The sequence below is a fragment of the Engraulis encrasicolus genome, chromosome 7 (genome assembly GCF_034702125.1).
Source record: "Engraulis encrasicolus isolate BLACKSEA-1 chromosome 7, IST_EnEncr_1.0, whole genome shotgun sequence".
In the NCBI taxonomy this organism is placed as follows: Eukaryota; Metazoa; Chordata; class Actinopteri; order Clupeiformes; family Engraulidae; genus Engraulis; species Engraulis encrasicolus.
In genome coordinates, this window is record NC_085863.1 from 40,719,201 (window position 1) to 40,791,289 (window position 72,089).

General features: G+C 43.7%; 4 protein-coding genes across 6 annotated transcripts in view; 2 read left to right on the top strand and 2 right to left on the bottom strand.

The window, feature by feature from the left end:
* The window catches only part of hspb1 (heat shock protein, alpha-crystallin-related, 1), a 10,580-nt gene extending 8,503 nt beyond the window's left edge, over positions 1-2,077 (top strand). The window contains exon 3 of the mRNA XM_063203550.1: positions 680-2,077. Within this exon, the coding sequence (XP_063059620.1) occupies positions 680-836 (157 nt within the window). The 3' untranslated portion in view covers positions 837-2,077. The remainder of the gene's footprint in view (positions 1-679) is intronic.
* An 8,185-nt stretch (positions 2,078-10,262) lies between these two features.
* On the bottom strand, positions 10,263-28,641 carry ywhag1 (3-monooxygenase/tryptophan 5-monooxygenase activation protein, gamma polypeptide 1). Its single transcript, XM_063203552.1, has 2 exons — positions 28,415-28,641; positions 10,263-14,683 (listed from the first exon to the last, which is right to left on the bottom strand). Exons 1-2 carry the CDS (start codon positions 28,499-28,501, stop codon positions 14,027-14,029), a joined length of 744 nt encoding a protein of 247 aa, XP_063059622.1. The 5' UTR covers positions 28,502-28,641; the 3' UTR covers positions 10,263-14,026.
* A 2,593-nt stretch (positions 28,642-31,234) lies between these two features.
* Positions 31,235-47,429, bottom strand: LOC134452890 (scavenger receptor cysteine-rich domain-containing group B protein). Its single transcript, XM_063203551.1, has 11 exons — positions 47,317-47,429; positions 46,260-46,292; positions 45,082-45,132; positions 42,770-43,072; positions 41,521-41,592; positions 39,670-39,984; positions 38,956-39,036; positions 36,471-36,590; positions 35,515-35,829; positions 33,343-33,438; positions 31,235-31,644 (listed from the first exon to the last, which is right to left on the bottom strand). The coding sequence occupies exons 3-11, from the start codon at positions 45,110-45,112 to the stop codon at positions 31,322-31,324; spliced, it is 1,656 nt and encodes a 551-aa protein (XP_063059621.1). The 5' UTR covers positions 45,113-45,132; positions 46,260-46,292; positions 47,317-47,429; the 3' UTR covers positions 31,235-31,321.
* Positions 47,430-65,432: 18,003 nt separating this feature from the next.
* Positions 65,433-72,089, top strand: part of LOC134452892 (peripheral-type benzodiazepine receptor-associated protein 1-like) — a 126,383-nt gene continuing 119,726 nt past the window's right edge. For 2 of the 3 annotated variants that reach the window (XM_063203554.1, XM_063203555.1), the window contains exon 1: positions 65,433-67,934. In XM_063203554.1, the coding sequence (XP_063059624.1) occupies positions 66,621-67,934 (1,314 nt within the window). In that variant the 5' untranslated portion in view covers positions 65,433-66,620. The remainder of the gene's footprint in view (positions 67,935-72,089) is intronic. The other variant, XM_063203553.1, reaches the window with a different exon arrangement.

Here is a 72,089-nt window from a genome sequence, read left to right on the forward strand (position 1 = left end):
TACCACCAGGAGGTTGACATAGTATTAGAACAATGGGAGGGATAGTCTGAAGTGAAAGGCAGTGGAGCTGCCCCGCCTACAGTTGAATCTGATCTCTGAATTCAGAGCCTTCAATATGACTAATAACCCAAAGTCCTGAATTCTAGTCCCATCGGGGCAACTCTATGCCCCTTCACTCCCATAGACATTCAGCCACTGAAATATATCAAAATCTAATTCTTTCCCCCTCCCATAACATCTGTGGTTTTCTGAGGTGCCTCACCCTTGCATTCAAAGCTTTTCTTACCCTCTATCACCATCTACAGGCAGTACTGAACATTGTTGTACTGAATGCACACCCCTCTCCCCATAAACTCCATATGTGCTGAGATGAAAATTATGATCCCTGCAAATCATAGCATGACATTCCATTTATTTTTTTCGGGGAAAATATAACAGTTGGCTATATGCATTAAACCACTTGTCTAAGACCATTTGAAACATTTGTTCAGATCCCACATGGTTTGACCTGTTGGAAATAGGTACATCATTCAGTATGTCTTCAGTATGTCTTGTCGGACAAAGATGACTGACTGGTGGAACCAGTCTGTGACTCAGCAGTAGCCAGAAATCTGGGTGCCATCTCATCTCATGTAACGCTGTACGTGCCTCTTCTGCTTTTTGCTCGCTTGTGCTCCAGACTGCCCCCTGGTGCCGACATGGAGAAGGTCTGCTCCTCCCTGTCCCCCGAGGGAGTGCTGACGGTGGAGGCCCCCCTGCCCAAGCCCGCCATCCAGGGCAGCGAGATCAACATCCCCGTCAACGTGGAGAAGGGGAGCATGGTCAAGCACGAGTGAACTAGAGAAACCCTATAGTCATTCCCCCACCAGCACCGCAACGCAAAAATACTAACACACACAGCCGCACACACATACCATACCCCCTCTATACACACAAACACACTCAGAACACAAGCCCTGAAGTTGAAGAGATGGTTTACAGTACTGGTGCTCGATGTAGGTCTACATGTGTTCCTTCTTCATTACTGACCTCGGGAGAGAGGCAGAGGTTGCAGCTCCACCTGCTCTGCCGGCCCGTGCCAACGTTGCAGCCTGCAGTGGGAGAGGCCGTGGGTGAAGAGAGGTGGCGAAGGGTGCGTCAGACTGTCAGATCGTCAGCTCCCCCTCCTCTCCGCTGCCTGCCCTAATGATGCCACCCCAGCTGGGTGCCCGGAGCTGAGCACAGACTCACACTCGCACATCTGCACCCAGTGCCATATGCCGTACGGCTCTGCAGTAATTATACACTTCATTTAAATTACTATCACACACACAAACACACGGACACACACAGGCGTGCTTAGGCACACAGACACACACAACGACACACAGTCAAAGACACAGACACCCATCCACACACACACACGCACACACACCCTACCTTGATCAATCATTTGCTTGTCAACCGCAACGTCAAGCTCTGCTGTGTGCAAGTGAATCTGCATGGGCAGATGCTTGAAGAGGCATCCTGAACGCTGTACCATCCTGATGCCATAGCCTCACTCACCGCTTCAGCTTTACAGTGGACAGAAGAGAACAGGGTTGCCAGATTGTGCCGGGTTCACAAGATAATCTGCAGGTGAACAACATCGTCTTGGGCAGATCACTACGTGTTATAGCCGTATATGCCAATGAGATCTTTCGAGCCCCAGTTCAAATCGAGCCTATCTGAGCATCTGGCAACCCTGGAGAAGAGCTGAGAGAAGCAATAACCACAGACTTCCACAGACATGCCACAAACAGACAGTTCCTGGTCTTTCTAGCACTGGTTGGTTCCTCCTTGCCGGCCACTGTGAAGATGACCTTAAACAGCTAGGCCAACCAAGCTCTGAAAAGCATGAGCCAAAAAAACAACTGAAAACTTGTGTGTGACAGATGTTTGCCACAACCTTGTCTTTCTTTGCTTGTTTCAGCCTTTGTTTCTTCTTGCAGAAGAAATGTTATTTTTTTCCACCTAATTTGCTAAAGGTTAAAAACCGCTCTTGCATGCTAAAGGAGAATAAACTTTTCCACAAAAAATACCTGTTCATTTTATGTGATTATCCCTGCTCTGTTTGAAACAATACATACCCATGACCTAAATACCAAAGATGGAACTGTATTTTTAAGCAGAATACTGTAGGTAACCTCTATACAGAACAATGGAAAAAGCCTTATGGCACATCACAGTTTTAGCCATTCTGGTCAGTTTTTTTGCCCAGAGGGACAGCTAAGCTAAGTCTTCCCCTCTGCTCAAAGAACCACTTTTTCAATTGTTTTCAATTGAATGAAGGCTGTCCCAGAAGGCTGGCATCAGTAAGCCACAGCCCCTGTTATAAATTAGCTGTTACTAGGATGGCAATGACCATGTCGTAATGTATTACTAAAGGCCCTGCACTGTCATAGTGAGGTAGCGCTACGGAAGTAACGTTTTGTCAATGACTATTACAGCGTTCCACTGGTGGTCTACGGGTGACCCCGGCCCCAGCCACGACACCCAACAGTTTGACCCTTTCCAGCCAGTTTCCACAGCGGAATCACTGGGCGTCTGAAAAAGAACTTAATATTTTGCCACCCTCCTCACCAAAAAAAATATGGTTTTTATTTGAAAGGGATGACATGTTTATTCCTCCTTCAAGGCAGCCCTGCCCATGTCATCTCACAATTTGAGCCATAGGGCTACTTAGATATGAATTTAAAATAAATATAAATATTGTACACCTCCTCCCAAAATATCCAATTTGGTTTTCAGTTGAATGGTCCCTGGAGGTTTGTCATCCTCCTTAATTGCAGCCCTGGCCATGGATACTACCTCGAGGATGAGAGATTAGATCATCAGGAGGATGGTCTAAAGAGAAAGTCTCCATCCAACACTGCCATGGTCACTCCAGGCCACTGCAGTCCAGACAACATATCAGACATGATACCTGTTAGTCTTTCATACTGAGGAATTTAATATGGTTCCATAATGGAAACTCACTGGCTATTCCTGCTTCGCTACATGTGATATCACCAATCTTGTCCTGTCATTGTACACAATATTCAAAACAGACAATTCTTAGTCAAGCTGTATAGAGTTTCTTCCAGAGATTTGTCATGAAGAGTCAGAGAGAGACAACAACACACGGTAACCTTGAGGTGTCAGAAATGAAACAGCGTTCCTGTGAGTGTTCATCTAAGATGTTAAGTGGACGACACTGACGTCATCTACATTACTTCAGAGCCAGGTCTTTTGTTGGTGTTCCAAGGCCAAGGGGGAGAAAGGTAATGGCAGTAGCCTACTGGATTTTTACAAGGACATGACAATAGGTCTCTAATGAGGGAGAAGGGGACACAGGGCTGGACTGGTAGTCTGGCATACAGGGCATTTTCCCGTTGGACCCGTTGAGGTTTTGTTTGTTTGCTTGTTTTTTCTTAGTGACTGGCCCACAGTTTAGAGGGCCCCACTGGTCCATCTTCACTATACAGTAGACTAGACTGAGTCAAGCAGGATATAGGATGAAAACAGCTTCTATGTGTGAGGGGCCAGTTTTAGACAAAAATGCCTGGATGTGTTTTTGGTCCCGGTCCATCCCTGAGTGGACATGACAGAGGAATGCATTAGGGAACTATATTGGATTATCAGAACACAGGTAATCAGCATTAGATACATAGCACTACTGGTAGGCATGGGTGTAATTTTAGGGGGGGTGGTTGGGACATGTCCATGCCACTTTTGAGATAAACCTATCTTGTCCCTTCCCCTTTTTCTCAAATATAATGCAAAAACAGCATGTTGCATATTCTGACAATTTGCCATTGAAATGTCCCCACCACTTTTCAAGCCAAACCTACACCTTTGCTGGTAGGGTTCACCTAGGCCTACTGTGCAGCCCATGCAGAGAGAGAGTTCACACTGTAGGTTCCCTCATAGAGGGGTTGTTTCATACGGAAGCCTGTGGTGGTTTCTCACAGATGGTCTTTTGATGCTCACCTGTTTCCATGGTGACCGGAGGGACGTTCATTCTCACATTATTGTGCCGACAAAAGACTGAAAAGAGCTGGTTAGCCATGTGGGAGGATTGGAAACGGAATATTCCCCATATCTACTAGTATTGCACTACCACGCAACATTTAATGATACTGTATACGGTACTTTGTCATTTGTCACCAGCGCTGATGGCAAGATGTAGCCCACAGACAAGTCAGTCAACAGTCAAGGCCCAGTGAGGTGACTAACACACAGCAACAATCCTCTATACAAGAGATGACTACCAAATGGCACGTCAACAATGCTACAGAGACAGTGTAAGTTACAGGTCAGGACCTTCAGCCTTAAGGCCGACACCTGCTTAAAATTAAAGACAAGACCACAGGCAGTGGAGACTATGAAGTCATGAACCCTGAGTCAAAATGACTTGTGTATCAGTATTCACAGCCACAGGCACAAGTGACCTTAAAAAGCACTGCAGCATAGATTATGTGTTGCTCATTTTTACAAATATAAAAGGGTTAGTTTTTCATTTAATTGGAGTGTGTTGGTGGCTTATTCTGTTACACGTATACCTTAACTGTAAGTATTGAGTATATATATATATATATGAAGAGTTCAGATGCAAAACCCCCTAAGTGCCTATTCAGAAAATAATCTTAATTAATTTCCATTTAATACAAAGCTATCAAAATTGCATATTTTTTAATTATATTCATGTAATATAACTATGTATATGTATTATCAGGTACATGAAGGTAAACCAAACCAACAACGGGGTTCTCTAAAAATATAGAAGTGCAGGTCTTCAGAAATGGAGTTAGGGGTTTTTGCATCTGAACTCTTCATATATATATATATATATATATATATATATATATATATATATATATATATATATATAGGCCTATATATATATATATACTATAGCCCTATATGATTCAATATTCAGTATGATTCATATTATACCTAACAACCAGTTTATGATGAGTTATTCAGAAGTCCTATGTAATCTTTGTAAAATGAGACCACAGCAAACTTTATTATTGCACCAGTGTAAATTGAAATGCTATCATTTCATGCCTCACAATTTAAATACATCACAGAATAAGGCAGACATAATAAATAGCAGAAATACAAAACCCATGGCATAAAGTAAGAAATTGAATATATGTAACTTGAGTTTGCTGCTCTGAAGTCACACATTACAGACTGTGCACCGTGTTCTCCACTTAGAGCTTACTTCAGCACCACTGAGCCAGAGAGAAGCTGAACAACAGTGACTAGGGGCTGGAGTTTATTTATTTACAACACGTTTCCACACACCATCATCTTTTTTTAGCCCACACGTGCTTGTCCCAGCACAACATACTAACACACATGTTCACTCACTCTCTCGCACACACACAACCTCTCTCACACACTCTCTCTCTCTCTCTACTTTAACACTCTTCTTTGCGCTTCCTCTCTTCTCTGTACTCTGGAGCTGCAGGGCTTGTGCCTATTTATAGAAGTGTTCCTGGGTGCCCTGCATTTCCGGCATGTTCCCTGTTGTGTACTGGCAGCAGACGACAGGAATCTCTTCTGGACTGCACTGTCACTTCTTCCCGCTCTCATCCATGAGGTGACAAGCCCGCAAAATGAACAAGGACCCATGCAATAGCACGGCGAGTCTGAGTCTGGTATTGGAAAATTTTACCCAAAACCTTTTCCTCGCAGTCCATGTTTATTTTACCTGTTACTATTATACCTTGTACTTTGTTTGTCTGACAAGTCTGCTATTTTCTGTGTCAAATTAGTTATACCTCAGGACTACAGAAAGAGCTCCACTAATAATAAAGGTGAGCTGCTCAGAGCTCATTGAAATCCTTCCCCAGCAATCCAGCTGAACGCGTATATAGCCTACTTCTTAACACAAGTCTTTATATAGTGCCTTTCAAAGCCATGACTCACCGTTTGCTCCATCGCTGTCTCTCCTTCCCCCTCCCCATTTAGATAATGCCCCATTAAATAATTCATCTGGTTCCCATCCCACCTCTCCGCAGCTCAGCCCCCAGCTCCCTACACTGCTACCATCAGCTACTCAGGCTGCCATCACACAGCAAATTTAACTCTCGTAGTGTTGGTGTTACTCCCTACGTGTTGAATAAACACTGCCAAATGTACAAGGCAGTACAGTAGCTACTCCGTTATCACAAGCTAGTTAGGCAACCCCCCCCCCCCCCCCCGCCAAAGCCCACCGCAAATGTAACACTATAGTTTTGATCCTTCTTACTCAGTGCTGAATTAACACTGTCAAATGTACTACAGTAGCTACTCATCCAGTAACAAAATACAGTGTTGATTCAACACTTAGAGAGTACTCTAGGACCAAATACACACTCTATTGTTGAACTGACTGTGCTTTTTTACTGTACAGCAGCCAGTACAGTAGCTACTCTGCTACCAGCAGCTATTGAGTCACATTGACTAGCTCTACTCCATTACTACCAGTTTCCCAGCTCAGCCAGCCCCCCAGTACAGAACTGCACTCCCCACTCCCCCCCCCACCCCGTGCCAGTATGCCACCACCAGGGCGTTCAGATGATACTACAATTGGAGGAATTATACTCCCTCCCTCCTCTCTCTCTTTCTCTCTTTCCCCCTTCTCTTCCCCCACCCCCCTCTCTCTGTGCTCCAGCCTGAGCTGTTAGACGTGACTCTCTCTGTCTCTCTTACTCTTTTATGCTCTCCCTGACTGCCTCTCCCTCTCCCTCATGGTCTTCCCCTCTCTCTCGGCCTTCCCTCTCTATCACTCTGTCCCTGTCTCTGTCTGTCTCTGAGTCTGCTCTCTCTGTCTCTGTCTCTGTCTGTCTGTCTGTCTCTCTCTCTCTCTCTCTCTCTCTCTCTCTCTCTCTCTCTCTCTCTCTCTCTCTCTCTCTCTCTCTCTCTCTCTCTCTCTTTCTCTCCTTTTTCTCCCTGTACCAGCCTCAGCTGTCAGGCGTAAGTAGGCCAGCTCTCCGAGGGGTGCAATTAATGTGATCCGAGGAAGTTCACCCAGGGTGGAGATGGGACTCAGTGGCTTTCATCACCCACACAGCAACACGCCCCCCCCCCATAAAGCCCATCAACACCCTCACAGACCCCGTGTCCCCATGCACTCTTTACTCTTTACCCCTTATCCAATACACCCAGGATGGAGATACTGGCCCTCACAGGCTCACTCATAACCTCAGACCCCCCCCCTCCTTCTGCCCCCAACACCCCCCTGTGCCCAAGCCTTTACCCCATATACTCTCTGTCCCGTATGCTACAGGAGATAGGACCCTGACCCTGCTTATTACATTCTTGTAATCACCCTCAAACCACCCATGATGTTTCCCATCTTTTACCCCATGCTCCCTTCCCTTTCCCATAAGGCCTACGTACTACTATATTACCTGGCCCTTCCTCTCACAGGCAAATGTAGGAGAAGGCTTCACTCAGGGTTCATTGATTACTTATGTAAATTAAAAAAGACATTTGATGCAAGGTGCGCCCCTTTTTGTTATGCATTCCTCTCATCAAGACCCTCAAAGACCCCCGGTTCTCAAGCCTGTAATGTTCAAAGATTAACCCAAATACCCTGTGTCATATACAGGTAGACATACTGTACTAAGACTGTGGCTCTTCTTACAGTCTCACAGTCCCCCCAAAACCCCACCCTGTAGTGTACCCCTGTACCTGTACCGTGCCCCACACACCCCAATCTCAGCCCCATACCCCCTGTCCCTGTAAGCTGTAGGAACACTGCGGAGACACCGTAGGGCTCTGGCTCTGCCTCTTTCAGGCTCAAAAGATCTTCACATGTCCTTATGATCGCCCTCAGACTCCATGCACCCCATACCCCCATTTACCTCATACCCCAATACCGCTCATGTTAGAGATTAGACTCTGACCCTGCCTTTCACAGGCTCATCACCATACTCACAGACCTCCAAGTCTCAAGTTATGTTGTCGAGTAACCTGTGTTGTGGGCTGAAGGACCAGGTCCTCTAATGTCGGTTGTGTCTTTCTTAGTCTTTAAAACCTTAAATATTTACAGTACATGGTGATATAGGTTAGAAATGGGTCAGAGGCCCTAACCCACCAGGCAAACAATATTTTTGCATCAGAAGGAAACATGTTAAAATGTATAATATGATTTTTACATCATATAATTTCTTGTTTATTTGCTTGTGCCTTTGGCTCTTCTGTGGAAAAATAGTGCATACTGGTATAGTTCAGGATGGTACAACAAAGGACTAGAGACCTCTTGAGGAAGGTCAAAAGATGAACACATGGAGCGTGCAATTTCAGGGGGGGGCCTTCTCCTCGGGCCTGGGACAACTGACCTCTTTGCTACTCAACTTCCCTGCTTGGGGTGGTGACATTGAGGAGCTATTATTGGCTGTGTGTGAGGCTAAGCCACAGGTATAGTAAGTGACCGCTTACTGGAGCTCTGCCAAGCTGACACACACACTTTGCAACCGCATACATGATGCATACTAATTGAGTGTGGTTAACCATAATACAAAGCCTACGTTACATTTTTAAATTAGCTCTTAGTTACATAATGTATTGCTCTCTCATGGGCTACTTTCAAATTACCGATACCATCTTTACTTCCCAAACTTCACTGTATGGTCGTTTCACTTGGAACACTAATGCCCTGACTGTACTGTACCTACTGCCCATCTATCTATCTGCCTGTCTGTCTGTGTGGCTGCCTCAGCTCTTTGGAATACGCACGCACGCACGCACGCACGCACACACGCACGCACGCACACACGCACGCACACACACACACACAGGCTACACACAACAAACACTACACACTTGCAGTGCCAAGCTAATTCTCTGCCTTAAACTCGTGTGCACACACACACAAGCAAAGCACCAAGAATCAATATGGTCTAGCAGAGCAAGAACAATTTGCTAACAGACGCCCCACTGACTCCATTCACTACTCAGGCAAATTGCACACTTGACTCTAAAGTGGGAGGGCGAGTGGGCAGGGGCGCAGCAGGGGGTGGTGGGGGTGTTTGTTGAGTGTTGGCTTGGGTCGGAGCTCTCTCTCTCTCTCTCTCTCTCTCTCTCTCTCTCTCTCTCTCTCTCTCTCTCTCTGTCAGCCATCTTGAAACCAATCCAAGCCTCACACCTTCTCATGATTCAGCACTACATCCTATTTTGTCATTGAGAGGTAATTCAAGCTCTCATTCCCCTTAAGTGCCACGTCCACCGTCTGCCCCTTGGAGAGCCGAGTAGCTAGCCTGATAAACCAGACTAAATGTGGATGTCTAATTTAGTCTGGCCTCGATGCATAATACATCCGAAGATTGTTGATGAGAACAAACTTCCCTCAAAACCCTGCCCACTTTGATTCAAAACACATCTTTGTGTTGTAATTGGTTTGCCAGATTCTTGGCATTCTGGCTTCATTGAATCATTATGCGAGGCCAGACCCACCCGTAGACAAAACATTTTGCCGTCCAGCGGGTGGCGCTGGTTCACCAGGCTACCGAGTAGCCTATACAGTGTGTATGTGACTTAGGGCCAGAAGGTCAATGAGGACATCACGCTCAGTATGTAGCCACACAGACACCATGCTGCTTTTTTGCCATCTACGGCCAGAATTTGTTTTGCTCTTTTTATTTGTTGTTTCGCGTCAACAGCACAGTCGGATTCATTCTGTACCCCACAGTCTTTGTTTTTGGTGGTGTTAAGAGGGCTGGGCTTCTATACATGTTAGAGAGCGGAATAGGACCCACCCTATAGTGTGAGGCTAAGCAACAGGTACAGTAATGCCTCTTTTCCACTGCCGTTTTTCTGTTAGGCCTACAGCTCGACACAGCGCAACTCGGCCACCACTTTCTGCTTTTCGATTGTGCACGACACAGCGGAATCAAAGAGCAAAAAGTGGCGGCCGAGTCGCACTGTGTCGAGCTGTAGGCCTACCAGAAAACCAGCAGTGGAAAAGAGGCATAATTGATTGTGTGACTTTGGACGACACGGTCAAAGAAAATGGGAGGTACAGTACAGTACTGTACGCAGACACCATGCTGTTGACTTCATTTTCTTTTTTTTTCATTTGCCATCTTTGTCTAGAGATTATTATTCTTTTTTTTGTTGTTAGAGTTGACAGCACCATCGGTTACATTCTGTACCACCCAGATTGTGTTTTTGATTGGGCTTCTAAATGTACCCCTTAGAGCACAGAGCCTACAGTGTATGTGACATGTGGCCTCAAAGTCGAAGAGGACACGACTTATACTGTATATGTAACCACACAGACACCATGCTGTTGATTTTGTTTTATTCAGAGTCTTTCTTTGCATTTTTTGTTGTTGCTGTTTCGAGTGGACAGCACCATCGGTGATGGCTATGGTACACCACAGCCTTTGTTTTGGAGCCAAGTGGAGCTGGGCTTAGGTTGCAGGGACACTCTTCATTCAAGCTGTCATGACCAATAGACTTACATCAGATTTTGTCATTTTCAGTCATATCACCGTACTACATTCCAGAGGGGTTACTTGTATTGAGCAGTCAGTCAAAAAAAAGTTTTCTACTTTAATAATTTGCTGCATAATTGCCTCTTACGGTACTTCATAATCAACTCCTGACATACTTTTTGAAAAGGCTTTGGGCAATAAATAATCAGCGCTCTAACCCACTATGCAATAATAGACATTAAACAACCTGATTTATTTTCCTGTCCCTTGAAGCAAACCAAAAGCTCATGATGACAGATAGATGAAGAATATAAACCATGTCAGAACAATGAAGTGCAACACAAGAGAAAAAAGGAGATTGAGGAGAAGACAAGACACCAAACAAAACAAAACAAACATCAAAACATAGCCGGGCCTTGTTTAATGTCATTCCCTTATGATGCCCTGTTGTACAGTAAGACCCTGCTGGAGTGTCTTATCATTGTGTTCATCATTCTGTTTTTAATCTTTTCCAAAAGAACAAAATTCAAGATTCAAGACTTTTTTGAATCTTGTTCTTTTGGAAAATGTCCCTGTCATTCCGGTTATGTCTGGGGGCAGAATGCTCTGAGCTGAGCTAACAACATTGATTTTGGGGTGGAAGAGAATAGGCCATGACGGGATGCCAGATGCTAAGGCTGCAAGTACAGTAAGCTTTAGCAAACACCACTCTATAGCTGTGAGACTGATGAGACTGCTTGGCACCAGAGTAGCTGAAGCCAAAGCCATTTCTGGACCCCCACACATGGCAGATCTATCCAAATCATCAGTTTCGTCCAACACTGTCTCTCAGCAAGACACTGATCGTCTACGGTCCTCTCTCTTCATTCCACCTCTATCTCTCTCCCTCTCTCTCTCTGTCTGTAGTAGAAGAAGACGTTTTTTCATTCATTTTTAACACCCATTTATTTTGAATCGTGACACTACTTATAAGTGTACAATACACTCCATAGAAATAGAAGAAGATAAAACCACCTTCCTATCTCAGATTTTTCTTTCCTCTTTGGTCTTCCCTCCGCACCTGTTTCTACACTATTTATCCATTTACATCCATTCATCTATCAATCCATCCATCTCTCCATGCGTCTATCATTCTATCTATGCATTTGCCTGTCATTCTGACAATTGATTTATTTTTCCCCTTAGTAATCCATTCAAGCTAAATAGCCCAGTGCAGTCCACATACAATAAGACAATACTGTAGGTAGCGCTGATCACACAAAGCTCAACAAAAACAGAAAATAAAAAACAGGGCAAAATGAAAATGAAAAACTGACCCAGAGCATTTTAAGTTCACTTCCATGCCTGGCGTATATACCCACCAACAACAGCAGCACTGAAACATGGCTAGATGAATGTTAACATGTTTTAATTCAATGTTTTTATTGTCATTATCATTTTTTGTGCAATCTCTACAAGACTCACATTTAAGATTCTCAGGAGACAGATGAAAGTAAAAACAAGAGAGGAGAGAAGAATTGGAAGGAAAAACAAAAATGTAGAATAAAAAAGCAATCAAAACGTATAAGAAATACATGATGGTCCGTGAGTGAGAGTCTTACAGAAATACTGATTCTGAAGAACACTGTTCAGTCTTAAGTATCTCGTTACATGACATGACTGTTCAGAGCACAAACCAAAACAAATAAAAACATTTAAAGAGCATCAAGTATTTAGCAATGTATTTATGTTTTCACTTTGACAAACACCAGACAACATGTTTTAGCTAACACTGGTGTTATGCTTTTAGCTTTCATCTTGCTTAAGTTTTTTAAGTCATTTTATTTTCATAAAATCCAAATACACGAATTGCATGTCACCGTAGCAAAATCCATTACAGATTATTTGATGGTCAACAATAACTATTTCAGTAGAGTGTACGTACTTAACCCAACAGAGCAGGTAAATTAAAAGCAATTTGCAAAATAAAATCAATACAATGTAATAAATAGAAAAAAAAATCAAACTGTAATTCTAGTCTTTTTAATTTTTTTATATGAATACATAACATCTACAGTTTCAAGTTAATAAAGTCAAGCTATTGTATATAAATACATCACCGGCATGCACGATACTGTAGTAAAGAGAATATCGGAGCAGTAATCAACTCACACTGAGAAACAGCATAATGGACAAATGCATTTCTTGTAAATTAAAAAAATAAAGTAAACCAGCACAAATAAAAAAGAACAAAAAATAATTTTCACAAACCTCGAAGCTGCTTTAAAATTACCTTCTGTAGCTTGAGTTCTTCTCTCCCACACTGCCATCCACTAGTCAAGGCTAATGTTCCAGTAGAATCATGTTCAATAAAGAGTTAAAGGGATTTAATTTCAAGGTGATTACGTATATTTTATGATTTATCGTTTCTTTCATTGCAGTTGATTGTTTTTTTAAACAATTTATTTTACCTAATCTTTACCTAATGACTATAATGGCATGTGTTTTTTTAAACTAGGTACATTACTTACATGAATTATAATAATAATAATAATAATAATAATAGTGATAATAATAATAATAATAATAATAATAATAATAATAGTGATAATAGTAGTAATAGTAATAATAATAATAGTAGTAATAATAAAATAATTGTTGATTTCCTATGTAAATAACTCAGGGGAGGTCAATATTTTTTATACTTAAAATGCTTCACAACTTGAGGACCAATGAACTTTTAGTAACCACAGTAATCCTTAAGGTGGTCTTTTTTTTACTGGCTAACATTAAAGCTTCAGAGAATCACTGAACAAAACGGCAGCCTTTGGGATTCCACTTTCTCATTACATTTGACACCAGGCACCTTTTATTCTAACTAGCTAGAACCATCCTATTGTTTAGCGAGGCAAAGACATTCAAGTTTTTTTTAATGCATGATTTGTTTTGTGTGCGTGTACTGTACGTGTCTGTGTGTGCATGTGCATGTTTATGTGCATGTGTTTGCTCAAGCTTTCGTACTTCCGAGATTTTTTTTCCCGACAATCGCTTCTCGTTCAATCACACAAGGTTAAATAAAGCAGCTTCTGTTTTTGCACGTGTTGCACTACAAGAACAGTCCCTACGCCAGTTGAGGGGTTGCCGTGGCATCCTCCTGACACTTCGCACAGGCCGACTGGCAGGCCTCTACCTTTTTAAAGTGGTGACATGTAAAACGTTGCAGACCAACATTTTTTCCCCTCTCACTAACTATTCTAACCTTTCATCTTCTCCTTCTATGCATTCTGCTGTTTTTTTCCCTTTTATTTTTTCATTCACATCAAACTTGTGGAAAAATAAAGACTGCAGCCAGAAGTGGTTACCATTGGCAAACGACTGACAAAGTCCCACCTTGCTCCCACCCATTTTTTTGGATTACTTTTATCATTTAATTTTTTTAATCTTCTTCTTGTTGCTGTTGAAGGTTTTGCGAGCACGCGTGTTGTTGTGTTTTTTTAACTCTTTTCTTGAACGAACAACTAGGAACTGTAATTTTTTTCTCAGAAGTGATAACAATTATTCACCTCTTCAAATCTTGCCCTCCCTTTTCATTTTTTCTTCTTCTTCTTTTTTTAGTTATTACCCTCTCCGCCCTCCTCGTCCTGCTGGTCGCTCGTCCACAGCGTCAGGTTGTCTCGCAGCAGCTGCATGATAAGGGTGGAGTCTTTGTAGGAGTCCTCGTTGAGGGTGTCCAGCTCGGCGATGGCGTCGTCGAAGGCCGTCTTGGCCAGATGGCAGGCCTGCTCGGGCGCGTTCTGGATCTCGTAGTAGAACACAGAGTAGTTGAGCGCCAGGCCCAGGCGGATGGGGTGTGTGGGCTGCATGTGCTCCTTGCTGATCTCGTGTGCCTCACTGTAGGACTTCTCAGAGGACTCGACGACGGCGGAGCGCTTCTCGCCCGTGGCCACTTCGGCCAGGTAGCGGTAGTAATCGCCCTTCATCTTCAGGTAGAAGACCTTGCTCTCGTGCTGCGTCTCGCTGCAGTTCTTGATCAGGAAGTTGTCCAGTAGGTTGAGCACGTCCTGGCACACGGCCTCCAGCTCCTTCTCGATCTTCTCGCGGTAGGCGCGCACCATCTCCGTCTTCTTCTCGTTGCCGTCCGCCGAGGTCTTCTGCTCGATGCTGGAGATGACGCGCCAGCTGGAGCGCCGGGCGCCCACCACGTTCTTGTAGGCCACCGACAGAAGGTTGCGCTCCTCATTTGACAGCGCCTCATTCAGCTCTGTCACCTATGGAGAGAGGGGACACAAGAGGGACAAACAGAGCGATTGATATCATGGAACACAGCAGCATCCAAAACAGTAGAGTTGAGAAATTGGGAGGTTCTTCATAGAGTAAGATGAGGGGGAAAAGAGAGCAAGAGGGGACTGAGATCAAGAAAAACAGGAGGATCCAATAACAGTAGAGGTGAGAGGTGGGATGTTTTTCATAGAGTAACAGGAGGGATAAACAGAGCGTGAGGGATACCAAGATTGCGGAATACAGCGAGATCAGAAATAAAATGTAAAGTTCTTCATGAAGTGGCTGTTACTAGGAGCTTTCTGTCTGGGCACGTGTTGTTGCTAGGTTACCTTCAGCGTCTTCTGGGAGGCTAGCACAGTTAGCTTTACTGAAAACGTCCGCGTTATGTAACCCGTTAAGACATGGCGTTACAAATTTGCTGTTAGCAGAATGGCAATGACAAAGTCGTAGAGCATTACTAAAGGCCCTGTGTTATGTCATAGCATTGTTGAACTGTGGTACTTAACTTTTCCTATTACAGTGTGCCACTGGAGGTACGGTGTGCATTAAGGGGTTAAAGGTGGACTGTCTAGGATGTGGCCAGAATGGGTACTGCAACTATGCTGCTCATGAAACTGTGCTGCATGTTGCCAAATTTGATCTTTTCATGAATATTTACAAAATAATAAACCAATATTTACTAGTTTAACCAAAGTACAGTAAGTTTTGGAGCTGAAAATGTCTATCTCTGGAAATTCATAATGGCGGACAACGGAGAAGATTCAATTGCAATTTTCCCAGTCATAAGGAAGACTTAGAATTTGATGGTGGTGGTATTCATATAAGTATTCATGAAAAAGGTAACATTTGTGAATGGGTAGCATGAATTCTGGAAATAAACTAAAACAAATATTACAAGGTGCACCTTTAAGAAATATACATACCTACATAGTTGTCATTAACTCTGAGTAAAGTAGGCCTATATCAAATAATTTGTAAACACACAAGCATGTCCGATTCAGTAGCCTATCACTACACAACCACAAAACTGCATAAGCAGCAACCAAAAAAGTCTCAGCTTCAGGGTTGCCAAATAAGACTGATGATTTTTGCCCATTTTTACCCGCAGACGGCTTTCCTAAGCAGCCCAATTGGGCAGGAAACCGCCCAATCTGGCAAAACTGCTCGGCCTCTGGGTCTCTAATAAAGCGTTCGGTGGTAGTGAGGGTGATTCTTTTCCTTAAGTGATAATGTAGATGTAATGACTTATCAAAACCTCGCCGAAAATGATTGAAACCAATTTAATATCTTTGTAATCACAGTTTGAAATCATATGCATTTCTATGGCTCACAGCTGAGATAGTCTGGGCTAAGATGGCGCTGCTGAGTCTGATTTTCTGCTACTGCTTGGAAACGCCCACTGCCAGTCTAGTTTGATATAGGTCTATGGGACAAACACCACTCTAGTGCTCCTGCATCACCATGACAACACCAATCCACAGCAACAGTTGAAAACCATAACACAAAGATGGCCAGAGAGAATACAAGAAGAGAATAGTCTTACTATCTCTGGTATAATACACACAGACTTAGAAATGGTGGGAGCACCACAAACAAGTTAATCTTGGTAAAAAAAATATATCATATGATCGCACAACTATATTTGAAAGCCCAGAATATGGGAACAATGGACAAAATATTTAGTGAATGTGAGACACAAAAAATCTCTTCCATGTGAGTTTTTCTTTCTGTGTGTGAACACCAAATGGACAAAGGGCAGAAAGCGATTAAGCTGCTTTTCAATTTCACTGATAATTCAGCTTCTTTCGATATGACACGTCAAACACCTGTGTAGGAGTGATTTATGACATGGCTTCTGATTTATGTCTAATTCATGTCTTTCGAGTCTGGCCCCAAACACAACGGTCACATTAATCTTCTGTGAAAATGCACTGCCAAAATATAAATGAATTAATGAATAATGACCACAGCAAACTAGTACATTTAGCCTGGCTTGCCTAGTACGGTGTATATTATTGCACAAGCTAGAACCCCTTATCACAACTAGCAAATCAGAGATATATGTTACAATGAAGACTGTACATTAATCATTAGTTATGAAATATTATATTTAATTTTACATTACTATCGGTAACACTCTATTTGACATGTAAGGGTGTCATAAGAATGACATGACACATGTCAGGAACGTAGATGACACATTATTGATGTTTATGTCAGTTGTCACAATGTCTCATTGGAATGCAATTATTATTTTACTTGTAGTGTTTTCTATCTGCATTGACGGATCATGCTGAATCTGGCAGGTGATACCACAGCCTCTGCCCAAATGGCAGCAGCTCACAGGGCTCTTTGGCTGAGGCATTTCTGAATCAGCAGTAGCTTTTTGTGGGAGCTCTGGGTATTTGACAGATTGGGAGTGGGTGGAAAGGATGACTGACTCCAAGTCTCTCTCTCTCACACACACACATACACACACACTGGCTGGCACTCTCATTCTCTCACTCTATCCTTTCTCAATCTCTTGATTCTACCCCGCCACCCACCACCCACTCTCTCGCTCACACACACACGCACACACACATACAGGTACATACACTGGCACACTCACTCTCATTCTCTCACTCTTTCTATCCATCTCAATCTCATGCTTCCTCCCTTATGCTCTCTCTCTCTCTCTCTCTCTACTCGTTCATGGCTGGCTCTCCCTCTTCCTTCCTCCTGTCCTTCCTGTTATTTGCAATGCATGCATGTGACACTCGAACACATCAAGGCCTCCCCACCCACATACCGGCACACTGACAAAACACCTTATCAGAGTCTCACCACACAGCAAACCCAGTAAGTACACTGTGCAGACGATAACGTCTATTGACACAACACGCGTTTAAACATTGGCAGTTCTCCTCCGTTGATTCCCATCTGTGCGCAGCGAATGACTAATTACGTCTGCATAATATGCACCCCGACACACAGTCAAGCGTCGCTCGCACCAAAATTTCCACCGTGAGTCATTCAAAAAGGACCTATAGCATATCCTGATGTTTTGATGGCAGCAATGATATTCTGAATGTACGGTAAAGCAATAGCATACATTAAAAAAGACAGAAAAGCAAATGAGCTGAGATAGCCATGACTTGATTAGATGAGATTTAACAATGCTTCCATTTGCTTATTTACGAGACCTTGCCGTTTTATACCGCCTCCTTGCACTCTCCCTTTCAGCTCCTGAAGACCTCCACACACAAACACACACACAGACACAGACACAGACACAGACAGACACACACAAACACACACACACACACACACACACACACAGCAGTGGTCAAAGTGCCATCTATCACTATGCCATCTCTGGTCTCCATGGAAACTAGGCGATGGGCTTTTGTTTGAGAGGGCCGTCTCTCTCTCTCTCCTCTCCTCCTGCTGCCACTGCTGCTGTTGCCATAGTCTAGTGTCTACTGGATCAAGATACCGAGAGACTGAGGTAGGCAGCAGGAAAGATGGAGAGAGAGAGAACGTAGAGAGGAAGAGATAGGCAGAGAGGGAGATGGGAAGAAAGGTAGAATGGAAGGGGGTATAAGGAAACCTACTAGCCTAGTGACTACGGAGAGATTGAAGTGAGGGAGAGGGGGAGAGAGAGAGAGAGAGAGAGAGAGAGAGAGAGAGAGAGAGAGAGAGAGAGAGAGAGAGAGAGAGAGAGAGAGAGAGAGAGAGAGACAGAGGCAGAGGCAGAGGCAGAGGCAGAGAGATGGGCATATAGACAAGGCCGGGAGAGCAAGGAGATTATAAGAAAAGAGATGGGAAAAGATATTGGTAGAATGAAAGCGGATATAAGGAAAGATACAGAAGGATAGATAAAGAGACATGGCGGTAAAGGGAGAGAGAGAGAGAGAGAGAGAATGTTAGAGACAGATAGGCAATCGAGAGAAAATGGGGATATAAGGGAAGAGGTGGGAAGGGGAGAGAGAGAGATGGAGAGAGAAGGCACAAGCCATTGCAGAGCCATGCATGAAGAATGAGATGGAGGAGGATGCTGAGCCGGAAGTGGTAGAGGGAGGTGGAGTAGGTAAGGGGCGGAGAGAACAGGCTTGATGTGTGGGAAGAGTGTAGTGTAGTGTGATGAGAACGTGGGGGGTTGAGGGCAAAGTAGACAAGCTCAAACTCCTCCTGGAATACACAGCAGCAGCAGCAGAATCAGCAGCAGCAGCGGAATCAGTATCAGTGATAGGCTAGCTATAGTGTTTCTCAATGGAGGCGATAAGAAGACAGATTTGAGGGGTTGGTGCTTAGTTGCCATTGGGGGGCATTAGTCCATTTTATTGTGTAATACTAAGGGGGGGATTGGCAGGGTTATGATGAGGTCAAGGGGGTGTGAATAGGAGGCTTATGATGAGTTCCAGGGGGGGGGGGGGGATGGGTGTTTCTTGTTCAAAATAGGTTGAGAACCACTAGGCCAGCACAATCAGCATCGATTGCTGTGATAGGTTGGCAAATTTAGCCTCCGCCTCTGTGGCTACTGTAGGCTCACAGCAACATCAATGGCAGTGATGGACTCGCACAATCAGTCTCAGCCTCATTGGCTGCAGGCCTGCATGCAATGTGTTAATTCAACATTTACAGTGTATGAGGAGAGTAGACTTTTGTTGTACTCTTAAGTGTTGAATCGCAAACTGAAAGATTTACTACACAGCAGTATCAGTGGCAGTGATGGGCTACATAGCGGCATTGTAGGCAGCATTTGGCCAGCAGCAGTGTCAGTGGCAGCAGCAGCAGCAGCAACAGGCTATCCACATCATGGTTTATGACAGGAGACATCCGCGTCACGCCATGAGCTGACAAACACATACTCTGAGCTGGCAGTTCCTCCCTGCCGGCTGCACACACACACACACACACACACACACACACACACACACACACACACACACACACACACACACACACACACACACACACGATCTGATGTGTTGATATGAGCTACCTGTCGAACTGAGCTCACAATTCATTAAAACACACGCTACAGTAGGCTATTGTTGTTGCCGTTGCCTCTGTACAGATGGGCTTGTCACTTTGATGAAAAGACTCAGCTATACCATAACAACATTGCTACGACATCACTGGGAGCCTTAAGGATGGCATTGACTTGGTCACGACACTAATGGTGACAATTTGGCCGTAACAAAGCCTCTGCAAAAGGGGCTAACAGCCTCTTGCCACAAAGCAGCTCATCTCGATAGAGCACCACCTACGCCTTCCATCACAACCACCTGTCATGTCAAAGATCGTCTATAATCCTGGACCTGTTCGTTTTTTACTTGTTCGAATGGCACGACCAGTTGGTTCTGTTTCAGGTTGTGTCATCTATGTAGGTCAGCCAATGGAGTGGACTGGACTCTGGACCCGCAGCACAGGCGTGTTAGGAAAGACAAAGGATGCGGAAGATGGGGAAAAAGGAGGTGGAGACTTTGTTTTATGGAGGGCCAAGGTCCGTCACACTTGACTGTGTGCTTAAGTGTCAGCTAGACGGTGCCAAGAGGCAGGGGCAGGAGGGTGGGAGCAAGGGGGTGGAGGCCAGGAGTTCCCAAACTGAGGGTTGGGACCCCTAGGGAGGGGGGTCACGGAGGTACTGAAGAAGGGTGCCGACAAACTGATTGATTGACAGACTGATTGCCTTGGCATTTTTTTGGCCATTAATATTGCGAGATTTTAGATGAATAGTTTGTCCGCAAATATTGCTAGAAGTCCATTCCTAGGCTAAGACGCGAAAGACGATAGGGGTTCTTAAGTCTAGTAGGGGGTTCCCGCTGAAAAAGTTTGGGAACCACTAGAAGAGGGTGAAGAGGGAAGGGGGGGGAAGTCATTTGAGACGTTCAGATAAGTATGGACTTCCAGGAACGATGTGGGAGGTCACATGATATGAGGAGCGGAAGCAAACTACCATGAAGATGAATCATCTGGACGAACTTAAGAGCAACAGTCATCACTACTCTTTGCATAGAACCTTCATTTATATACATGTGTCCCTACAAATATTGGACCTGTGTTACTGCGCCTAAACAACATGATGACTTTTTAAAAAGAATATACAGTAATGATTTTGATGTCTTTAAAATAGTCTTAGTCTTTAACATAGGAGATCATGATCAGCAAATTCTAATGCTTCCTTAGTGTATGAATTCTATTTCGGAACATAAAAAAAAATACAAATAAATAGGCATATTGTGATTGCAGTGGCATAATCATGAAACTATTAAACCTCTTACACACTGTACCGTACATCATCAAACACCATACACTTCATATACAATCCCACAGTTATCAAATGATCAAACCAAAGGTCTTGCATGACCTGTGTTGTCCTCAGCTCTAAATGCTGCTCACAGTTTCTATCACAAAGTGCACACACATGCATACGTATGTACATGGGGTGTGGCTGTGAGATGACAGATAACCCCCAGGAGCAGGTTGCAAAACACGCCTTTGGGCCCAGCTGTGCTGTCCAAGGAAAAGGGCTGTTTGGATCGCCATTTCACAAACGACTGACTATTCTATGAACCTATAGCTTGTCACTGGCTCAGAACTTTGGTTTTTTTTAGAGTATGGTATCATTATGGATCTATCTGCTGCCTTTTTATTTACAGAAATATGGAAAAGGGATTCACCCTCCTTCTCTGGAGGTATAATACTGTATGTCTGAATCAACTGCACACAAAGAGAAATTAAGTTCAGCTTATTTATTTACACAATAAGTTGTAGATCCATGGACGCCGTCATTATCCCCCGAGTTCATTATTCTGAGGTGGGAGTGCTGTGAGGTCCCCCCAGTTCGCTAGAGGGAGGTCCCACTTCGACTGGCGTTGCAGTGCACTTTCCTAAGTGGCAGGTAGGAGAGGTCCCATGCCCAGCTAGTTTGGACAGGGTCTGGAATGCGCCATTAGATGGTGCATTATTATACTCTACATCAGGGGTTCCCAAACTTTTTTCCCTGTGCACCCCCTTGTACATTTCAAATATTTTGGTGTGCTGATGGCCGTGCAAGTATGGATTCACTGCTTATTCACTGCATATTAAGCACAGTCGTTTCTGGGGAATCCTCTTTCCAATAGCCTTGAAATTAAACTACACTTCAGATGGACCCTTACAGCATATAATGCAACATAATATTAAGAACTACTTAATGTTCATTAATACTGGATAAAAACTACCATATCCGCCATTGCTCTACTCAGCTCGCGCACCCCCTCAAGGCAGGCCACGCACCCCCAGGGGTGCACGCACCCCAGTTTGGGAAACCCTGCTCTACATTAAAAAGGAGGTACACAATGGTTCTGCAAAAGAGACTGGCCCATAGACAAGCTTTATACTGTAGGTACACAGTAGTACTTCCATGTCTCTCTGAGCAGAAGAATTCTTTGATGTTTCCCCTCAGCAGCAATGGTAATGGTGGATGCAGCTCTTGTGTAATGTGTGCGCTGGCATTCTCCTTGTCCATCTCCAAAAAGCACATTAATTGCTTGTGAGCAGGACCGCTGACAGCTTTTGCAGGGCCCGGGACAAAGTAATTTGGAAGGTATCTCCACTCAAGACATACAGTACATACAATGAAAAGGGGATCCAATTCTGGGGCCCCTCTCTCCCTGGGCCCGGGAGAACGGACCCCTTTGTTCCCCTCTGTTGGCTTCCCTGCTTGTGAGTGCAGCCTAGTGATATTTAGTCATCAGGGATTGACAGGCCCTCTTATTAGTAATGCTACCTTGGGGATTTGAATGCTTGCTCTCTCTCTCTCTCTCTCTCTCTCTCTCTCTCTCTCTCTCTCTCTCTCTCTCTCTCTCTCTCTCTCTCTCTCTCCACTCCACTAAAAGGTGGGGTATTGTGAGGACGGGCATTTGCTGTAGAAAAGCAATCGACAAGACAAACAATCAGCTATAAGACAGAACAGTTCCGTTCAATCACTTTACAACTTCGCTCGTTTCCCAAAGTCTTTACTCTCCCTGAAGCTCAGGCGTTCTTATGACGCGATGCTATCGTGTGCTCAGTCAGTCCTTTCCAACAACTTTCATTGTCTTGACTCTCTCTCTCTATCTTTCTCTCGCTCTCTATCTCTCAGACCCAGTCCCCTTTTCTCTTGCTCTCGTTCTTTTATTTAACAGAGTCTATCATCACTTACTGTACTGTCTCCTCTCTCTCTTTCTCCTTCTCCTTCTCTGTCTCTCTCTCTCTCTCTCTCTCTCTGTCTCTCTCTTGCTCCTCCTAAGTGAATACGACAAGGCTTCCTGCTGAATGCTCACCACTCTCCAGGGCCCATGGGCATGGAGACAAAGTGTACTGGCAGGACAGCAGAGAGATGAGGAAGTGAATGCACAGCACAGCACAGCACAGCACAGCACAGCACAGCACAGCACAGCACAGCACAGCACAGCACAGGGGCTGGTGAGAGCGAGAGGGACTGGAGGAAACGGCTCCTGTGACAATCTGAAGACTCAGCAGAGGCACGAGGGTGTTGGGTGGGCTCGTTGGGGTGGGTGGAGGTTGGCTGAGGGTCTTGCATCAAGCGCCTTTGTTGTTATATAACCACCCATAACTAGAACAATATTTCTGCTACACTACAGTAAACTGACATGAGCCTAAAAATAAAGCAAACCCATAAAAGATTCACCGTGAAAAACAAACGAGGACCTAGCATCTATTCTTGTCCCCTTTAAGTGGCAACTGTGGTTAAACCTGACGAACAAAGCTTGTGACGGCAACAATGCACAGCTCAGCGATGTGTAGCGTCTTCCTCTCGATTAATTTTGTGCTATACCTATGAACCAGGCCTGCAGGCGGCTTTGGCCGGACCGGGGGACAAAATAATTTGAAGGGCCCCTCACCCAATACATGCAATGTATGACCCTGCAGAAAGTCCAAATTTGCCTTGCTCCATCTGCAGTAGGCCAGAATGACTATGTAGATCGATGACGAACAGGTGCCAAAATGAAAGATCACATCATGACACGTAATGGCACACTTGTGTGATAAACCATTTTAGCCTTAGACTTGACACCACAATTAAATTCAGAAGTGTATAAAGTACAAGTCAAAGCTGTCTTGCGGTCTATCTACCTCATTAGCTGCAATGGAATAGATGGTGTATAAACTATGTAGGTCATGTACTGGTGTTGTAATTACATCAGTAAGACTAATTCTTCTTTATACATGTCTGATTACATTGTGAAGCCTTGCTAGAGTGTTATTTGATTCCCCTCAATGACATGTTCACCATATATATTTTGCTACCATCACTGACCAAAGAGAGGCCATGATACTGTTCTATACTACTCTTAGAGTAACATTTGTAAAAATCACACAGATTGTCATTGCGCTGTGAAAGCCACAACCGTACTGAAGGCTCTGTTCTACTAATCTACAAATAAGTAGTAAATAACTGAACAGAACGGGTTTGGAGGGCTGCAGCATTAGTCTTAAGTGTAAGCTGAAGGAGGTCTTTGGCTAAAAAAAGGGATGAACTGAAGTTAAAAGGGCTTTAATATAAGGGCTAAATCATAATTGATTCATTAAAAACGTGAATCAATGATAATTTAGACCTTATATTACAGCTGTTTTAAAAAAAATTTCGAACCGTGCCTTGGATCCTTCATCTTTTTATATATATATATATATATTTTTTTTTTTTAAATTTGGGGGGGGGGGGGGCTTTTTGCCTTTATTTGTGACAGGACAGTGAAGATCTTGGCAGGAAGAAAGTGGGAGAGTGAGAGTGGGAGTGGGAGTGGGAGGGAGAGACAGGGAAGAGTCGGCAAAGGACCCGAGCTGGAATTGAACCTGGGTCGCTGGATCCGTAGTCTGGTGTCCTAACGTTAGAGCCACGGTAGGGTCGGGTCCTTCATCTTAAGTAAGCAACCAGCTTTAGTCTAGACCAGGTCACGCCAGGTCACGATGCTTCGAGCAGGTCTATCATACGACTACAGTACCCACCTGATGGCTATGCAGCTCAAATGTTGGATTACATTAGCCTTTGTTTCCTGGTTTAGCTCTTGTTTACGTGATCAGATGCCAGTATTACATGTCTACAATGCAATGCTGGAGTCACTGTCAAGCATGAGGCATTACCACAGAACAGTCACACTATAATGACAAGGCATACATGGACTGAGATTCAGGGATCTGCTCGTCAATAGGACATCCTGTGACTGATGATAGAACTAACAGTGAGAGAGAGAGAGAGAGAGAGAGAGAGAGAGAGAGAGAGAGAGAGAGAGAGAGAGAGAGAGAGAGAGAGAGAGAGAGAGAGAGAGAGAGAGAGAGCAAGCATTCAAATCCCCAAGGTAGCATTACTAATAAGAGAGCCTGTCAATCCCTGATGACCAAATATCACTAGGCTGCACTCACAAGCAGGGAAGCCAACAGAGGGGAACAAAGGGGTCCGTTCTCCCGGGCCCAGGGAGAGAGGGGGCCCAGAATTGGATCCCCTTTTCATTGTATGTATGTACCCTGGGGCGGGTGGTGGCCAAGACAGGACACACCCCGTATGCCCTCTCTACTGCAGTGAGACAGCCTTGATACACCCTGTGTATCTGCTGCAGTGAGACAGGCCTTGTCAATCAAGGTAGTCTACACCCCATACAGCATAGCCTCTGCTGCAGAGATGGGACAGACAGGCCATGTCAATCAGGGGTAGTGTACATCCCATATGTGCCATGGGTGGGGAAGCCGTAAGGCCGTCTTATCCGGCGCCCGGCACAATTTTAATGATGTTTCACATGAATGAAATATGACATGCTTTGTAAAGCAATCTTTTTACATTTACAATTACATTTGCAAGACAATTAACTTTTATTTTCTGGGGACCTAGTGAAGGTGGGGTCTGTTGTAAAGGTAGCCTTCTTCAATATAGGCCTAAAGTGCAGGGGAAATCCTGGTTTGTGTTCATAATATGGCCCTTGGAGGACTTTATAAAATTTGAAGTTGCACTTGGAAGGAAAAAGATTCCGCGACCCTGCCATATATAATATGCCTTCTGTTGCCGTGAGACAGGCCATGTGCGTCAGGGCAGCCTGGGCACATCCTCTGCTGTAGTGATGAGACAGACAGGTCACGTCCATCAGGAGTAGTCTACCGTACCCTGACGAGACACACCCCATATGCCCTCTGCTGTGGTGAGACAGGCCACGCCAATCAGGGCGTGGATGCACACCATATGCAGAACAGAGGCGCTACAGTGAGACAGAGGGACAGGCCATGTCCATCACAGGGTACTCGACACTCCTGATGAGACACAGGCCATATGCCCTCTGTAGCAGTGAGACAGGGCATACCCATCAGGGTAGTCCTGAAACGCCCCATGTGCCCTCTGTAGCAGTGAGAAAGAGTGATGGATCATGCCCATCAGGGGTGCTGTACCCTGCCGAGACACACCCCATCTGCCCTCTGCTGCAGTGAGGCAGACCATGCCAATCAGGGCAACCTGGGCACAGCCCATATACCTATGGGCATCTTTGTGTGACCCCCCTTAGAGTGTGAGCTAGCCAGAAAATATACATTTAAAAAAAAGAAACAACAGCAGGTGAATTGGCAGGTGTCCAGGCCTGTCTTCAGGGTGCCCAACCCTTCTGAGACACACCCCATTTGCCCTCTGTTGCAGCCAGGGGTGGGGTGGGGGCCCACAAAATGGCTGCACTATTACTACTATAACTAATAACTTGCCATGCACATGGTGCTACTCCACCCCTCTGTAGCATTTCAACCACCTGCTTTGTATGACAGCTCACTTATTCCTCCCGTTCCGACCCCACCCCTCAGACTCAGCAGGAGGTAGACTACACTACAGACAGGGGAGAGAGATTTAAGGATACGGCAGGCACAGTGGGCAGACCACTGCTAACTGCACGTAATTTGCAGCACTGCACTGCCGATAAATTAGCAGGTCTGACGCCAAAAATGCTCTGTGTGACTATGCCCATCCTCTTAATTGCCTGTGCACATATCTAGTAGGGCATATTATGGCCCGAGGCTTTCCAAGACTTGACAAAAATGACAGCGCATTTTCTCTTTCATGACCACCTCAACTCACGGCGAATTGCATTATGCGCTCTCCATCGCATCGAGCCGATGAGAGAGAGAGAGAGAGAGAGAGAGAGAGAGAGAACCGGAGAAACAGAGAGAAAACCAGAGAAACCAAGAGAAAGCCAGAAATATAACCATGCATCGTATACAGCTACGGTCGCTGTGTCACGTTACATTCTATGATCGCTTGGAGGTCAGACAGCGCTTCCGTTAGTTGTCTTTTCCTATGTAGTATTTCCCTTCCACCCAATTCATCACGCGCGGACGGCCAACCCGTTATGAATAATGCCATATCGCTGAAGTGTGAGATGGAGTCTTTGTGAGATGGAGCCCAGATGGACCAGCGTGAAACCGCGGAGCCCATCTACACGCAGCAGTCTGAAGACGAGCTATTGTGCGCTCCCCCTTAACTACACTGACCTCTCTCCTCCTCCGTCGCAACCTCCTGTAGCCTACTTCAATTCCTCACAGGCTTTTCGCAATTGCTTAGCTGATAAATTGGACAGCTGGATCGGAAGAAATGGTGCAGTACGGCGACTGCACCTTGGCACACTCTGCGACACGCCTTAAGGAAGAGAACCTGCCTGCCTCATTGCCTATCCCACGGAGGTCGAGGGAGCGAGGAGTTGGATGCCAAATGTTACCATAACCGTTATTGCATAGACTGCAATATGACAGCGACCACCGGTGACACATCTAGCCGTGCTTCTTTAATCATAATACAGCAGACAAAACCCATTACAAGGTGTGCGCTTACTTAGATATAATGCGTAAACAGAGCATCCTTAACGGCGTGCTCTATGGGTAGATTTGAAAGCAATGCACATCTTGAGTAGTGGCCTGCTTCACGGTGGCAAACGGGGTTGATGGAGCCAGACCAAGAGAGCGTATCTCTCCCGGGGTGCACAGGAAAGGGACGCTGCCATTCATTCCCATTGTGAATAAAAACTATGTCTGACTCTGACCACTGTAAGATAGCGAAGATATAGACAGGCGCCTACACCCTGTCTAACTACATGTCGGCATGGTTAGGCAGGTTAGCCATGGTTGCGCATTTTCATACTGAGCTTTATAATCAAAGTAGGCGTGATAGTGCCAAAGTCTGATCAGAAGGCTCTTATGCCCATGCTGCTGAATTGAGAAAGACCTGTCAAAAGGCACCGCCCCAAGATCAAACAGTCTGCATTTGTCAGCCTTCTCCCGTTATTTGATTCTCTCGTGAAAATGACTTTTCACACAGTCGCCAGGCTTATTAACTGAAAACAAATAGACTTGGGGGTCCATTGACCACCAGGGACTGTAGTCTGTGATCTTGTTTTTTAGAGTGGCTTTGATTTAGACTGCTGGTTGCATTTTCTATAGACTGGGCCAAATATTACGCACCAGAGAATGGAGGGCTGATACAGCTACATCAAAATAATCTATAATGCACCTGACTTGATTATTAAGAACCGATGAATGTATGAAATGCGGACTGTTCGTAAATTATATTCAATTGACAAACGATACGTCAATTAACATGACAAATCGTTGGATAGCAAGTCCGATTGGGCATCACTCAGTTAAGCGCAACTATCAAGGAACTGCTAATCCTGCATATGCGCGCTTTTATTGAAACTGCAGCAGAATTATGATTCAGCTCAACTTACCGATTTCATGGCAGCTGCCATATCGTCATATCGCTCTGCTTGCTCCGCCAGTCGGGCTTTCTGAACCAGCTGCTCGCGATCAACCATTTTCTACAGATGTCAGCCTACGTTTATGAGTAAAAATGGTTCAATTGAGATTTTTTTTTAAAAAAAATCGGTTCGCTGGAAAATGCAATGGGGTCTTCAGTGTGCGGAGGCTTCTCCCTTGCTGTCTGCGCGTGCCGACTCCGATGGGATACCCCCTCCCCCTTCCTACACTTTCTCCTCATTGCGTCACCACTAAAAACAGGCGTGCCTGTGCGTAATGATGTAACCATGCAGCGTCACTTTTGTGGGAAGCTTAGTGTTAATGACTAGTAAGAATTTATCAGGCCTTAGACAAAGTAGTATGTTTTGGCTGTTCTAACTCACTTTGTTGGTTATAACACGAAACAAATAAAAAGATAGGCCTAATGCATGTAATATAGTATTTATTAACACTCTAGACCAGGGGTGGGATTGGGAAACCATTTTCACTGGAGGGTGTATGTCAAATTTTATAAAGTCCTACAAAGTTCAAAGGTCTTCTATGAACACAAACCAGGATTTTGCCGTACACGGCCCTCTGGACATAGTTTCCATACCCCTTCTAGAGAGACCATAATCATATGCACGTGAATAGGCCACTGAACTAAGATGGATTTATGGATGAACGATGTATGTATGAATGTATATATGGATGGATAGGTGGATATAATGGACAGATGGATGGATAACTTAGCCGCAAGAGATGATTATCACATTGTTGCTGGACAAGGAATATGTGCCTCTCATTAATGTATCATTGAAAAGAGGACAATGTCAAACTAGTATACTGCATTGCATTCGGGAAAGCTGTTGTAATGTTTAAGTTTCTTCAACACTGCCCTATGTTAGGCCTACGATAAATCTAAAAGTTGTAAATTAAAATCATAAGTGACTGCAGGCATATACTTTTCTCCAAAGAAAGTTTATTTGTTGTTTCACAGGTTTAAAACTACAGTCAATTTTGAGGAAGACTAAACTCCAGGAAAAGGCATTCCATATATTAAGGGGGTTACCAATACTTACCAATGTTAAAGTCTATCCTGTCACCATGTGTCCCTTACCAAATAATAATCATTAATAATATTAATAATTACCACATGCCAAATGACAATACCTTCCCCAGTTTAGAGAACATGGTTGAATTCCATCAGAGCTAAAATGAAGACATCAGACTCTTTTAATCTGAGAGTTGTTGCACATTCTGCAGTTGTTTTGGAAATAACTGTCAAGAAACGTTCAGGATGGTTTTAGTGACTTTGGTGTATAATGTTGAACTGGGGGTATGTTTAGGCCACAACCATATGAAATATTTCCCAATTTCACTGGATACATTTCACGTGGAGACAATATTTAAAACTACATGCTTAGTGTCATAAAAAGATATTGCTGTATGATGTAAAAAAAACATAAAGTTGAAATTGAACATTTAGAAGACCAGAAGGCTATTGGGTTTCCACATGAATGAAGTGCATAAAAAATAATATTCATTGGCTCTAACAAGAAAAGATGATTGCTTAACAGGTTCATATGTTGCAATGACGTCCCGCAAATCTCTGGTACAATAACATCTCACAGAACAAAAACAGTTCATATGAAGAAGGATATATATTATAGGAATATAACATTCACCAAAGGGAGAAGGCATAGAGACCTTGTGTTTAGGGACGTGAACCAAAAGTGACTATGTACAAACAGTTGGTGATATAAATCTTGCAGATGACACTGAAGAAGAAGAAGAAGAAGAAGAAGAAGGAAGAGGAGGAGAAGAAGGAAGAGGAGGAGAAGAAGGTGAAAAAGATGCTCAAAAACAGCAGGTGAAATGAAAGTGTCTTTGATCAGGGAGCTGACATGCTCCTGGCCTGAAATAAATTAAAGACGATCCTACAAAAAAAAACATTAAAAAAAGGTAGAAGCTTGGGCATTTGTGCAGAAATCATCTATCTGTCCTTCTGCCCAGCTGTTTATCGTTATTATAACTATTATTATTTATTTAAATAAATCACAATAAAATCTTGACTCTCTCTCCTAAGGAGGCCGATTACTTAGATCAACCCCTGTATTTTTGGCGATGGTGTATCAGCAAGTCGGGAGAGGTAGGAGGAGCCCTCGTCATCTATAGACTGTATAATGAATGGCCTTGCTCCACAGTACCTTCCCCAACCATCAAATAATGTGGGTTTAGTACAGCTGGCACATGTGTTAAATATTTCAGCATCCCAACAGAGAAAAAAAACAGAAACAAAAATTAGATGTAGTGTAAAGCTTTGGTTTCTTTGCATATAAAAACAAATGTGTACATTATTTTTAATATAGAATTATATTTATTAATTTATATATTTATAAAGTGCATAATACGAATATATATTTACCATATTTAGTAGTGTATATCAGGGTTTTTTTTTGCTTGTTTTGTTAGTTTTTGCTTTGCTTGTTGAATTGTTGTGGACATTTTCTGTTTCTCCATTAGGGTTGAGCTTATTATTTACAAAAAAATGTGTACAAGTCCAGGTGTTATATATAGCGCCTCCCTCCTACCCACTCGCCTCTATGGCAGTAAGTGACAGAGAAAACGTGGATCAACTCATGCATGCTTGCGTGCGTGCATGCAGTGATAGGCAATCTGGATTCAGAAGCTACAATCCAGTGCCACATATTCCATATTATCTGGTTTTACCTGTCCAATTACTGTAGGTCAATCACCTGGTTGAAATGGACAGGTAAAATCAGGTCATTTGGAATATGTGGCATTGGATTGCAGCCTCTGAATCCAGGTCATCCATCACTGCTTACATGCCGTGCTTGCATGCATTGGTGGTGCAAAAAGGGGTGTGCACGGCACGATCACGAGAAGAGCAGGGAGCAGGAGACCCCGGCGTCTTCCGAGTGGTCACAGTTGTGGACGTCCCAGGCTATGTGGCTGCAGTCGTGCAGGCTGGCCTCGTTGCCCGTGCACTTGAGGTTGTCCATGAGGATGACGCCGGTGCCGGGCCCGTAGTAGGACTGGCCCCGGGAGGCCAGGGCGTCGCCACAGCCCACCATGCGGCACACTACCTGGGCGTCCGGCAGGTCCCAGGCGTCATCGCACACCGTGCCCCACGATTCACCGGAGAAGATCTCCACCCTGCCCTCGCACCTGTGCTGCCCATCAGCCAACCGTATTGCACCTGAGGGGGAGGGAGAGAGAGAGGGGTGGGGGAGAAGCCATCAAGATGAAAGAATGGTCATTAATCTGTTAAGACATGGTCCGTGTTACACATTTTCAAAAATGATGTATTATTAAAGGGACACTGTGTGAGATTTTTAGTTGTTTATTTCCAGAATTCATGCTGCCCATTCACTAATGTTACCTTTTTCATGAATACTTACCACCACCATAAAATTCTAAGTATTCACTATGACTGGAAAAATTGCACTTTTCATACATGAAAAGGGGGATCTTCTCCATGGTCCGCCATTTTGAATTTCCAAAAATAGCCATTTTTAGCTGCAAAAATGACTGTACTTGGACCACACTAGAAAATATTTGTTTAATACTTAGTAAACTTTCATGTAAAGATGAAATTTGGCAATAGGCAGCCCAGTTTCAATGAGCAGCATAGTTGCAGAACCCTTTTTGACCATTTCCTGCACAGAGTCCCTTTAAAGGCTGTGTGATGTCGTAGTAGTGTAGTACTATGGTAGTTACTACGTCTAACAATACACTCAACTCACGATTCGGTTCAGATCAAGATTTTTTTTTACATGAGCTTTGATTACACCCCACGATTTTTAAATGCATCTTTTTAAATGAATTAGCTTTTTTCCACATTTGCCAACATTATAAAAACAATATATAAATCAAAACTATGATAGTGTATAGGTAGAATGGGTTTAAAAATAATTAGGATGATTGGAAGCTTGGAAGCACTATCACATCATATCATGTGGTTGTTTTCCGGAAGGCTAACAGAATTTTGAAAGAGCATATCACGATACTGCCTTCTTGCACTGCAATACAGTATTATGACTGCGTAGCGCGATTTCTCGGTCCAATACAATATTACAGCCCTAGTAGTTACCGGTCTTTTCAGTGACTATTACAGCTTTTCACTGATGGAAACACGCATATTACGAGGCTACTCTATATGAAACAATGGTAAGTGGTACGATAATGGCATTACTCAGAAAGTGTGTATAGCATACTGTTGTAGATTCCCAGGCTATATAAGCCCTTGGGCTGCACATGCTGTAATTACGATGTTCCTTCCATGTGCTTTTATGCTATAGAGATGAAGGAGGGGGCTTTGGGATACCTACACTATACCTACAGTGCTGCCAACCCAGAGAGAGATGGCAGAAGTTATAATTACTCTCAAATTAATGGGTGTCCACTTGCTTAGTGTGGGCCTATTTGTAGTCTACAGGGGAGCTGCGAAGCATATTCAGGGGTGCCCTTTTCCATGTTAGAAGTGGATTTATGGAAGACTTCAAGGTTGTGAAAAAAGTGTGTATGTGTATTTTTAGTGGGTCTGTGAGGTATTTTTAGATTCCCGTCAAGCAGCCACGGCTATAAGTGTTTCTTCTTTTGCCTTTTAACTGTTACTGAATTTGCTTTTGGTCGCTCCTGTGCCCGTTGCACTCAGGCACTTTATTGTGAAGCACTTTGTGCAGCCAGCGTGCTGTAGAAATACAACTGACATGATAGTGAATGGCAGACTGTGTGTGTGTGTGTGTGTGTTCGTGTGTGTGTGTGTGTGTGTGTGTGTGTGTGTGTGTGTGTGTGTGTGTGTGTGTGTGTGTGTGTGTGTGTGTGTGTGTGTGTGTGTATGTGTGTGGGCGCGCGCATAATGTGTGTTTGAGAACAGAACAGGTTGAGCTTTTACCTGGTGTGGGCAGGGGCGGGCTAGATGGAGTCGTCTGTGGGGGCCCCTTGAACGTCATGCCAAAATCTCTCGCTACAGTCATGTAATCTGTCAATGCTGAGAAAAGAAGATTTGAAAATGATTAGTCACTTAATGCCAAAAAACCGACCACACAATCACCTCAACTGAAAGCACAGATGATTCCATCTGAGTCCTATGTCTGATGAGTCTTATTTTGTATAAGAAAATGGATAATCTGAAAGATATTGTCCCTGATGGACTCCAAGTTTAGAAACAAGTTTAAAAGCTCAACTCAGTTAAAAAAGACAAACACATATACACATACACGTTCATACATTTATGTATAGTCAGGCACGTGGCTCTCTTTGCCCACAGCAGAGCTGCATTCATAACCCTGGGGGCCTCTGCTGAAGCTGATCCTGACTGACTAGGCTCTCTATATTTCATGCACTCACGCATTCAGCACTCTCACACATACAGTAGAGATAAGGGATGGAGAGAGGGATGAGAGTGACAAAGTGTGTGTGTGTGTGTGTGTGTGTGTGTGTGTGTGTCTATGTGTGTGTGCCTGTGTGTGTGTGCGTGTGTGCGTGCTTGAACACGTGTGTGTGTGTGTGTGTGTGTGTGTGTGTGTGTGTGTGTGTGTGTGTTTATGTGTGTGTGTGTGTGTGTATGGCATGGCATGGCATGGTATGAATGAAAGTTCTGGGGATAGGGACTCTCACTGAGTAAAGCATGACTAGAAGAAATGGGTTGTTATAGATGGCTGAGTGATGTGTCCTTTAGCATGATGTCTACAATAAGAGGCCATTTATACTTATCTGTTGACTACGTAAGTAAAGTATAACTTCAGTAACTGCTAAGTTGGCACTCAGGTGTTAGTATCATGTTGCACCGTTTTAATGAGAATAAAAAATGTCCAGAATGCATTGTGAAGGGTACTCAGCCAAATAACTATCTTACAGTGTAACAAGTCCAATGAGCAGGGATTGGATCGTCATCATACCATGACTTCAGAACTTTATTTTTACCTTGGTATATAGAAAGGCACATGAAAACGTCACCATTATTTCACCTATGCTTGAGAGGTCAGCATGCTAAATTAGAAGGCTTTTTGCTGTGTCTCAGCTGGTGCAGGCTTGTGTGTGTGTGTGTGTGTGTGTGTGTGTGTGTGTGTGTGAGAGTGTGTGTGTGTGTGTGTGTGTGTGTGTGTGTGTGTGTGTGTGTGTGTGTGTGTGTGTGTGTGTGTGTGTGTGTGTGTGTGTGTGTGTGTGTGTGTGTGTGTGTGTGTGTGTGTGTGTGTGCGTGCGCGTGCGTGCGCGCGCGCGCGCCTGTGTATGTGCGCACGCGCGTGTGTATGTGCATGCGCGTGTGTATGTGCGTGCGCGCGTGTATGTGCATGCAGTTACCACTCTCTGCCTCTGTAGGGCAGTGTTGCTGCTTACGGACAGTATATGAGCAGTTGACTCAAGCATCCAGCATTTAACCAAATATCAACAAAATTGAATTAAGCTGATGATAAGTGATAAGCTTGATAAAAACTGATCACTGTTGCATCAAAAAAAATTGCCAAAATCGTATGTCACAAGACTTGTAGGGGACTGGACGACTTTTGGGGGTCTTGAAAACATTTAGCCTCTTCAACTGAGACTGCTTTATAGTTCTAGTGGTATTTATCTATGGAGAATGGACAAAGGTCACGCGTCAAGGTGCGAACATTGTAAGTAGAAGTTGACCTTCACACAGTTCTAGTACCTGGGCTTAGAGACTTAGAAACTTTGTATAGCTCCAGTTTCAGTGTTGACTATTTTTTTGTTTTAAGCAGTATGGCTGGCTACTTGAGCAGATGACTAACGTGTCCTCATTTTAAATTAAGATACACAGGTGTTGCTGGATACCTAAAGCAGATTGTTGGATCAAATTTGTGGTGGGCTTCTTTTTATTTTTTTCAAGTGCTTTTCAGTAACAATACAGCCTATCTACCTCATTAGCTGCAGTGGAATAACTGTTGTAGCCTAACATGTAATTTCATGTACTAGTGTTGTACACCATGCATTTAGTTCTACTTTTACGTTTTGTTTAATTTTGTACCTCTAGTTTAGTGCGTTTAGTTACTACTTTTACACCTGTGTTCTTGTTTTTTTTAAAGGCAGTGTTTTGCTGACTACTCACGGGTGCAGATGACCCCTGCGTCCTCGTGGTGTCCACAGTTGTGCTGGAACCAGCCCAGGTGGAAGCAGTCGGTCAGCTTCTGCTCGTTGCCCACGCAGTCAACGTTGTCCAGCATGATGGGCCCGGTGCCGTAGCCGTAGAGCGCCAGCTTTGTGGCGGCCAGCGGCGGGCCACAGCCCAGCTGCCGGCACACCACCCTGGCGTTGTCCATGTCCCAGTCGTCGTCACACACCGTGCCCCAGATGCCGTTGCGCAGCACCTCCACGCGGCCTCTGCAGCTGCTGTTGCCGTTCATCACCCGGATGGTGGGCTGCGCTGGAGGGAGCACCGGGACACAGGAACATTAGGTCAATTGACTTACTCTGTTGCACACTAGCACTAATTGGCTCAGTGGGCTAAGGCATCGGACTGTAAATCCGGGGACCTGGGATGGAGTCTGGCCTTAGGTTACGCCCTCGTCCTTCCTCATCTCTCTCTTTCATGACTTTCCTGTTACTCCCTCATATCGTGCTATCAATGGGGTATGAAATGTCTGAGAAATATGTGAAAATTAGATAGGAGAGTAGATAGGAAATGGTTGGGAGAGACAGGCAGTGTAGGATTGAGAAATAACCCGAGCCAGATCCGAACCTGGGTCCCCATGCGCAATGTGCCAGTACGGCATATTGACACAGTTTACCACTGTGCCACCACAGTAGGTCAATACTAATGTTTGTAATTTCACATTTCAGAGGAAACAACTGTGGAAGACAGAGTGAGAAAAAAAGATTTTGCAGGGTGAAGATTACATCTCCCATTGGTTCCTATTAGATGATTGTCACACAACAAAATTAACCTTTTGATGATGATTAATTATGATTTATTGATTGCAAATCCTTCATTTGATTTCATTTGAAGTCCCACCACATTCTATTTACGGAGGCTAGACTTCATTTGTGTTGAGCTGCTTGACTTACCTCTAGGCGTGGTGGATTTGGTTGTTGTAGTGGTGGGAGAAGTGGTTGTGGTGGTGGGGGTGAGGGTGGTGGAGCTTGTTGTGGTGCTGATTTGTGTAGTCTCTGTGTATACACCAGTGACTGCCAGACAAAAGAGAGAATTGTGTTGGAAAGACACACAACACCATTGGAGTGTTTAAACAGCCGAAGTGAGTTCATTTTACATACTGTAGATTTCTAGAAATGCACTATACAGTGTGTAAGACAAAAGCAACAACAACTTCATTCTCTAATTTGACTGACCCCACTGAGCAAACCAAAACCAAACATTGAGACAGACAGAGGCCCATGCATTTTGACATCTCGTGGTGATATAATAATGCTATACACTGGACAGGGACAAATATGGATATTAATGCTGTGTAAAAGGGTCCCTCTGCTGGTAATTGCCTGCATAGCATCTGTGGAGTTTATGGCAAAGTCTCATAGCAACGAAAGTGAAGGAGTGTGATGTAAAGCAATCAAACAATGCCAAAGGCTAAGACACTGGCTTCATTTGACATAGGAAAAAACTAAAATGATATGTGGACCTGAAGTGGTCCTTGCATTTGTAAAGGTCCATGTTAAGAGAACAGGCTTTGTGGAGATATAAATACACTTTGATCCAGAATTCAGGCAAATATCATCCAATGGGGATATCTACGGAGCCCTTATGGGAAAAAAACTGTGGAAAAAAACATGGGTTTCTCATGCCCACCAGAAAGTTTCTTATGCCTACCAAAAAGTTTCTTATGCCCACCAGAAACTTTCTTATGCCCACCAGAAACTTTTGGGTGTGCACCTGAAACTTGACTGGTGCGCCTGGAAGTTTCTGGTGCGCACAAAAACGATTCTGGTGTGCTTGAGAAACCCTTAGATATTTTTTTTACTCCCACATGTCATTTGAAGGGCTCGGTAGATATCAGTCAGCTATCAGATATCAGACATCAGATACACTGAGAAAAAATATTGCCTAGCTCTATGTGGGTAGATGACAGTTGGGCAGAAAAAAATGATTTTTTTTACAAAACATTGTTTATGAGGGAAAAAAGTATGTCTACATAGTGCAGCAATTCATCTTTCAAAAAAATCCAAGTGGTCACAATGTTGGTCTATTAATTGATTATTTATTTACGTTGATAAAGCAATTTGCTGAAAATATGTCCTTTGGTGTGACATTAAGAAATAAATATATTAAGTAATGTAGAAATGGCTTGATGGAGTTTTATGAACATTGTTACACTCTTCATATTTATTGAATTTTTTTAAAGTCTTAATTTAATGAGAAATAACCATTTAATGATTTTTTTCCCATTAGAGGTGAGCTTATTAGAAACCTTAGAGGAAATATAGGGTCATCTTTCTTTTTAAATGTTCAAAATTGTCCGAATTTATACTAACATTTCTGGGAAGATAATTTGTTCTTCCCTAATGCAATATTCAGTGTTTATCAAATTTATTGTTAAGCTCAAACAAATATTTGAGCGTTTTAAAAATGTCACACCGTAGGACATTCATGTCACACTAAAGGACAGAAATGCAAAACTGAGCCAGAAACAAATGTATCAACATGATTATTTTGTCTTTTGATCATAATGTAATGTTGTAGTCAATATTGACCTACACTTTATGCTTATAAGTCTTTAAGTCATAGATTATCAGCCTATCGTAACACTTAATGACAGCCATGCGGTCATTAAATTTAACCTGCAGAGCTCATAATGTAAGACTCATACTGAAGTGTGACGTCAACATGACCATCACACCTCACCCTCTTTGTAGGTATGCTATGACTGTCACACCATTGAACCTGTAGTTTGTAGTGGCCAGTGTCTGTTTGGTATCGCAAGCTGGACATTTAAGCTATATTGAGCTCTCCACAGCATACTTTATTCATCTATACTTTTCTATACTCTCTCAATCAATTGATTGATTGAAGAACTCTGAGAGAAAAACCTAAAATCCACCCTTGCCATTGGCTTCTTAAGGGTCTAAAGTCACAATTTATGTACCGCTGGAGCTTCAACAATAGATAATTATCCACAGAATTAACCAAAAATATTATGTCACACCACAGGACATTGTTTTCTGTGACAAAGTTTCATAAGTCATACGGTCTCAGAAAAACAGGAAAAAAATAAGCATTGCCACTTGCTAAAATAGACTAAAATTATTGCTAAAATTATTTAAAAATGTTTTAATATGGAGAACCAGGCTTGCGACAGTCACACCATAGGACAAATGTGACATTTGACTCAAAATTAAGTGTACTTATTTAAGCTCTGGATTTATTACACATTACTTTTTCACAACAACGACATTAGTTTAATCATTTAAAGCATTGACAATTTTGAAAGCATGAATTTACTTAATTTCAAGAGCCTGCGACAGCAAAATTTACACGTCACGTCATCTACCCATGTACATATATGTGTACTGTTCCAGCAGAGATAGCTGTGAGGGTTACCTGAAGTCGTGGCATTGGGGAATAAAAATCTGGGCTGTGTATCCGTGTTCACTGTTGATGCAGGGGTCGTAGTGCCAGATTCTGGAGAGTGAATAAATAGAAATGAAAGTCATTTTAATAACAATAAAAGATTGTACGCTACTACGCTAACAACAATGTTATTCAGTTGCTATTGCATAGGCCTACTGATGAGACAACCAAGATATTATGCGTATATAGTATTTGAACAATTACTTCATGTAGGCATCAACTCTTCACACCAATACTTCTGGTTTACTAAATTCAATTGGTACAATTGCCAATGCTTATTATGGTTATAACCCCAGGCTGTTAGGTGAACAATCTATGTTCAGAAATGACAATGACTCATTGTCTCACCTGATCACTCAAGTAGTACTATTGCCAAGTTTTGCTTACTGTTATAACCACTACTACCGTAACTCATAACTGATAAGTAACATAACTATTACCATTACTATTATTATTAACCTGTTCTTTTACAACTGTATAAACCTATACTGCACAACTGTTAACTACATATAACCATATTACACAACTATTAGCTATTAGGGGTTGCTGCGGCCCGTTGCATTAACACACCTGCACCCTATAGGCCACGGGAAGTTACCCATGGCGACCTAGGTTTGAGTCCGGCCCGAGTCTACCCCCCCCCCAAATATACCAAACCTATGGCAGTTCATGTTGTCCCCTCACCTGAGCATACGACTCCGGCATCCTCGTGGTGTCCGCAGTTGTGGATGCCCCAGCCCAGGCTGTAGCAGGTACTGAGCTGTCCCTCGTAGCCATTGCAGTTGAGGTTGTCCAGCAGGATGAGGCCTGTGCCGTAGCCAAAGTAGGCGTTGGAGTGTGCTGAGACAGCGCGGCCGCAGCCGATCTGCTTGCACACCACATTGGCGTCCGTCAGGCCCCAGTCGTCATCGCAGACTGTGCCCCAGCTACCCTGGTAGTAGATCTCCACCCGGCCTTGGCAGTAGTTGGCTCCTCCGACCAGACGAATGGTACCATCTCCTATAGCCAAATAATAATAAAAAAGGGATGCGGTCTTCGTCAGTTACAGGAGAGGTGCAGTTCTGTGATGTTGTTACTCTTGATGCAGTCAGTAGATATGTTTGACATGCTGAGTTGCTTTACATGTTAAGGTGTCTGGCATTGGTGGTGGTGATATTTTTTACCCAACGGCTAGAATATGTCTCACATTGCCTCGCCTTGTGACATGAACCCTTGGTTTCCCACCCATGTTCCTGTCCTATGTTGATTTATGTATGTTGACCTGTGTTTCATAATCTGATCTCCATAATTGTTGTTGGTATATGTTGTTGTGCTGGTTAGGATGAGTATTGAAAGGAAATGACTATCATGGGCAAATGCAATATGATTAAAACTGACAGCTGTGAAGTAGGCTGATGTGAGTCTATTTCAAATGTGTGTGTGCGCGTGCGTCCGTGCGTGTGTATGTGCGTTCCTTCTTCCTGAAACACTTAATATTTACAGGGAATCAGACAATTTCGAACATGTTTACTTCCTTCGGAACTTTGAATGCTCAGAATGGGCCACCACATTCCAGAAAACGCAAGACATAAAAAGCCATTTTTGGGTATGACCCGCGGCAGTTTCCCTTGGGAACACAATAACCAAACCAAACAATTTCGCAGCGTAAGGATTCTGTGAGCGCTCTCCCAGTGGGGATACCTTACTCTTGGTTTCAGGCAACTCCACAGGAAGGGCTGAGTAGGCCTAGGACAAAAGGGATGGCCATATCAATAGGTGTAGCCTGTATGATGTAGCCACCTGGAACCCTTTTGAGCCCTTTGTCTGAGTAACAATGAACTTTGACTTCTAGTCATCTGTGACTGTCAAGCGGACATATAGGAATTGTGTGAGACCTAGTAAAGTGAGGGGGGGGGGGGTGTTCCACTTTCACTCTGAGATCATCATTAAAGACAATCAGCTGAGCCTTTGAAACTTTACCCTGGGTACATACTTTCTCCTGATCCAACACCACCAAACCCCTTATCTGCTCATCAACACAGACATCCAGCGAGGCTGACAAGGGGTCGGACAAAGAGGTCAGTTGTTCCGGGCCCAGTGACGGGGTTGGGGGGTGGGGTTGGGCATGAATCGGGTTCTCAATACATTGTATATATGGGGGCACTGCAAAGTCACTACAGATGACCTTGTAGTGGGCCTGGGCGAAGCTGTCAGCGGCCCTGCAGACATTTGAACATGTCACAACTGTCTAATCCTTCCATTGAGTTGACAGGACCTGCTCTCCTCTGACTGATGAAAGTAAAACGTCTTTTGAAACACCAGCACAGTTAAAAAAAAAGAAAAGAAAAAGCTTACAGTTTATCACTAAACCAAGCTCTGCGTCATTTCTCAGTATTGGAAATGGCGGCTCAACTTTCTCCTGACAACTGAGGAACGCTATCAGAAATCAGGTCAGCCATTCAGCAAGTCGTATCCAGATCATGGTGGGAAGGAAAGGGAAGGGAAGAGAAGGGAATACACATACGGGCCTGGGCTGTTCGTTCAGTGTTGACTTACGCAAGCCAGATTTGCGGTTTGATGTAGGGGTGGGATCCAGTGGCACTCCTCGTGTTTCCAAAGACGCTCTAGCTGCCAAGACAAAAAAACCATATAGAAACAAGGTGAGTTTTCAACGTGGCATTTCCACGTGGCTCCTGTTGTTATGCCACTCCAAGACACAGCCTCACAATGTGATTTCTCAATCTACATGACATGCTTATAAAAGTAAGAGTCTGAATTTGAATAGGACTTCAACACAAGAAATGTATATTAATTCTACATATTGAGGTCGTTGGATGGACACGTCATATTAGTCTTGCACATCAAGGATCTTTCTGGTATCCGTTCAACTGGAAAGACTCACAGATCCCCACAGATCACCACATTGTTCCTTAGAAGTTGTACGACAGTTGTGTGTTTCTTAACTTCTTTCCTTAAGACACGACATTATAAATGAGCCATTACCAGAATGGCAATGACCAAGTCGTAATGTATTTCTAAAGGCCCCGTGCACTGTCATAGTAGTGTAGTACTATAGTAGTTAACTTTCAATGTCTATTACAGCATGCCACAGGAGGTACGGCGTGCATTAAGGGGCTACCTCCCATATACCTTTGCAGGTGATTGTCATCTTGGATGGCCTTGTAGTGATAACAGTTATGGATACCGTAGTGATTTTCACAAGTTTATTTTTTTATGTACATTGTGTTTATTTACAATACAGAAGTTGATGGTAATTCCTTTGTGTGACCTATACCAGAGATTATCAGAGTATATTATGCAGTCTCTTGGCCTATACCAACTGTTTTAGCAGGTTATAGCCACAACTTCATAATGGGAGTAGTTGTGGATGCCCCAGCCAAGCTTGTTTCTGATTTTCTTATTTTCTAATGTACATTGGCTTTATTTAAAAAACAGTAGTAGTTGTGATTCCTTTGCATGAATACTCTACTCTACGATACTACTATATCATAATATTCATAGAATCTCTGACTATACTAACTATACCATGCTATACTATACTATACCATACTATACTATATTCTATGTGTATACTATACTATACTATACTATATTAATGAGACTATTTCTCATTGTTTTATTTGTATGACCTACTATACTATACTATACTATACTATACTATACTATACTAGACTATTTCTCATTGTTTTATTTGTATGACCTATACTATACTATACTATACTGTACTATACTATACTATACTATACTATACTATACTACTAAACCTATACCCATACTCCCATACCTTTGCAGGTGATGGCCACATCCTCGTAGTGGTAGCAGTTGTGGGTGCCCCATCCGAGGCTGCCGCACTCGGCCAGGTCGGTCTCGCCTCCTTTACAGTCCACGTTGTCCAGCCAGATCTCGCCGGTGCCCTGTCCGAAGCGCGAGCTGCTGCCTATGGAGATTGCCGTGCCACACTCCAGCTGCCGGCACACCACGTTGGCGTCCACCATGTCCCAGTCGTCGTCGCACACCGTGCCCCAGGTGCCGTTGTGGTGCACCTCCACGCGGCCCTCGCACCGGTTGGCACCATTCACCAGACGCACTGCAAGGAGGGACAATGGTTAAGACGACAATTAGGTAACCCTTTCATGTTGATGGGTTTTGCGGCAATCCGACTCACTCTTTGCTATAAAAATGCGACTACATGATAACAACATTGCTATGGCATTACTGAGTGTTTCAGATTAAGGATTGGTACTAGGTAACAAGCTGCAAGGTTATAATAGAGGATTTGCAGAAGACCCATACGTTGTAAACACCCTAACCCTAGCCTGTCATTAACCAGGCCTGCTGACAAATGGGCTAGCAAACGTTGTATTTTATCAGGTAGTTTCCCTGTTTGGTCGCTCCCACAGGTTGGAAGTGGAATTGCGTCTCCAGGCTACAGAGATATAGCCTCTGATCTGAACTTGGTCTGTGTAAGTACAGTCACCCATTCACCAGATATACTGTATTGATGGAAGGAGTTTAAAGCAACACTAAGTAAAGTAGTGGACAATAAGGGCTAAGACCTAAGTAGAGGCCTAAGGAGAGGATGGAAGAGCTTCGTTGGAATGGAATGGATGGAAGAGGATGGAAGAGCTACGTTCCCATGGGAATTTAAAGGCCTAGGTGAGTAAGAAGTCTTCCTGCTTGGTCTGTTCCTCGGGTTGCATTCAAATTTAAAAATGAATTGTTATATGTTATCATGTTTGGACTCTTTGTAATATTTTCACAGATATTTTATGTTGGGTCAAAATAAAAGGGAAAGACAATTACTCAACAGACTTTGAAACTGGCCGACTGTGTTCATATACTTTGTACATATGAATGCCACCACACCCCCATGCTCACATATACACGCACCACGCACCACACACGATTGCACGCACGCACACAAAACTCTCTCTCTCTCTCTCTCTCTCTCTCTCTCTCTCTCTCTCTCTCTCTCTCTCTCTCTCTCTCTCTCTCTCACACACACACACACACACACACACACACACACACACACACACACACACACACACACACACACACACTAGAAGGCCAGAGGCCCCCTCTTTCCTTCCATTTGTGTCTTTTTGTGTTTTCAGAGTCTCTCCCAGGGCAAGATATACAACCACTATCACACGTCTCTGTTTGAATGCCCTTGAATGTTTCCGATGAGAAACAATACTGCTACAAGCCAGAGGTACCATGAATCTTAACTGTCTCACGTTCTTAACACCAAAGAGTGTGCTGCTACTGTAGCGTATTATGTCTCCAGACTGTCAAAAGGAGGAGAGGAAAGAGATACTTAGCATGCTTCTGATATAATGATAGGTAATAGGGAGACAAGAATTCTGCAAGAATAGGTCTAATCTTTCCAAGTAAAGGCACAGAGGGCTGTTAAGTCAGACACATGACTCCCAGGCCCTGGGACATGTGTGGGGACTGGGGAGGCCGAGTATGGCAGCAAAATAAGTAATTGAGGGGATTATAGAAATGGAGAGCCAAGGGAAGTGGCCTTGTTTTTTTATTGTAGCATGAGTCGGAGGGCTCTCTTTTCTCTCTTTCTCTGTCTCTGTCGCTCTCTTTTCTTTGTTGCTCTGTCTGACTCCGTCTTTGTATCTCTGTCTCTCTATCTGTCTGTCATCTTTATTTCTCTTTCTATGTCTGTCTGTCTGTCTGTCTGTCTGTCTGTCTGTCTGTCTGTCTGTCTCTCTCTGCCTGTCTCTGTCGGTGTGTCTGTCTTTCTGATTCTCCATCTCTCCCCATGCACGTCTCTACTCTCAACCTCATGTCTGGCTCTTTCTCTCATCTCCTCTCCTCTCCTCTCTCTCTCTCCCCCTCATTTCTTTTTTTATCATGTCTTCATTTCACTCTCTCTGTATTCCACTCCCCTTTACTCTCCCCTTCTGTCTGGCATGTATTACTCCCTCTGTCCTTGCCTCCTCTCATGTGTCCTTTCCTTCCTTGTGTAAAAAAAACGTCTCAGTGTTTGGGCAAGACTTGATGTCATCTAATGGAAGGGATGAGCTCAGAGTTTGGACCAGAGTATTGTAAGTCGCCACCCAGCCAGATTGGTCTTACCTTGAGACGAGCGGACTTGAGGCATCGGCATACTCGTGGTACTGGAGTTGGCTAGAGAAGAGAAGGGAAAAGAGAGAGAGAGGGAGAGAGAAAGAGAAAGAGAGACAGAGAGATAAGAAGGAGAGAGAAGAGTCAGGGAGAGAGAGAGAGAGAGAGAGAGAGAGAGAGAGAGAGAGAGAGAGAGAGAGAGAGAAAGAGAGAGAAGGGAGAAGAGCGAGGAAGCAAGACAGAGAAACAGAAGGGAAAAAAAGACTTTGGTCAAATTATTTGTTGACAGGAGGTTCTTGGCCCTCCATAGCTTCAGCCCGCTACATCTACTTTATCTGTTTTCCTGTAATTTTAGAACAGGGCTGTCGCAAGAGGACTCCTGCTGTACATGCTGCTGAACATGATTTTTAGACTAGGCCTACTACATCTGCAGTAAAGAGAAATTGGTGATTTTAACCAAATAAGAACTTGGTGCTTTAACCAAAAAAGAACATTCCAGAAAAATGTAACACATGTTTGGTGACGGTAACCATGGTAAAAGCTAACTGAAAACCAGTTTGGTTATAAAAGGAAAATGAATGCATAAACCTTTAATTTATTATCTAGGCCAATTTTTCACACACTTTTTCAACACTGCAAGCCAGTTAAACGTAAAAAGCAAGTTGCCCTGCTGCCTTAAGTTTGTAAGTTTACTCAACTTGACACTCAACTCAACTCGAGGCTTTCTCAATGAAGGCATAAACCTTTGATTTATTTTGTCATCTTCATCTAGGCCAATTTTTCACATACCATTTCCAAATGTTATTGCCACTGTGCTGCTTCAAAGCTTCTCAGACCCATGTCTTTTCAAGGGCTTGGGTATTGTACATTCACTACCTGACTGTATAGCGAGGTTGGCTTCTTTGAAGTGAAATAAGGTCAAAAAAGCCACGTGTGGCCATAGATCTCATGGCATAGAGCACAGAGACACTGGTTTAGGCTTTCACCATCACACAAAGAAAGGACAGGGTGTTATCCTAAACACCTGTGTCCAAAAACAGGTCAGCTCTCTGGGCTTTTCCCCACCCAAAATACAGTGTCCTAGAACATGTGCTCTCACTAACACATGATGTCCCATGCTTTTCTAATCATTATATAAGATTACAATACGTTTGCTGTATATGAGGAAAGATGATGAAACATGAACTTACTCTCTGTGGATCTTTTTGTCAGTTTGACATCTCCTGCAAGAGATTAAGTAAAAGGGACATAATGAAACTTACATGCAGTAAAACATTAGGCCTCAAAAAGAATACATCTCATGTATTGTCAGTTTGGACACTCAAGGTACCCAAACAACTTGTGCGGCATTAGATTGCCTGGACAATGTACATGAGATCCCCTTCCATAGGAATGAAAGGACATTGACTATTTTTCTCACTCCACTCACTCCAGATACCTGGTGGGGACTGTTCCTTCCAACAAGTTACGTATGCCACGTGAATTCGCACTGATATGCAGCAGGACCCTCTCAAGAATCCTCAGTCCCTCATCCCTTCACTTCTTACACAAAATGGCCCGCCAGGGCCAGCCAATACAAGACGCTGAGAACACAAAATTCCACACACTAAAATGTCCGCCTCTGATGTGCCTCTCCCTCTCTCTCTCTCTCTCTCTCTCTCTCTCTCTCTCTCTCTCTCTCTCTCTCTCTCTCTCTCTCTCTCTCTCTCTCTCTCTCTCTCTCTCTCTCTCACCTTGCTGGTCTCTGGTGAAAATGGCTACCACTCATCCTACCCATTCTCAAGAGAACAGACATGAGGTCTACATAAGGGGTTTAACCTGAGCACTCAAAAACAGCAACACAAATTAGTTCATACAGTCTCTCTGCTGTATGTGTGTTCTGCTGTAGGCTAAACAATGAATAAACACAGAGAAACAGTTGAGATTTTGAAACAGTCAAGTAGTCAAAGAACTAGATATCTGACTGGTTCAAGGCATCCCATGTATCTGTATTTAGTTGTTGCTTAATGTCACAATATACTTTATGACCATTCTTTCATAGTGCGCTAGTTTATTGTTTGTTACCATTTCAGAACATTGTGTTAGCCAATATACATACAGTGTGACAAAAGTAAAGTGGACACGTAGCAACACTGTATACATGCAGTCATGCATACAAATGCACGATGCTCTCTCTCTCTCTCTCTCTCTCTCTCTCTCTCTCTCTCTCTCTCTCTCTCTCTCTCTCTCTCTCTCATATCAACTCACCTCTGAGATTGAGCAGGGCATTGGTGCTGAGGAGGACCAGGCAGCCCAGCAGCGTGAGCAGTAGCCAGGCGCCCACCCTCCAATGCCCACACAAGCAGTCCCCAACACGCTGGTTTGGCATAGCACTCAGAGACGCTGAAGCTTCACAAACTCCTGTAAGGCACACACACACACACACACACACACACCCAAACATACACAAACATGAACACACATGTACACACACAGAAATACAAATACAGTGAGTCGGCTTACAACGTACCAAGGCTTATGGTCCATGCATGTGTGCATCCATGCATGCATTTGTGCATCTATCTATCTATCTATCTATCTATCTATCTATCTATCTATCTATCTATCTATCTATCTATCTATCTATCTATCTATCTATCTATCCATCTATCTATCTATCTATCTATCTATCTATCTATCTATCTATCTATCTATCTATCTATCTATCTATCTATGTGTTTCTAACCATCCATCCATCCGTTCATCCGTTCATCCATCCATCCATCCATCCATCCATGCATGCATGCATCACTCCGAGTATGCTCGTCATCTCTACCTGTTTTGAGTGAGTTTTGCTGGTGTTGTTGTTGTTGCTCGTTGTCAGCCAGTCTCTGCAGAGTCCCAATAGAGCTCCCTTTACCACTCCTGCGCCTGGCAGTGTTGCAGTAGTGGCCGATATTTACTATCATAGTAGCCACCGCTGCTGTCACAGCGGCATTCTGATTGGATTTTTCTTCCATGGTACAGAGTAGCTCTGAAATCCACAACAACAACAACAACACAACTCAGCTCAACTCAACTCCAAAGAGTCTGTGCCCCCCAGCCAGTTGGCACTGGCATTGTTCAGTATTGATAGTTGGGTGGTAGGGGAGGAGAGATAGGGGTGAGTGAGGGTACATCATGGGGTTTTTATCGGTCACGAGATTGGCACTAGTGCATGCATGCTGTTGAGAGTGTTTGTGTGGACATCGCAGAGGTTGTTGCCCTCTCTGTTTTTCTGTCGTCCTCTCTTTTTGTCTTTCGTTTTGTTTGTCACTTTCTGTCTTGACACCCCACTAACGTGTGCGTCTGTCTATGATGCTGACTGTGTCGTTATCCATATGTGTGTGACTTGTATCAGACATAATAGGTTGAGTGACAGCTGCCTGACTAGGGTGGTCCCCTTGCCAGTGAAGCGTGAAGTCGGCCCATTTCCCCCGGCCTGACTGTCAAACAACCCCACCACCACAACTACCAGCACACACACACCCGCCCCCGCGCCCCAATACAGTAAAAAAGGCAAATATTGCAGAGTCGATTTAAAATCTTCTAAATTGTATTTGGTCCTAGAGTACTCTCTAAGTGTTGAATTACTGCAACACTGCATTTTTTCTGTGCACCCATGCAGAAGCACACAATAGCCTCTGGTGTCTACATCAGCAAACTCCACCTCTTGGATTAATCCATTTCAACTTAGCTACTGTACTGTGTTATTGTCATCAAGCACTTGTGTTGAACAGAGAGTGTTGTGCATTGTGGCCTTTGGTTATGCAATAGATATAAAACTGCAACAAACCAAACTGACCAAACCATGACCAAAAGGGGAAATGTGTTCCAAATTTTAACTAAGCCTATAATATAGCCTATTATAGCTAATACTATGTAATAAGCCTATATAAAATCAAAAATGTTAACATCTTATGAAGCATGTTGCTGTTTCCAAGTCAAAGAGCATTTTCTCCTAATGTCTTCAGTATTGCTCCTAACTTACATCTCTTCACCTATATCGCCCTTACCCATCCCACTTCCACTCAACCAGGTAACCATAGTCATTTTTTGCAGATGTTTGCTTCAGCATATGAAATATACATGCCAGTACCATTTATATTGCAGACTTTGCAGGGCTGGGCGTTAACTATTTTGCTCAATGGCCACTGTGGCTAGTGGTTTTCCAGAGTCACTAGCCATTTAGACTTTCTGCTGGCCAGAGTTTTCTTTGTTTTTTTTATCTTTAGAATATTCTTGCATTTCATTACAAATAATTTATGTAACTGCTGTAATGTGTCACACCAACGAATAAGTTTGCCCAACTGGCAAAGTGGCTAGTGAGACTAACATTGTTACTAGCCACAGTTTTACCAGCATTTGGCCGGTTGGCAGGTGACAATGTCAAGCCCTGATTCTTGATATAAATCTGGCTACTCTAGGTCTCAAATCTCAAGAACCATGTTCTCTGTGAGAATACTATGCTTGTGAAAGTAATGGGATTATGTACTGTACGTCAATGAATGGGTATTATACTACTGTCACAGGTGCAAGGCCAGACCAGGCCAGCCATTCTGCTTCCAAGTACATCCGTTTAAGAATTTTAATTCCAAGGAATTACAGTTGGCAACAGTCAGAACCTTTGCAACATAGGCCTGAGCAATTTCTTTCCTTTCCAAGCTGAGGGGTTTCACATCAACGGTGTGGGGTATGTCAACCATTTTGTCATAAAAATGCCAAGGTCAATCACAGCCAGACTCTACTGTCCGGATTTAAAATCTGTAACTTCTTTGAACAAATTCTCAAATTTTCTTTTGTTTGTTGATGCTTTTTTTTTCTTTTGCTCACATCTCCGGAAGACATGCAGGGGGGTGATACGGGGAGGTGAGGGGTAAGACAAGAGGCATGCCTGCTTGTTCCTGTTTTTTTTTGTTTTCCCCAAATCCCCTCTGACCCTACCCTGGAATGTAAGCGGCGGGAATGATGTGCAGGATCCCAGAGGCAGAGAGCGAGGGGCAGGGGGGGAGAGAACTTGATATTCGCCGGGCGGAGATAGTGGACATTCCGAAACCTCGGGGGCGCACACACAAAAAGACGCTTCTGGTGCCTCTGTTGCTGCCCTGCCACTGCCTCGTCTTTGCCTCTCCTCTGCTTTGCCTTGGCGGTTCCCCATCGTCAGGGGCTAAACGCTGCTTCCTGCGAATCTGTCACTGGAGTCGTCCCAAACGCTTAGGCAGCCGATGACACCTGAGGGGCGCCTCCCGTCCCAGCTGCTCCGACTGGGGAGTGCGGAGGATGTGGTGGGAGGGGAGTGCGGAGGGTAGGGGTGGGGTGGGAAAGCCTGGAGGAACAAGGCCTATGGGGCTCTAGTCTGGTGTCCAAGCCAGAGCAAGACTTAGAGCTTGGAGTTTTGAAGGCTCCTCCAGCCCCTCTTGTCAAGATGCTGTCACGGACATCCTTAACACTTCCTCTCCAAGAGATTGTCCTTACACTCAGCCTTCCCATATAATTTTTCACAGTTATTGTTACAGTAGGACAAGTATTTTATTTTGACCAAGTGTAACCATATGATTGATGTCCTGGGTCTGGTCTGGGCCTGAGGTGGGGAACATAATTCTCTTAGGTGTCGCTACTACAGCCTGCCAAAAGCACATCCAAACAAAAACCTCTCCAGTTTCACCAGCATTATTTTCATGCCGTGAGGTGGCCTAGCTTAGCCTGAACAGCGCAGGCCTGTGGCCTGGGACCTGTAAGAATGGCCCCTGGAGTAAAGGGGCGAAAGGGGGTACTATTGGCGCCATTGTCACTCCAATTAGGAGCCGGGGAGGTTTATTAAACACGGTGGCACACACGAATAGCACACACAAGGCACTGGGCACAGCGGCCGTCCCTTCGTCACGCCACCCTATAACAAACCGCGCCGAGAGTTCGCCGGACAAATGGCTCAGTTATGAAGGATGAAAAATAATCTAGTCCCCAATGTTATGTTTTTCAATACTCCATTCATGGCTAGATGTAGCCGTGGATCCACGGGGGAATAATGTCGTCTTTTGTGTCCCAGGGCCTGCTTCCCCTCCCTCCTCTCTTCTCTCCAGCTCTCTCAGAGAAATGGCTGAAAGATCTCGGCCCCCATGAAATATCTTTCAAAAAAAAAAAGCCAGAGAGCAGAGATAACGCCCGCAGTAGTGAGTTCTCACACATTCTGATGAGAGAGGATCATAGATGCTTTTTGTATTTTTAGACATTTGTTGTTGCCTTCAGCTTCATCAACTGGGCCCTGTGAATTTACTGAAGTTCAATAGTCCTCTTTGCATATTCACTCCAACAAGAGAAATAAAATCCCAAGCCGATAAAAATATGCAATATTTGTAAAAGCATCTGCAACATTTACATACATTGTGCTAAATAATCAACAACAATTTCGTAGTTAAATGCACTCAAAAGGATCAAAAACACAAGAGGTTTGCCAGAGGCTCCATGTCTTAAAATACGCACGCAACGCTTATTTTTCACTCATTCATTAAATACTTTTCTATAGGCCTACTTGCACAAAATCACACAACAAATATAACAGGATAAGACGTTTAAGCCCATACAAACCAACCTTTCCACTTACAATTCTGATTAATTTCTTCATTTCAACATTTCAATTTTTTTAAAAATCACGAGCCCACAAATCAGAGGTATAAGAAAACATAGGCAGCATACCTGTTCAATGGGTAGGATGCCTCCTTACACCAGCAAAATAAGTTAATTTCCGTAAAAAAGTGTGAAGCAAGCCCAACAGGTGCCTTCTCCTCTGGTTAGGAAATTCACGCAGGACAGTAACCCAAGTTTCACAGCCAAGCCTTGAAAAAGTTTTGTAGAGTGGGGAAGAAAATTGCCAGGGAAAAAAATAAACTAGTCCAACAACTGTACAAGTATGAAGTCTTTCATTTCCCTTCAACGTACGTGACTATAAGTACCTGGCTTCACTCTGGCGTATTACGTAAAACAAATAAGACAACAGCATTGTATGGTAATGTCCTGTTGCCTTGTATCTGGCTGGTGTGCGTTTAAAAAGAATAAGAATGGGGGGAAGAGTTGAAAGCCAACCCTTCACAGGTCGCCTGGCATCTCCAGTTTCAGGTAGCCCTAGCGCGCACGAAAGGTGCTGTCTTGCTCATCTAGGGAGGGTACAGTCACTGCAGGGACATGAAGTGTTGGGGGAGGGATGTGTGTGTGTGTGTGTGTGTGTGTGTGTGTGTGTGTGTGTGTGTGTGTGTGTGTGTGTGTGTGTGTGTGTGTGTGTGTGTGTGTGTAAAGGTGTGAGATGTGTCATTCTCTCACTCTCTTTTTCTGTGTCGCTCTCTCCCTTTCTCCCCCTCTCCTTCTCCCTCTCTCTCTCTCTCCCAACTGTCCTTGTCCCTCTCACGCACTCTCCCTGCATGACGGTGTGTGTGACAGTGAGTATCTGAACATGTGTATCTTTTTGCATGTATAGGTGTACATAGGTGTCTCATTGTTCATGTGAACATTAATACTTTCATAACATATCAGCCATTTCCACCAAACCCCTTTTTTTTGCCCTGGTGGTAACAATGTAAAATGTGGAGCTAGTTTATATGATGCATTATGGTTTCAGTGAGAGGATTTTTTTTTTTAGACCTGTAGAGTTCATAATGGCCATCATTATATCAACATGTGATGACTTACTGATGCCATATCTGATGAAAGGCTGGAATTGAACATTTCCTCCAGTTTTCCTTCTTTCCTTATTACAGGAAATATCCAGCGCCCCATTTTTATAGCCATACGTTGTAAATGGGTTGGCGCATGCGGACTATAATAACCATTCAAATTCCTTTAGGTTCACAGACTGCAGTTTTTAGATCACACATGACTCCAACCACATACGTATGTATGTGTCTTACTCAGCCATCTTAGTCTATACCGCCTTTGACTACCCATATCTTGATAATGGCCTAAATGGTTTTATCCATTGAAGACTCAGTCCTAAGTGTATAACCTATGTCCTATGCAACCTGCCACTCAAGTGTTGATGTAGTAAAACTGATAAGTTAATCAAAATCAGCTTTAGTGAAAACGTTATGGTCAAATGTGTTATGGTCACTACTCAGCAGTACTGTTAAGAGTAAGGAAATGTCAGAAGGTCCTGCACCTGCAGTTGGTCTGTTTGAGGTTTACAGCGATCGCCTACAAGATGGCTAATCCTCGCTGAGCCGTAGGGAAACGTGCAGGCTGCGCCACTCCCATTGTCAGCCTTTACAAGGGCCAATTCAGGGCCTCCTCCTAATGCTGTCAGCCTGACCAGGGAGCAAGTCAAAATACTGTGATTCTGTTACAGATGGATAATCCCCTGTAGGAAGCCAACCGCAAACCGTCACTCAACGTTGAAGTAATGGCACCTGAACATATTTTTGCCACCAGGCAGTGGAGCTTGTGGTTGACTTTCTTTTCTGTACACAAGCAGTTTGTGTACAAACAAATAGGCCCACGTCTGATCTACTGTAGACACTATCTTCAAGCCTCAACAATGGAAATGTCTTGGGGTCAAGGGAAGATATCAGGAGACATGTAGAGTGTATTGGAAAACACAACAAATTGAATCGAAGGTGGATGTGAAAATGATTTATCTGATGCTTCATGAGCACCTGTTATGTCATTGGCATCTATTATGCCATTGCCAGTCCACCATATACTACTATATAAAGGAATTTAACTCGTTAAGGCACGGCGCTATAAATTTGATGTTACCAGAATGGCAATGACCAAGTCATAGTGCATTACTAAAGGCCCTGTGTTATGTCATAGTATTGTAGTAATATGGTATTAAACTTTTCAGTGACTATTACACCATGCCACTGGAAGTACGGTGTGCATTAAAGGGCTACCAAGTGCTGAGGATTATGTCCCTATTCATGTAAAGAATGCAAAAGGTACTGAGCCATGTGTTAGAAATTGTAACTTTTGAAGAACATTCCATCATTCCTGCATTGTGAATTTTTCGATATATCTGTTCCCTCCTCTCTACATTTCCCTCCTCTCTACATCTCTCTCTCTCTCTCTCTCTCTCTCTCTCTCTCTCTCTCTCTCTCTCTCTCTCTCTCTCTCTCTCACTATGATTGTAGAGGGTTCAGACACAGTGTCTCCCATCAGAGGCAAGTGGAGAGTGGAGAGTGTGGATCTGGCAGTGTGGTGTGTCCAGCCCATTAGCGGCCTGGCCTTTTCACTCGCTCCCTCAACCTGTTTCTCACAAGCAAGCACCCCGCTGCCAGAAAGTAGGTTACGTAAAAAAAGGGAAGGAAGAGAAAAAAATAGCACAAACAAAGAGAAGAGGAAAACAGAAACGGAGCTGATTGTGTTGTGCTGAAGAAATTGGAAAATTGATACTTGGGACAACGTCCTGAATATGGATGGAGCCTGTGACGGGGCAAAAAGAATTTTCTTGAATCATGAGTAAGAAATGCGGCAACTGTTGGTTAGCCCCACAAGCCAGAGAAGCTTTACCACACATGGCGTAATGACTAGTTATTTTAGTCACATTTGTTATTTTCAGTGGCGCTGGGTGAAACTTTTGGAGACGGCACTAAGGGTTGTGGGTTGCAGTCCACACCGGTGTCATCATCCTGAAATTCAGACTGAAGATTCAGCCTCGGGCTGGTAGTGTTGTCTTTCGAAATATCCCCACCCATTATTTTTAAGGGAGGATGGTTTCTTGGTCCATTATGAGTTTGGTGTAACAGAATAGGGTTCTCTTATACATAATGAAAGCCATGGCCCGTGAATATATGTGTAGCATTAAAACTTTTGAAAATCTTTCCCAACACAGGCCTGCTTTGGAAAATCTTTAGAAAACACAGGCCTGCAGTGATTTCCTGACACGTCTCTGGCCAACAAATCTTGGGTTCTATTATATTTGCTCCATAAACAAATTATCAGGCCATCCATATTCATTTCACTTGAAGAACACTGCCATCATTGATTTTTTGATATACTGTAGACAGAACTATGGATGTTTCAATATTTATTCAAACAAAAATAATTAATCTGGGGTTCAGATCCCCCCTCATCACATTAGTACTTCCTTTCCAGCAGTGAATTTATCTTGCATAACTCTCCTGCCCTTCAGATCTTGAACAGACATGCAGCAGATACATCAATGCCAGGAATGATCCCTTTGTAAAGTGTCCCCTCTCACGTCAATTGGTGACAAGGAAGCTTCTTTTAGTTCAGGATTTGAAAGTTATGTCACAAAGTTATGTGAAACGCCTCGTCCTAAATGCTTGAACTTGGGACAGGTCGTCCCATGTGGCATGTCAGACACTATTTTAAAGTGGGTCACAGCAGTGATTTTTATCATGTGCCCCATTTTTATGGCTTGTTCAACAATTCCAGTCGTTTTGGGTAGGGTGTGCACATCCAAAGTCACTTGTTGCAGGTGCTAGACAAAAGTGTCAGACAGTTGAAGAAGGTAGGTCTGCACACTGCTGAATAAGCTCAAAAAATAAAGTTAATTAAATTAAAACAGCCAAGTTTCGATCACCCTGGATCTTCGTCATCAATTGTTCAACAATTTCACTCAACAGTTTTATTTCAGCAGTTGTATTGCATCCTACATAGCAAAGAATGATACTCAAAGAATAAAAAGAAACATCCCAAGCAGCAAAGTGTCCTGACTAAGTTCTTATCTGTATTTTGTTATTTTTATCTCTCTGGTGTTTGTTTTGAACTCTTTGAACCAGCTGAAAATTGGGAGCAACAATGTATCTTCTCAGATGTTCTCAAAACACCAGTGGGTGCTTTTTATTTCAGTCCAAAATATTTGACTGACACAGCACACCCGGACAAATCAAAGGGAAGAGGGCAACAAAAAAAGAAAGAAAGAAAGAAAGAAAAGAAGATGATCCACTTTTAAGTATCATCATTCAGAAGGAAACAAGTCTCCTCTTCTGTCGGTGCACAATACATGTACTGTATATGCCCCAAGTCTTGTCTGTGTGAATAAAAGGTATTTGGGTTGGGAGAAGGTGTCTGATGTACAGTGCAAATTGTGTAGGTAGCCTGAATCACTAAGTGCCATATTACACCAACCATCCAGTGACAGATTGAAACAAGATATTTAACCTAGGCCTGTTTTTGAACACACAGCCTTACATCAAATATTCAACTACTAAACTTACTCCATATGAATACATTAATGCATGCCACTTCACCACATAGTATTGTTGTTGTTTTTGAGTTTTGCTTATGTAGTTGTCTTGTGGTTAGTAATGCCTATGTCTCATAAAAACTAAGCAAATCACCAGAGGTAAGTAGACAGAATAAGTTATGCATAACTCTCACACATCTCTTACTCCAGGTGTGTTTATAATGTTGTTTATTCAGTTGTTGGTGAGTGCACTATGTGCATTTCAGTACCCCAATATGATTAGGATATTAAAGGGGCACAAGGTAGGATGACGTTGTTTGCGCAGTGCCCGTGGCATGCCTATCTCAAAATCTACACCGTAATATAAAAATGCTGTTCAAATAAACTCGCTGTAAGAATGTTTTTCATCACGGAATGCCAGCAGTTGATACAAATCTGAATACGGTAGGCCTATGTAAAGCGATTTTTCGTATGAAGAGTGTTACAAGAGTGTTTCCCACAACACTTGTTCGAACCACTCTGTCAAAAAGTTGTCTGACAGCGGACCGTGGAAGTGGTCACGAGAGTCATCATTCACTTACTATGGATTCACATAACCATTGGCTGACGCGGGACAGTTAATTAAACTTTTAATCCTATCTGGAACCCCTTTAAAGTATCCTGAATTTGTGTTGAACATATTAACACCTTTTCCCAAATGTCTTGCTGGTGCTGTAGTTGGTTCTTATAAGGAGGAACTTGGAGTAAGGAGTAACTTGACAGGTCATCATAATAGTTAGGACATGCTCAACTCTTACGTTTATGACACAACAGGTACATACTTAATGTGTGTCAGGGCCTGTTCATTAAAACAGGGGTTCCCACACTTAACCATGACAAGGCCTGCTATATCAGATTCCTGCCAAGGTCCCCATTACATTGGTTGCGCCATGCTATTTTTTCTGTGCACCCCTTTTCACAACCATAGTCTAGTAGGTGTATGAGTCATTGTGGAGTATGGGAGTATGTCTGGTTTATTTTGGTCTACCCTATTCAATGTATTCAATTAGTCATTTTGTTTTTGCTATATTTTTCCTGCCAACCTGCCACGGCGTCCCTAGCACCCCCTTGAAGCCCCCGAGGGGTCTCCTTCCCTACTTTGAAAACCACTGCTTTATAACATACAGTGAGTCCAATATGTATTTGATCCCTTGCTGATTTTGCCAGTTTGCCCACTAATAAAGACATGATCAGTCTATAAATTTATGATAATATGTATTCAAACATGGAGAGACAGAATTACTATAGGGTTAATATTTGGAGACTGTCTAGGCCACTTCTCGACTTTAATATGCTTGTTATTGAGCCACTCCTTCGTTGCTTTGACTGTATGTTGTGTATTATTGTCATGTTGGGAGATCCAAAAATGGCCCACCCTTCAGTATAGTCAGGGCCGGTTCTGGCTTATTTGGGGCCCTAGGCGAGTTTGAGTTCTGGCGCCCCACCCCCATACCTTTGAAAGAAAAAAAAGCCTCTTTTTTATACCTTACATAACAAAAGAGTAATAATGGTAGTAAGCTTAACTAAATAGCATCAAGAACAATAATTTTTTGCATCAAATGGATTTCTGGTTCTTTTTGACAGGTGACCAACACATCAGATTGAGTCGCATGAAAGTAGCTTCACTGTGTGGTGTGTTGGATGTGATGGTGGTGGTGCCCCCAACCCCAGATGAGAGGGAGGTTATCAATGTGTTTGAATTGTAATATGGAATTGAAATGCCAGGAGAGTGATACAGTACATTTGCATGTAAAATGAACTATGGTAATTTGGGACATCAGCCAAATTGGGACAAATAAGGTCTTGGGTTGTTTTCTTTCTAAGTATTATGAGCCAATCACAAAGTGGGATGTAATATTGTTACTGCAACTGTCATGTATAAGGAATAATAATTTTATTTGGTGTTAAGTATCATAAAAGGAATGATCAAAGGTTTGAAGTGACAGTGGATCCAACACTTGTCAGTTGAGCTAGCTGACATGTCGATTATGCTATCAGATCATAAGGATTTTATGGCTGAATTAGTGATTATATGGTAAAAGATGATTGAAATATATGTTGTTTTACTAAAGGTTTAACTCAATATCAAACAAATTTAACATTTGTCTTTACTTTATTAAGGAGACATCATTTTAGTAAGTATAGTGGAGTGAGCTAATTTGGGACAATATTTTAAGCTAAAATGGGACAGTTTTCTCATAGCAACAGAATGGGCTTCTGTTAGCTGTTAGCATAGCATATTAGCACGCCATAGGCCTGTATTGTAATAGCCTATGAATCCCACATTATCTCACCCTGTCCCTCCAGATAGCCCCCTTCTCATTCTCCTAGGCTACTCACAAATGCACCACTATTTCCAGTCCAGAGATGAAATTGGTTCGGAATCATAGACAGCACATGTGTAGCTTATTAAAATTGTTATGCTGACATGCTTTGCGATGCTGTAGGTAGTGTAGATAGGCTATCAATGCAGACCTCCTTGGTAGGCCTATTGTCTAAATATGCATTTTACATGCAAATGTACTGTACCACTCTCCTGGCATTTCAATTCCATATTACAATTCAAACACATTGATAACCTCCCTCTCATCTGGGGTTGGGGGCACCACCACCATCACATCCAACACACCACACAGTGAAGCTACTTTCATGCGACTCAATCTGATGTGTTGGTCGCCTGTCAAAAAGAACCAGAAATCCATTTGATGCAAAACAGTTATTGTTCTGCGCCAGAACTCAAACTCGCCTAGGGCACCAAATAAGCCAGAACCGGCCCTGGGCTGAGGGGCGTTTTGCCGTGAGGAGCGCTTTCGCCACGCTTTGTTGATTGCGATTGATTTTGGTTTCATCTGACTACAGCACCTCCTTATCATATCCTAAACCAGTCTGATGTCCGTTGGCAAACCTCAAGTGGGACTGCACAGGTTCCTTCTGAAGTAGAGGTACCATGTGTGCACTACAGGATTTTAAACCTCTGTGGCATTAAGTGCTACCAGTAGTTTTCTCAGTGACCTCAGTAGTGGTCCCAGTAACTTTGATATCATTGCCTAGTTCATCCCGTACAGCTCTAGGGTGATATCTTTCTGTTCTCATGATTATCAAATCCCTACAAAAGGTCAAATCTCGTATAGAACCCCAGACAGGCTGATGGATAGTCATTTTGTATTCCTCACATTTTGGAAGAAATGCATCAACAGCTGGGTCATTAATACCCAGTCTCTTTCTTGTGGCTTTGCAGCCCATTTATTTTTTGTTCAGGTCTAAAATCGTGTCCCTGATATCATTTGACCACTCTTTGGCCTTTCCCATGCTGGTGAGGTTGGAGTGTGACTGATTCACTCATACTATGGACTGATTCTGCTGATTCAATGTGTCTTTTATGCATGTTAGTATGTACAGGTGTCTTTAATTCAGATGACAAGTTGATCGGAAGTGCCCATCTGGTCTGTGTGGGCCCGGAACTGTAACAGTTGGCAGGGGATCAAATACTTATTTTGCTCGATGAAATGGAAATAAATTAATATATATTCTCTTCAGTTAATTTCTGGATTTTCTTTTTGATATTCTGTCTATCCATATTAGAATACATATTATCATAACATTTGTTGACTGATCACGTCTTTGTTAGTAGGCAAACCAACAAAATCAGCAAGGGATCAAATACATATTGGACTCACTGTACATCCCTGTTTGCTTGCCTTAATATACCACCCCTGTCTCCTTTTCTTGATTCTGAAACATTTAAGGTTCAGGGGGAAATAGAAAAATCTCAGAGATGCTCCCTTCCATTAGTGGTAACCAGAGCCATACAGTGAACAGAGTCAGGCGATCTCCGCTGTGCCCTAAGGCCGACTTCCTCATTAGCAAAATTAGCTGTTTTAGCTTCTCAGTACTGCTCAGCGTTGCGAATGTTAGTTCCTAGTAGTGGGCGTAGCACACAGCACTCAATGCAGGGAATATGACAAGACTTGCTGTTCGTAGTAATAACTTCAGATAAGCATCACAGGTGCTAAAAGTGTTGTGATTATTACCACCGAGACAGTTGATAGTTTACATATTTGTGGTGATTACGCCGCAGTATAGTTCGTTAGTCTTTATTTTTGCCTGTTAATGTGGTGGTTCTATATTGATTCTATGGGAAGACAGCAGCTTTAGGAACTCCCTTATCTCGCTGAAAGGCGGGGCTGCAATTTAATTCCTGGTCCTCCAATCGCGTAACTCTGTTCACTGTATGGCTCTGGTGGTAACTTGATCAATGGGCGTTGAATTAATCTCATGTGATCACCTTTTAATTATATGCATAGCTGTATGTTTTGGCATTTTGTTATGTCTGAGGAAGGGTCCAGTGAAGTGAAAGTCGATGTAAATAATTTTAAAAAGGAGCAAAAACGTCTGGTTGAAGCAGGCTTACTCTCCCATTAATCAACCATGGCCTGCTGTAGCCTATATGACCACATCAGGGGTGCATTTCTCGAAACCATAGCTACTAACTACGTTAGTTACTTTGTTGTTTGCAATGCAATTTCCCATTGACAACTACCTAAGTTGCTAACTGGCCAATAACTATGCTTTTGAGAAACTCACCCCAGACCAGGTTAGCATGAAAGGAAGGCCAGAAGACACAGAATCAAATTCATCTTACAAAAGTGAAGGTTGACTTGACTGATTGTTGTTCTAAATGTTGCAAGTTGTGGAGTGCTTTCCAGTCCCTTTCCCACTATGGAGATCTATTGAGTAACAAATTTACTTTTGGCAAGGATTCTGAATCTGAATATCCATTGCCACTAAATATCTGTGCCAGAGGCGATTAGCATCTGATCTTCAGGGGAGCTCAGCCCCCAGTGCTGACAGTGGTTCCTGACATGAATGACAAGCATTTCATGTCTATTTCAAATTTGAAATTTAAAGACAAAACCCAATGAAGCACTATGAACTGGTAAAAAAATGTGGTAATGTGTGTCTGTCTGATAGTCAGTGTTGGGCATGTCAGCTAGTTAGTTGGAATTTGAGAAGTTTAACAGGATAGCATTATTGTTCTGTGATCATAGACTGTACGTGACAACCTATAGCCAACAAAATTGTGGTTGAAGTGCATCAGATGCTTACTAAACAGCTATCACCATTGTCCTATTTGAACCACCATACTTAAGAGACTGAGAAATTCCATTGAAAAGAAATGGGCACTGAACGTTTCCAATAAAGTGGTCATAACGTAATTCTGAAGTTGTTTGGGGTGAGGAGGTTTGCGATCATAATAAATCTCAATCTGGAACAATTTGGGATCACTTTAATCCTAAGTGTAATGAGTTTGGATTATGCAAAAAAACAAACAAACACAGACTGTTACAGTTGAGTTTTTCTAGATTGGTTTGGCTAATTTCTTGAAACTGACATTTTACAAGGAAATCTGAACATAAAAGATCTTCACTTCCTTGCATGGGCCAGTACGTGGTTATTATGCCTGGTGTTACAGTAAAGACTTCTCAAAGGGAACATGCCTGTATGAAAATGGAATCTGGGCTTGGGGTGTAAGCTTACTTGAAAAGTGAAGTGTAGAGTAGTCTAGTGCATTGTTTGGTGGATAAATGGCCCTGGGCCATTGAAGGAGTGAGAAGGATGATGAAATACCCACACTTCTAATAACAGATAGGCCTATATCCTGATATCATTTGTCACAAAGGTTCACAAGCAATGGACAGACCATCCAAAATTACTAATGTCTGCAAATTAGGCTAAAGGCTAAATAATAATGCACTGGTAATGAAAAATACACAAATTATCGTAGAATTGTTTCTTGTGATTAACCTGCATCCACATGTTTGACTCAAATTTCCCTTCTGATGCAGTGTAGGCCGCATGCATTGACTGTGCGTCAGACAGCACTTACCCCCTTCCAAAAGCTTACATTAGAGGTAGGCTATGAATTGTTTATCTGCATTACAACACTCTAACAAGCTTGTGGACATGATTGATGTGTATCATACCCATTTTAACCATTATAGTGATGGAAATGGATGGAAACATGGATTAGAGAAATTGAAATATTGCTCACCCTCTGAAATGTATTGTAGGCATATTGTATTGATGCAAACTGTGCAGATGTTACTTATTGCATGACTGAGATTTGTTTAACCTGACCAAGATTAGGAGCAATGTGTTTGAGGTGCCAAAATATGCTATTGTGCACACGGCCCGGGTCACCATTGTCCACTCCCTGGAGATTAGCCTGCTGACGTAGGAAGCTGTGAAACTTAAGTCTTTTCTGTTTCTGCAGGACATGTGAATCCACCGACGTTCAATGGCCTTCTCTTAGAAACAAACAACAGCAAAGCAATAAAGCTCAAACATCTCGGCCTATTCAGCTTGGTCAGGTGAGTAAACAAGCTTCAGTGTATACCTTCGTATGACGCAGGGACGGCGTCTACATACGGTGCATGCTCCCAGTGACTGGGTGGGGTATATGTGTGTGTGTCTGTGTGAAGGGGGGTGAACCAGGGCAACCAGTCAGCGTGAGAAAGGAGAGGAGAGAGGAGAGAAAGAAAACAGAGGTGGGAAATGTCAGATGATATTACTGGCTATGAATGCTGAGCGGTGACACTCAACACTACTGTGAAGTATGAAAACATATAGCTCGACAGTGGCAGTGAGAAAGACATCCCAGTGTCACAGGTCAGGTCTCAACTGTCGCACCTCTCAAGTTAAAACAGCTGTTGGTGAGCTGTATAGGACCGAGCATACAGTTGCATAGACTAGGCCTATAGTGTCCTCCTGTCCTACGTCTGTGCAATGTGCTTGGGTAAAATTAAACCATGCAGGAAGAAAATCTGCTCCTGAAACAAAGACGAGGTGGGAAAGGAAGAGAATGACAGGGTGTGCACAGTTGTGCCATGCAAACACATAGGCTGCTGTGTAGACATAGAGAGACACCAGATATAGGCAAATGATCATGGACATAGCATTCATTTGGTTTGTGAGACATTTTTTCAAGTTTTACATGCTGTTAATTTGCTAAAATCGTCAGGCGCTGTAGTAACAGAACACCACTGTTCCCTTACACACCCAAAAGTAATTTTCTGGACCTGCGGTGACTCAAATTTGTAGTGTAATTCTATCCTTCTACGATAAGGTAATGCTGTAAAAGTGTGGAGTCCATTCCACATTCCATTGATGATTAGAGACAGATCTTCAGATCTTAAACATTTTCAAATAAAAAAATCATGCACTAAACAAGCTGAAGCTTACTTTTTCAACAAAGATAAAGACTCATTAAGTAGGTCTACTAGTGGTGTGGATTGGCACTGCCCTCACGATCCGATTCGATCACGATTCGGGAGGTAGTGATTCGATTCGATTTGATTCTATGCGATTCGATCCGATCCGATTCAATTCTACAATGCATTGCAATGCATTACATTTCTACTGAAAGCAAAGCAAATGTTTCATCAGTCATGATGAGGCAATACAAGTAGTCAGATACTGAGCAACAATTTATTGGCTGTTTTCTGTATCAGTCTGTATCAGTCTTGCAATGCTTTGAAGTACTTTTATTTAATCATTCATTTGCTCCCAAAATATCCACGGAAGTAATTGAAACTGAAAAAAATTGCCGGATCTCTTCTGGAAATTGCCGGATCGATTCTGGATCGTCCATGTCCTGCATTGGATTGCATCGCCGAATCGATCATTGTTGACACCACTAAGGTCTACTGTATTTTGTGTTGCATTTTAGCTGAGGGCTCTGAAAGAGAGCAGTGTAGTCACTGGAGTTGATCTCTGATATTTCAAAATTTCCCAAGATTCTTATAATTCAATTTCAGCATATCCACCTCGATAGGGAGTGTTTAAAGGACCAGTTCAGTCAATAGCAATATGCTGTTGTATTGCTCACGCTACCCTTGACTTGTCAGTACCTGGTGATGCCACATTTTTCGGCTAAGCCCTTTCCGAGATATGAGCTATTCTAATGGGGGCAGCGTTTGTTTACTTTTTTCTTAAAAAATAACATAGGCCTACTCCAAATATTTTCCCAAAAGGTACCGCTGTTTGCTAGTTGTCTGCTGATGTTGTATAACCTTTCGGTTGTTTTTGGGAATAAATAAAAAAAATTTTTTTTTTAATGTAAACAAAGCGCTGCCCCCATTACAATGACCAAGATATCGGAAAAGGCTGAAGAAGAACAAAAAAACCCTCAGGTACTGACAAGTCCAGGGTAGTGTGAGCATTACAACTGCATGTTGAAATTGACTGAACTGGTCCTTTATATCAACAATGATGCACAAGCTCTGTCATTGGCCATACTGTAATTGATTGAAAGAGTCATCTGATTGATTATAGCTTCAACCAGTAGCGGCATACAGAGGCATTTCAAAGATGCAGATTAGGCCCACCCTCTGAGAAACAGCAAGTTAGCCAGACCAACACTTCAAGGTGCAGTAGCCAGACTAATAAGGGGATGTGGATCTGTAGCCAGGCCGTGCCCTCAGAGTGACACAACACCTTCAGCGTCAGGCCAAGAGCAATACAAATATAGATTCTTTCTGAGCTCCCGAAAAAAACGGGAATTCCTCCCACTTTATCGGGAAGCAAGCAACCATCAGCAAATTAAGGGTGGCGGGTCAACTATGTCGTTTGGGAAATGTTAATGGTTATGCTCTTGGTCAGACCAAGTCTCGAAGAGATTTGAAAGTCGATAATAATCAGGCTAGTGGATATATGACCTGAACAGGCAACCCACTCATTTTTACCAACTCCCCTTTTCCCTTTTTCACTTTACAGATAGGCCTAATAATGGACCCTTCCAATAGGCCATACAATGTAGGCTATGCTCTTCCCCATTCCTTTATGCTCTTAACAGAAATAGGGCCCTATGACAGGGTCCTTGATTTGTCCTGATGTTGTTGCATTGTCTTAAACGTCAGTATGACTGACTTTCACAGTAAGTAAACTGACTGATAAAATATCCAGATCTACTTTCAATTTAAACTCTGAAATGTAAATCATTCTACTTACACCATTGTGTGGTGTGGTTGTCTCCAACCTTGTCTCATAATGGCCGGCCGCGGGTAGGCGCTGTTGCTTCAGCAAATTCTCCTCCGTCCTCGGTCATCTTGATGACGGGAAGCCTTCTAGAGGGGTCAGCTAGGCAGCATAGTGCCTGAAGCAAGCAACTGGTGGTGGTGTTTCAGTCGCCTCCTCTCTCGGATGTTGACAGTGCGTTCATTGAAAAAGAATGCACGGCTCACAGTGTTTTCTGCCTTAAATTGAAAGTCGCTTATTTCAAAGCGCTAATATCCGAAGGATATCTGAAGCAACCCAAATGTTCTAGCTTTTTTCCAAGTTGTGATATCCTCCTCCCGTGTGTGGGAGGTAAGTGTTTGTTTGCTGGCTTTTTTCACCATGCTTTACCTGACACCTAACGGTAGCAGCAGTAGTCCATGCGCATCTCTCACTAAACTGAATTTAACGTCAAGTTACTAAAACACACTAACCACCATCAGCATGCAAATACGTTTAGGAGTAACTATTTTCTGTGTCACGTTTCGAAGAGTTCTAACGCCTCGAGATGAGGCTAGTTGCCCAGTTAGCCACATTAGCTATTATCCTTTGGTCATGCCATTATTTTGCGACTTCCACTGATGGTCGCGCGCAAGTCTGTTTACCTTCTGTTTGGTTGATGTGTTGAGATAATTAACATGTCTTCTTGATATGCCACATCAGATGATTGCAACGTGAAGACAAAAGTGGGCAGCACTGTAAAGACTTTTTAAAATGAGCGGTTAACATTAATGGTTTAAAACTTATGGAAACAATGTCGTATCCAAAATGGTAATTAACATTCGCCGTCATGGCGCGCGCATCTCAAACATTTCATGACCAGCACTGGCATCGCCTTGTTTCCAAAGTCGACTTGTTCCTGAATAGCTATGAGAAAACGTTGCTTCTACGTTTAGAGACAACAAAAGACGCATATTTATTACTTTGGATCTACTGACAGTTATTTGTTACAAACTGGACACTTAGGGATGCTTTCATGGTATTTGCAACTTCACTTGAAAAGTTCTCAATTCTGAGTAGTGACTGAATAATCGGTCATGATTTTATTGTGTCTTCACTGTACATGGCATGACCTCTGACATTCATTAATTCATCTCTACTCTTTCCAGCGCAACCGTGTGCTGCTTGCTGCATGTGTGTGCCTTTCCATGTCATTCCCATAACCCTTTGCATGAGATCCATCTACCCATCCATGTCCCCCATCTGTTTGCATGCATGCCTGCCAACTGAACCTTGAATGAGCTGCTCTTCTCCATTGCCTTGACCTCCGACTTGTCAACCAGCAAGTGTGTGAGAGCGAAAAATGGGCAAGGACAAAGGTTATAACAACAACAACTACAACACTATGGTTTTCTCCTCTTCCACCAAGAGGGGATCCGGTTGCAGCAACAGCAACAACGCACCCCCCCGCCGCTCTGCCTCCTGTGGCCCCAGTACCAGCAAGGCAGAGCGCGAGATCCTGAGACTACGCTCGGCTCTGGAGGCCGAGAGGGGCCGCCACAAGGACGCCCAGCACAGGTTCTCCCAGGAGCTGGGGCGCGTGCGTGAGGAAGGCCGGCAGGAGCGCGAGCAGGCGCTGCGGGAGCTGACCTCCAGGCAGGAGAGGCAGAGGGCCTCGGCTCTCCAGAGGCAACGCGAGGCCCTCAGCAAGGAGCACGCTGCCGAGGTTCGGCAGCTGCGCCGCTGGAGGGAGCGCGAACGAGAGCGCACCGGCGCCACCCTCAAGCAGGCCCAGGAGCTGCAGCGACTCCTGGCTAAAGAGCTGTGTGGTGCTGTTGGTGGCGGTATCGGCAACACAGGCCCAGGTGGCATCAGAGACAGCACTGGGCTACCAGGAAAGCCCGACCCGCAGGACATTAAGACTCTGCTGGGCGGGCGGTCGGCAGGCGGAGGCGGTGGTGGAGCTGTCTCTGTCTACTGCAAGCTGGAAGAGCTGCTGGCCAGGCTGCATGGGCAGGCGAGCGGGGAGCAGGCGCTGCTCCTGCAGGGCCTGCGACAGGAGCTGGAGCTGGAGAAGAGCCGCTTCATCTGCCATCTGCTGGAGAAACACGGACACGCGCAGAGCACCAGGCCCTCCACCGCTCCAGGCGAGGAGGCCGCAGAGGCAGCAGGAGCTCCCCCAGTCCCAGCACCCCCAGGCAAGGAGGCCCCACACCCAATCCCTGCACCCAGAAGGAACCGCCACCGCTCCACCAGCTGTGCCCAGATCCTGTCTCGCCCGGCGTCTCAACAGGGCCAAGACGGCACCCCTGGGGGTGGTGATGCTGCTGGGAACAGTAGTGGTAACAGCCGTGGGGCCTCCCCGACCTGCGCCAGGTCTCAGTCCCAGAGGGCCCAGCGGTCGAGCCAGCAGCAGCAGCAGCAGCAGCAGCAGCAGCAGCACGGGGGACCCCCAAAGAGGAAGCAGCGCAGCCGGAGCATGCGAGGTGGTGGGGGAGGACTGACCTTGTCCCCGGGGAAGCCGCAGCGATGCTCCAGCCCTGTGGAGAGCCAGAAGGAGGCCAACTCCAACTCAGAGGGGGGACCCGCTACCTCGTCATCGTCCTCGTCGGAAATGCCCCAGACGCCGGACAACTCCACCCCCTCCAGATGCTCGGTGGAAAACATGGAGGATGTGGTAAGTCTCTCACTAAACACTCCAACAGCTGTGAGCGGAAAGAATGTGTGCTTATCATGATGCAGCAGGGAAAATGAGGGAGGTGAAGAGAAGCGAAATTCAGTGTTCCATTCTGACAGCTCAACAGGTCGTAGCAGCGCATCAAATCAATTAAAACATTTATATTGTGGATTTGATCGTCTGCCACTGGCGAAATTTGCTCCTCGTTTGTGCAATTATATTAACCTTGATTAAACTTTTCGCTTCAGTTGACCCCTTGCTCACTTGCCTTTCGCCCCACTTCGCTTGCCTTATAGGAATGAATCGTGAATTTCGCTTTGCTTTGCTTAATTCACTTGCATGTGTCCCTGGTGCTAGTTGGTCCAGTCAAAATCAGTATGGGATGAACCACAATGTGCTGTGTTGGGTCTACTAATATGAGTAAAACTATTCCTCTTGGAATTCATACCTTTTGCTGTTCTCTGTGGTAAGCAAGGTTCTGTAGTCATTGTGTTATATGATTGTCAATAATTTTACAGTTGGTTTGGTGCCTGCTTCCTGTTCCCAAGTACTTTGGCATTGAATGAATTTGGACCATTCTTTTGTTCCCATTACATAAGATGTTAAGCATTGGGAAATGTATCCTTTCATCCATTTGCCTCCTTCACCATGACACACAGGCAGGGTACAAGCTTACTGCTCTTTTTATAACTTTGACTGAATTTCAATCTCTTGGCTTTAACCTTTTACTCGAAGCAAAGTTTATATAATACTCTGTAGCTGACACACAATGCACCACATTTTGAATGAGTGAACAGTTTTGAACGTAGCCTTGCCAGGGTATATTTCTGTCATCCACTTCCAACCCACTTGCATCAGTTTCCTCCTTTTGTGTTCTTCTCAACAAGGACTGCGAGCACTTCCCTCATGATGAAACAGCCAGGCCTGAGCTGCATAGGACATAGCATACTCCACCATGTAACAGTAAACATTCATGTTGCCAAGTTTTGGAGAAAAAACTGCTTACAGCTTTAGTGCGGAGCTATACTCTCCGATGTATTGTACTGCAGGACCAGAGCCAGCCAAGCCATCCAATTCTGGAAGAGGTTCAGGAGGGGAAGTGAGATGGGGGCTGCTGGTGGTTCTTTGGAGTGCAACATCATTTGGGGAAGAGTTTTACCTTGTATCAGAAAGAACGGGACATCAGGGTACTGTACTGCTGATGCAAGACGCTTTTGGTGCTTGCCCTTGTTCTGCCCCTGCTTCTCCTGAATATGTAATGAATGCCCCCTCAAACCGCTAAAGTGAGTGCTTTGTTCTGTACCAGCATAATCGGAGTGGCAGCCTGCAGTTGCGGCTGTTGCAGCCCTTCAGTCATGAGCCATTTGCCAACCCAGATGAGATGGAAAGATTTTCTCTCTCTCTCTCTCTCTCTCTCTCTCTCTTTTGGAGGTGGTGCCTTCTCTTGAAAATCGGTGTGATCAATGGTTCTGCTCTGTCCTGCAGCTGAGACAGACTGCTGGGGGTTGGGGTGGCTAATGACTAATATTAGAGTTTCCTCTCCCCTCTACCCTTATCGATTTTGGGCCGTCAGATCTCATCATAATACTGTCGCATAGAAAATGAGTCCACAGAGCACACATCGTGCCCTATAATGTCACTGTCAAGTCAGAACAACTCTGCAGTATTTGGTTTCTGTATCAGGTACTGTATCCAGCTCTAGGGTTGGATATAAACGAAACAATAAGTGTTACTTTATTGCAGACAGTTATTTTAAAGAATGTACTGTATGTGTAAGCTTGTAACACTGCTCTTTTTGGTGCCATGTACAATATGTTAGCCTTCTAGCCCAGTGAATATATCGGCTACAGTATTTGGTAGATATTAAATGAAACAGAGGGCAATGAGGGACATGCATTTGAAAGTCCAAGAAGCACAGCCTGTATAACTTGTACAAGTAGGACCCCTCTTAGTGCTGTCACAAAGTGTATGTTAGTATCCCGCTAGGCTGGTAAATAATTGATGGCCCTGTTGCCAACAAGAGAATGGTTACCATTCTGTAGTTGCTGAGATGACGACCTGTCTGTGGCTCACTTAATGACTGTCATTAATTTCTGAGAGCAAACGACTTTCCATTTGTGTCACTTTTTTATTTGTGTTTTGTCCGTAAGTAGTAGAGTATTTTTTTAGTTCCATGTGTTTTATGTTTTTGTTTTTATACAAAATTACGCGCATTAATCAAAGCCTTGGAATCACAGCAGTGCATGTGGCATTTTTATGATTATCAGTGATTTGCATGTGTTGCATTGCACTCTGTGCTACTGTGTTGGCCCCCCTGGGTGCAGGCTAATGTGAGTCCCACTGGCGGCCTCCACTCCGCTTGCCACCCATTATGATAATGAAGACCCCCTACACACACACACACACACACACACACACACACACACACACACACACACACACACACACACACACACACACACACACACACACTCTCTCTCTATCTCTCTGTCTCTCTCTCTCAACCCCCTAGTGCAACGATAGTTACAGAGGCATGGAGGCGTGACATGGACAATTTGTCATGGACTGCGGGAGGAAACAAAAAAAGCTGTTTTAGGATGAGATTTGCCCATGTAACCAGAAAACAGGGGCCATGACAAGTGCTATATTCCTTTAGCAATGGCAAGTCCTGGCACAGGCGAGGCATTTTTATAAACATCTCAGGCCAGTAAACGTAGGGCAGCATGAAAGTGTATATTGTCCCCATCAATTGCCTGAGTACGAGGTCTCCTTTTTGCCAAGTCCTGGCACAGGAAAAGCATTTCTAAAATATAACTCAACTCAGTAAGTCTAGATGGAATAAGCTGTTTATTGTCTTCATCAATTGCTCTCCTAAATACTGCCATAGCAAGTGCCATCTCTTTTTTTGCCATGGCATAGGCAAAGCATTTCTGAAAAACTCGGCTCGGTAAATATGGTAAGTATAAGCTGTGCATTGTCCAGAACGCAAGGTATTAATGCTATCTCCTTTTTGTCATTTCAAGTCCTGGCATGGACAAAGCATTCTAACTCTAACTCTGCTCAGTAAGTGAAGGGTGCATACGTGTTTATTGTGCCCATCAATTGCGCTTGTAGCAGCACAGTATTGCTATGACGAGTACAAGGCCTAGCTCGTTCTTACCAAGTCCTGAAATAGATAAAGCTTTAGCGTCCTGGCGCAAGCAACACATTTCTAAAAGTAACTCTTCTCAGTAAGCATAGGCAGCAACTTGTTCATTGTCCCCATCAATTGTCCTTTTAAATAATTGCCATGACAAATACTATCACTTTTTTACCATGACAAGTTGTGGCACATGCAAGGCATTCTAAAGTCTTACTCTGCTTTGTAAATATAAACTGTCCCATATTCCAGAGAGTATAAGCATTATCTCCTATTTGTCATGCCAGCTCCTGGCATGGACAAAGCATTCTAAAATCCAGCTCGGCTCAGTGAGCGTGGGCAGCATAAGCTATTCATTCTCTTTACCATCGCCGCATCCTTCTGTGGGCAGCAGCCAGTGTCCGTGACTTGTTTGTATTCTTGTCTTTTGTTGTTGTGATTGCCATTTGAAGGTGTGTGTGTGTGTGTGCGTGCGCGTGCGTGTGTGTGTATATGAGAGTGTGTGTGGGCTGTGATAGCCTTGTGTCAGTCATTTGTAATTGAGCTGTGTGGTTGTGTTTTGGAGGTAATGACAGAGCAGCAGGCTGGGAGTCTCAGCTGTGCTGATTCAGTGCAGTCTGATTTGGGGCTTCACTTGCAGCCAGAGAAGGGGAGCCGGCCCACTCACAATACAATCCACTCACCACCACCAGCGTCATTATTCACCATTCAACACGTCATCTGCTCCAGACAGTCTGTCTTCATCTGTCCTCTCTTCTCTGCTCTATTCAGTCTGTCTTCATCTGTCTGTACTCTCTCTTTTCATGCTGCTTCTGATTGACTGGCACATCTGTCTGCTTTTTAATATGCTGCTGACTCTTGTCCTTTTTATTCCGTCATTGGATTGATTTCACTCACAGCCTGACTGCTGCACTGAGGTTGCGGCGGTGGTGGTGGTGGAGGTTTTGGTGCTGTGGCTCACACTGATGCCTATGGGTTTGTCTTATTCTCAATTCTTGGTGATTTGACAGACTGAA

Bases quoted from the DNA above. Each gene is read 5' to 3' on its own strand.
- LOC134452890 (XM_063203551.1), bottom strand. From the start codon at position 45,112: ATGCCGATGCCTCAAGTCCGCTCGTCTCAAG. The intron at 39,037-39,669 runs GTGAGGGGACAA...TTCACTCTCCAG, and splicing joins TGCCGGAGTCGTATGCTCAG to AATCTGGCACTACGACCCCT. The intron at 36,591-38,955 runs GTAACCCTCACA...TTTGTCTGGCAG, and splicing joins CCCCAATGCCACGACTTCAG to TCACTGGTGTATACACAGAG.
- ywhag1 (XM_063203552.1), bottom strand. From the start codon at position 28,501: ATGGTTGATCGCGAGCAGCTGGTTCAGAAAGCCCGACTGGCGGAGCAA. The intron at 14,684-28,414 runs GTAAGTTGAGCT...CTCTCTCCATAG, and splicing joins TGGCAGCTGCCATGAAATCG to GTGACAGAGCTGAATGAGGC.